At 37.3% G+C, this 58,158-nt stretch overlaps 3 protein-coding genes across 5 annotated transcripts; 1 reads left to right on the top strand and 2 right to left on the bottom strand.

Moving 5' to 3' along the window:
- The first annotated feature begins 4,027 nt into the window (after positions 1–4,027).
- On the top strand, positions 4,028–4,805 carry LOC104594988 (uncharacterized). Its single transcript, XM_010255539.1, has 2 exons — positions 4,028–4,034; positions 4,180–4,805. Exons 1-2 carry the CDS (start codon positions 4,028–4,030, stop codon positions 4,803–4,805), a joined length of 633 nt encoding a protein of 210 aa, XP_010253841.1.
- A 3,593-nt stretch (positions 4,806–8,398) lies between these two features.
- On the bottom strand, positions 8,399–12,024 carry LOC104594740 (L-ascorbate peroxidase 2, cytosolic). Of its 2 annotated transcripts, none has more exons than XM_010255193.3 (10): positions 11,834–12,024; positions 11,272–11,401; positions 11,005–11,179; positions 10,816–10,881; positions 9,636–9,684; positions 9,435–9,520; positions 9,241–9,320; positions 9,026–9,128; positions 8,877–8,935; positions 8,399–8,708 (listed from the first exon to the last, which is right to left on the bottom strand). In XM_010255193.3, exons 2-10 carry the CDS (start codon positions 11,388–11,390, stop codon positions 8,693–8,695), a joined length of 753 nt encoding a protein of 250 aa, XP_010253495.1. In that variant the 5' UTR covers positions 11,391–11,401; positions 11,834–12,024; the 3' UTR covers positions 8,399–8,692. The 2 variants fall into 2 exon arrangements, with proteins under 2 accessions (XP_010253495.1, XP_019052879.1); XM_019197334.2 differs by having other exon boundaries at positions 11,272–11,438; positions 11,834–11,907.
- Positions 12,025–22,817: 10,793 nt separating this feature from the next.
- Positions 22,818–46,484, bottom strand: LOC104594738 (sporulation RMD1-like protein, putative (DUF155)). Of its 2 annotated transcripts, XM_010255191.3 has the most exons (7): positions 45,868–46,484; positions 45,606–45,717; positions 38,680–38,839; positions 27,604–27,752; positions 27,355–27,506; positions 23,493–23,607; positions 22,818–23,318 (listed from the first exon to the last, which is right to left on the bottom strand). In XM_010255191.3, the coding sequence occupies exons 1-7, from the start codon at positions 46,272–46,274 to the stop codon at positions 23,178–23,180; spliced, it is 1,236 nt and encodes a 411-aa protein (XP_010253493.1). In that variant the 5' UTR covers positions 46,275–46,484; the 3' UTR covers positions 22,818–23,177. The 2 variants fall into 2 exon arrangements, with proteins under 2 accessions (XP_010253493.1, XP_088754620.1); XM_088898494.1 differs by lacking the exons at positions 22,818–23,318; positions 23,493–23,607 and adding an exon at positions 23,616–27,126 and having other exon boundaries at positions 45,868–46,482.
- Positions 46,485–58,158: the final 11,674 nt, after the last annotated feature.

Here is a 58,158-nt window from a genome sequence, read left to right as displayed (position 1 = left end):
AAAGCCCGACCCGAGCCTGAGCCCGACATGATACTATATATTAAATAATAAAAATATATTTCATTTAATAAAAGATATATATATATACAATATTTTTTCTTTGTTCTCTTTTTTTTCAAGTAATAGTGAGAAGTTTATTATTTTTTAGTTTTGAAGGTTTTTAATATAAACAAAACACTTTTTTATTGAATAAAAACAAAAAATATATATATTTTCAAATTTATAGTCTAGCTTGAGCTTTATATGAGGGTCAGGCTTGGGTCTGAATGTATTCTATTGATACATAGACAAAGCCCAACCCAAATTAGGCCTGACCCTACCCAAATCCGACCCTTCCCAACCATAAAAGTACGAAGTAATAAAAGTCGATTTCGTGATTTTGGGGGGTTTTGTGCTTTTAATAAGTATGAAAGCCAAAGTAAGAAGTATGCCATCCAAACATGATGTGGTGTTTTCCGTACTTTTAAGAAGTACGAAAAGTCTATCCAAATAGGGCTTAATTCTCCAACAAGGGCTCGTCTTTCGGGCCCTATTTATTTTTCGATAAGTTATTTACCTAGGTAAATGCACTAGCCCATACCGGTCTATTAAAAGGGGCATTTTTATCCCATTCAAGTGTTGACAACTTCCCCCTAAATGGGAAAGTTAATTTACCCACCTAGGAGATGGGTGTCACTTACCCAAGAAAATAAACTTTCCCTAGTCCCCACATAAATATCAAAAAAAAAAAAAAAGAGCATGGGTTTCTTGTAATCCCATTGGACAACTTTCCCCCTCTCAAAATCCCAAAAACAAGTTGGTCAATAAGATTTTGGCTCCCATTAACTAAGATATTTGTGTTTTTTTTTTTCAAATTTATGTGGTGTTTATGGAAAATTTATTTTCCCTAGACACTCTAAGTGGATAAATAACTTTGCCACCTGGGGGAAAGTTGACAGCACTTGAGTGGGACAAAATTGTCACTTTTAATAATGACTTTATATGACTAAAATGGTTGTTGTCTTATTTATCTGGGAAATAAAAGAACATGGGTAAATAACTTCCAAAAAAATCAATGAGGGCCTAAAGGGAAAAGGGTCTCCCAAACTTGCTAATTGTATGTCATTTGTCAAGTTTGAAGATCAACTTGCTAATTGTCTCACCAAGGGTCTCCACAAACTGAAATTTGATATAAACCTTGGCAAACGAGACATGATAAATATCTATGGTGAACTTGAGGAAGTGTTGAGAATATGTATTGGTAGCAAGGGCTTTTAGGGTTTTTTTTTTAATTCTTTTGTATTTGGGCACCCTATTAGGGGCATTTATGAATTTTTCAGGTTAATATAAAATTTTCTTTGGATGTGAGCAGTAATTCACCCAACTCTTCTCTTCTCTTCTTTGTTTCTTATGTTACTTGACACTATCTGAAAGAAGCAGAGAATTGTTCTACTGAACAAGAATCCAAATGACATGAAGAATAATGCATCCATTGTACAAGAAAAAGTACTTAACCTATTGATAAAAAAAGCAATTAACCTAAAAAGTCTTGTTCATCCTATGGGTGTATCTTATTTCGCCAAAGCAAACTCTATTCTTGCCCATATCTTCAAAGTATGCTAATGATAAAAACATAATAAATCCTATCGGAGTAAATAAAGAATGGAATTAAGAATATTATAATAACATGATAAAATCATATAATGAAATGATAATGTCTCCCCCTTCAGTAATAAGATTATACTCAGTAATTGTTATCTGAGAGAAGAAGTTGGCTAACATATGTTTGATGATGTATCTAGCAATCGAGATGTCAAGGCAAATCTTTGCCCACACTGTTCCAACAACCTTTTTCAACCTTGCATTGGGAATATTTTCTTAAGAAATAAAGCATATAAATAATGCAAAGTAGTAAATGCTGCTCGAATGGGCTATGCCCTGACCAAAGCTGAACTCCAAGCAATCAAGATGAGAATTGATAGTCTTGGTGTCCTTTAAAGGTTAAAGAGGATTGGGCTTGGAGTAGTCTAGTCCTAGATAGCAAATTCATTATAACAGCCACATTATATGGGTCTTATGCCGATATTCTTGTAGTTCAAGCATCATTACAAACTTATTCTTTTTACTTGTAATGTTGCAACAAATGTTCCATGCCATCAAAGAGTAAATGACAAACTACTCTAAATGTAGGCACCTGTGTGCTGACAATACTACGTGAAAAAGGCAAGGCCTTCAGGAGATAGCTCAAGCGTCCTAACCAGTGTACTGGAAAACTAGAAGACTATCTACCCTAAAGTACAAATTATTTGATTTGGGTGTAAATTATGAATTATTTTTGTTTCAAGTTTTACCTCATTTTGTTTGATTGCAGTACAAATGAAATAAAATAAGACTTGAAGCACGATAAACCAAAACCCAATACAAAATTAAACAAGAATTTGCACTCACGTGCATTTGTACTAGTGCAAATAAAATTGCACTGCAACCAAACACAACCCAAATGATTTGGTAAAATTTTAATAGGTCGACAAGTAGAGAGAAGATAGTCTAAGTGTCTCAACCAGTGTAATGGAAAACTAGAAGTCTATCTACCCTAAAGTAATAATTTTTACATGCTAGGCCATATGCTCACATTATCCATAAAATGTGGACTTATATAAATATGATTTAATTGATTTGATAAAATTTTAATAGGTCAAGTAGAGAGTCTAGAGACATCATGGTGCCAGAAGGGAGTTCATAGGAAGCAAGAAGGATGTGACTGGTGATGGAGGCAAGGATATTCAAAAGAAAGCAGCACTTCTGGATATGACTCTCAACATCATGGAAGTGGTAAAATATTTATTGTAACAAAAATGCAAATAAATTAAAATAAAAAGCACGATATGATGTAAGAGTGTTGACAAAGCACTGAAGCATAGCACATTCAACATTCCCTTAAACCAGATGCACAATAACTGATCAAACCAAATGAAACTAAAAACCCAATCTTTCAGAGTAAAATAAAGGAAAACTTATTAAAATGAAAAACATACTTCTAGTGTTAGTTCAAGTCTTTTTTTTTTTTTTGAGTCAAGTTGGAATTCTACATGTTGAAGTTTTGAGTAGTATAGTCCAGAAGATCTTTTTCTTCCTTATAGAAAGGGCCATTACTCAATGTTGGCACTAACAATCCATAGTTAGCACATTCTAAGATTTACCAACCTTTGGCATTTTTTCCACAAAGTGACCATTCTAAGATTCAAAATCACATCTCACACTACCTGAGTTTTTACCATTACAGCAAGCAATGTGACAATCCTTCGACCTAGAGTGGTTCCAGTTCTCATAAAATGCTTAGTTGCGCCATCCTTATTAGTTGAACTCGTCCTACACAAGCAGTGCACAAGTCATGAACATTCTCATAAAAAACACGAAGTTTATCGTTGTTACCATTAGAAGTGACCGGAATATCAAGGATGAAATGCTTAGTGGTGTTCACATGGACATAGACATACGGGGAAATAGAGAGCGAGACGCCCTCTCCATATCTTTTTTGAGCATAATGAAAGTCCCTAGATCTCTAAGAATGATCTCTAAATCTTCCCTGGACCAAAATTCCAGAGGAAGTCCTGGAATCCTAACCCACACACCTGCTTCCTCCAACTTTTCTTTGAGAGGATTAAAGTCGTACCTCCATCTCATGAAGGCAATATACTTCCCTTTGATGACCCAAGGTTCCTCCTTAAGGACCCTAGAGATGTTTGCCGAAGCCGCAGAGGAGAAAAGATAGGGACCATTGCACATAATTTGAATATCCAATTTACAAGAAAGTTTCCAGTCTTTAATTTTATCAACCAGAACCTGGAGTGGTTCTAGTTCTCCAAGGAACTTTGCAAACAAGCAAAGAGCACCCTTCCTCTCCATAAGTTTCTTTCCTTTGAGTTCTTCCAGATTTACTGTACGGACAACACGAGATTTTGGACTCTTTGTTATCCATAACAGCCTTCTTAGACTCCAACAGAAAAGCTTCAGAAAAAGATCTGTGAACATTGCTAGTTTCACCAACATGGAAGGTAGACTTCGATGCAGTGGCCATATTAATCTAGTGCGAATTTAGAGAGTAGACACGAAATCTATGATACCCGAAAGACTTGGTTATTTGTTGCAAGGTAGACCCCGATGTATTGACAAAAAAATATCTTGGTTATTTGTTGGAAGGGAAAATCTTGGTTATTCTGGAAAAGCATCATTTTGGGAGTATCAGAAGGAAGAAGGAAGAAATTCTTGCGAAACTCCAAGTGATCCAAGAGCAGTTAGAGGATGACCCAAATAATAGAACCCTCGTTAATCATGAGATTGCCCTTCAAAAGCTTCTTAACAACACTCTTGCTAGAGAAGAAGTTTATTGGGCTCAAAATGCTAGAGTTGATTGGATTAAACTTCGAGATAAAAATAAAAATTTTTGTTACACCACTGCAACAATTCGAAGAAACAAAAATAAAATCAGGAAAATCAGAAATGACAATGATATACGGGTGCATGACATGGAAAATATCAAAGAAATGTTTTGTAGTGGTTACAAGAAAAGGTTCAATTCTGAGGGTACCTCAGATGTTGATGATTTCATCTCAAAAATAGGAGGTTGTGCAACAGAATCTATGAATACTAGCCTATGTAAAGAAGTTACAAATGAAGAAATCCATAATACCCTTCTATCAATGAAGGATATGAAGGCCCCTGGTCCTGATGGACTTAATGTTTATTTTTTCAAAAAGTTCTGGAATATTGTTCGGGATTCTCTCTATAAGACAGTTAAAGCCTTATTATGGGAAAATGAATGTTGAGTTAAATAGAACGTTTATCACCCTTATCCCTAAGTGTGATAACCCGGAGCGGATTAATGATTTTAGGCCCATTAGCCTATGTAATGTTATTTACAAGATCATGAAATGATGCATACTATGAAAAAAAATAGAGGCAAACGGGGGAAGCTTGCATGTAAGGTTGATATGGAAAAGGCCTATGATAGGTTGGAATGGGACTTGATTAGGAGAGTGCTTGTTAAATTTGGATTTCATATCAAATGGATTAACTGGGTGATGAAGTGCATCACTCCACTTTCTTTTCAGATTCTCTTAAATGGTTCTCCTACTCGTACCATTGGGGCCAATAGGGGTATTCGGCAAGGTGATCCCCTCTCCCCGTATATTTTTGTCCTTTGTACTGATGCCATTGCAAGTAAATTTCATAAAGAGGTTGTGAGTGGCAAGAATAATATTGGCTATACGACCTCTAAGGGAGGTCCAGAAATTCCAATTCTTCAGTTTGCAAATGACTGTATCATTTTTGCTAAAGCTTCTATTAACACTTGTATTAAAATCAGGGAGATCTTGGACAGATTTGCAAAAGCATTTGGTCAATTGTCCAATTATTTTAAATTAACCATTTCCTTTCCCAAAAACATCCGATTAGGCATCAGAAAATTATGGCCAAAATTCTTAAAATCCCAATTAGGAATAGGAATACAACATATCTTGGTGCTCCCATTATTGAGGGTAGAGTGACAAAAGATACTTTCAAACTCTTGAAAGAAAAAATGAATAACAAACTGGCAAGTTGGAAAAAATTCTCTTTCTCTAGCTAAGAGATTAACTTTAATTAGTTCTTCTACCTCGATGGTTCCTTAATTTGTTATGCAAACTTTTAAAATTCCAAGTAGTGTGGTCACTGATTTAGAAAAGACCAAAGGGACTTTATTTGGTCGAATGCAAAGAGACAAAACTCCATTCTATCTTGTCAGGTGGAGCAAGGTTTGTTCACCCAAAAAATGGGGTGGATTAGGTGTGAGGAATCTCAAATGGATGAATAAGACCCTTCTTGCTAAGTTGGGGTAAAAAATTTTAAATTGCCATGACAATCTTTGGGTCAAGGTTGTGACTAATAAATACCTTAATAACAACAATTTCTATGATGAAAAAAAAAAGAATAGCTCTTCTTGTGCTTGGATTCATGGGCTGGTAATGGTCCTCTAATTGAATTTAATAATAGGAGAGATTTGATTGATATGCATTTGACGGTTAGTGGGGTCATTGACCTTGAAAGGGGAGTGTGGAAAGAGGATTTTATTAAGGGTCCATTTGGTTTGTAGTCGAAATCGGAATCGGAACCGGAAAGGTCCATTTCCCATAGTCTGTTTGGTTTAGACAGGAATGAGAATGAGAATTAAAATCAGCAGGAATGGGATTTCATTCCCATGGGAGGGGCAGCGAATGGCCATTCCCTCAAATGGGGGAATGCCATTCCAGCAGGAATGAGAATGGGAATGGGATTCCGATTTCGCCCAACCAAACAGTTGGAATTGAAATAGCCCATTTCGATTCCGATTCCGATTCCAGACCCTATTCCTGCGAACCAAACCAGGCCTAAGTCTATTACCACTTATTTGGCTTGGCAGTGTATCCGACCTATATTAATTCTTCATGGGGACTTTGAAGATGAAAGAGTTTGGAAATTCACCCGAGCTGGTAACCTCTCAGTTAAAACAACTTATAAAGAGGAGTGTCGGTTTAACAGTGGTAAGTGTCTTATTGCCAACTATCATATTAATTTTTGGAAACTCATGCTCCCCCCCAAAATTAAATTTTTTCTCTATCTCTTATTAAATAATAGACTTCTCACAAAAAAAAAATAATCTTATAGCCAGGGGTCTAGGGATTGATCCAGCATGTGCCTTTTGTGGGGAGGTAGAGGACTTCCATCACCTATTTATTAGATGTGAAAACTCTAAACAAATCTGGAGTGGATTAGATGAGGACTTTCCAATTCTCGGGAACTCTTTCCCGTTGGTCAGGCAGTGGTGGTCTTTACTTAACAAGCAAAATGGTTATTCCAGGGATAATTTCTTGAGAGAAAAATTTGCTTGTGTTTCTTGGTTCATTTGGAGGAATAGAAAAATAAATGTTTTAATGAAGGTTTCAGTAATGCAGAGAATATCATTAGTAGAGCTTTTGCTTACTGGAATGAAATTAAAGAAGTTTCTTTTTGCGTGGGTAACACTAACAGTTAAAGTCTAAATCTTGTTAAGTGGTTTAAGCCCAAAACTGATTGCATCAAAATCAACTTTGATGCTTTCTGTTCGACTAATGGCAACTGTGCCATTGGGTGTGATGTCATAATTTTGCATCAATGCAAATTTATTTGCATTGCAATCAAACACAGCCTTAGCCTTTAAACCATGGATTGGTTTTGGGAACCCATATCTGCTGCTATATAAAAGGCTATATAAGCAATTACAAGTGAATAAATAAGTGTTTTGTATACAAAAACTATATAAGCAATTACAAGTGAATAAATAAGTGTTTTGTATACAAAGCATGGATTCCATGTATACTGAACACGCCAGTCCCCAGTCATGATTGGTTGGTTACATATGATTTTATTCTGCCTTAGGTCTTAGTTTTGCATCAATGCAAATAAATTTATACTGCAACCAAACACAGCCTAAGTGCCATTTGGGAATTCACTTGGGTGTATTATTGTAAACATCTCCCAATTACAAATGCGAAAAATATTGCTAAATGCCAATGCATGCTGTAATGTGCACATGAGCAGCAGGTTCAAATTATCCACACATACGGCCGATACATATTGTTCCGACACCCCACCTGACTGGTTCAGGGTGTGACGAATACCTAAACCGGCTCCTCTGAACCAGTTGACAAAAAATAAAAATAAAAATAAAAACCACCAAAAGGAGTATTAATTCGCCCGAAATGCCACATATAGATATTTTGAACCTTGCTTCAGTGTATTTGGAAACATCTGCACATGAATGCTATGATGTGCAAAATTTGGGAGGACTGTAGCTTTTGATTTCATCTGGCTTTAGAGAGCAATTAGAAAAAAAGGAAAACACCTTTTCAGCTAAAGGGCAGATTTTGGCTTTCGAGTTTCGATCTCTTTTCCATATTTTCAGCAAACATTTCTCTACGGTCACGTACTAAAATGACAAAACATTCAAGGGCCGATACCGAAACCAATCTCAAGCATATCTACTTCAATTACCACACGATGAATCACCCACTTGAGCTGTAAAAAAAGGAGGATGAGTTTGAACCATGCATCTGTGGTATTCATACAAGTCCCAAACAAGATCGCCACGAAAAATCTATGATGCCAGAAAACTCCAATATTCTTTGCAAACATTGTTGGAACTTGGGAGTCGCTCAAGTGCGAGACAAGACATCTAAGTAAAAAAGCATCAACACCACATAGGCCCTTATTCGTCGAGGAACGGAACACACTATTCGTTAGCACAAAGCTAATGAACAAACTATTCATTAGCATCATCCATTAAACTGAGATATTCCCTAAACTTAACCAAACCATACCATGATCAACCCCTTCGCGTGACTATATGTGTAATGCGTACCCAACATTTTCGTAACAAATCCATTCATTTAGAGGGTCAACTAGTAATTCAAAATATTAAAGAAAACCATGAAGTAGATACTACTCGATGTTTCGTTTCTCTGGAACAACCACCAAAATAAGAGGAAATTAAGTGCAAAGGATGTGGATGATGAGCTACACAGAAATTTCTGAAAACAAAACTAGGGAAATTGAAGTCAAAAGCCAGCCAACTTCATTGCAAGTAATTGCCTTAACTAGTTCTAATAAACATGATAAAAAGCAGATGACAATATGTCTTGCCGCCAACAGCTCGTCACTCTTACGCATCAGCAAACCTGAAAACAAAAGCAAGGTTATGTCACCAATAATATAGACAAGCAACATCAACTCAAATGGTGAGATATTAAGTTAAAAAAAAAAAAATAGAAAATACGAACCAAATTCCTTTTAAATAAAAGATAGAGAAAAAAAAACGAAACAAAATCCACATATCCACCACTCACCCAAGCTCAGAGAGTTTCAGATGAGCATCTGTATAATCAGCGAAGAAAGCATCCTCATCCTGAAACAGAGTCAACCAACCCCATTAGGAACAGAAGATCATCATAATTGACATCAAGGGATAAAATACAAATGGTGATTGAATACAAACCGCAGCATATTTCTCTACTAAAGGACGGAAGGCAGGATCACTCAGAAGGGCCTTGTCGGATGGCAGCTGGAGAAGTCCTTCCTTCTCACCACTGAGGAGCTCCCTGTTAATAAAATGCTTACACACTAAGAATACCGACAACCCGTTCGATGCTAAATCACATACCTCTCTCTCACTCTCTCTCTCTCTCTCTCATTTAGCTAGTAGCAGCTTACTTGAAGTAGGTGTTATCAAAGATAAGAGGGTTAAAAGTCCAAGCTCCTTCAAACCCAGAACGCTCCTTGTGGCACCTTCCCTGTTGAACAATTGTCCATCCAAGACGTATAATTATAAACATCAACTCTCAGCGTTAAAGCTGTGCTAAATAGACTAATACAAATGGAAGAAAATGTCAGATTTGTAAACAAACCAGGGTGTGGCCGCCAGAGAGAGCAACAATATCCTTGTCACTGAGTCCCATTTGTACACTAAAAACTTGCCTCAGATGGTCCGAACCTGAAGGTAAAACACAAAATACCTTAAATTCCATCCGAGAGCCCACCTTTAAACCCCATACCCACCCCACCCTTTTAACTGCACCCTCTAAATGCAAGTAGTAAAACAAACTAACCCTTAGTAGCATCAGGCAGACGTCCTTCTGGTGGTGGCTCAGGTTTGTCCTGTGATAAACAAAATATTTTTCATCATAATCAAACCAAAATTTTAAGGCTATACTACATAGTACCCATGGAAAAAAAAATCAATCGTAGATAGTGGATACAGTAACAATACCAGCATAGTGATTTATTCGTTTTAAAATTGAGAGTTGAGATTACATTGAAATTCCAGTCTTGGATTTTGTGTTGGTAAAAAATTGATAAACCGTGAATATTTGTATTTGCACACTCCTCAATCAGAGCCTTGGAAGGAATTAAGGCTTAGTTTGGAAGGAGTACAAAACCTTGTATTTTATATTATTTTTGTATGTATTTGCATTGTACATTTTTGTATTTCTACTCTTTTCAAACTGAGCCTAAAATACAAATATGTATAATGAAAATACATATAAAAAATGCATTAACTGGGTAATTCTTTTAAAGGCAATGACCTTTTTAGCCATATAAATCCATTATTAAAAGGGGCACTATTGTCCCATGTGACTTTTCCCATGTAGGAAAGTTATTTACCCACTAGGAGATGGGTATATAACTGGGTAATTCTTTTAAAGGCAATGACCTTTTTAGCCATAAAAATCCATTATTAAAAGGGGCACTTTTGTCCCATGTGACTTTTCCTATGTGGGGAGATGGGTATCACCTACCCAAGCGACAGCCAAGAAAATAAACTTTCCCTGATCCTCACAAAAATCTCAAAAAAGAACATAGGTTTTGATGGGAACCAAAATCACATTGACCAACCCCCCCACAAATCTCTCAAAATCCAAAAAAAGAACACCCACTAAGGAGTAAATGATGTAGTTCCCAATTAATATGAATAAAAAATGCCGCAGGGAGAGGGTTATTTGTTTGGGGAGAGAGCAAATTGATGTGGTCCCCATTTTGAGGAGTAGGTGCAAATTTATTCACTCTATTTTTTTGGATAGAGACAAAATTAAAAAAATGGTGTTGCTATTTCCTACACTGATGATTTCTGAAACACGCATATTTCAACTCAAGGCAGGCTGGGCTGAACTTGTCCCCAAAAGTACACAATAAATAACCATGAAATATTTAGCAGACAGAAATCAGCCATAAGCCACTGCAACACAAAAATGCCAGTGACTTGAGAGCGCGAGACGGAGCTTCACTCACCTCTCTTCCAGGGTGGAACGGAATTTCAGGTCCTCCGGTAATTTCAACAGCAACAACACCGGCCAACTGCAATTAAAAAACACGAAATATCAACTGATTCAAAAATACATAAATAAAGTATAAAACGAAAAAAAATAGAACCTACGTTTTGAATAACGCATAAAGAAATGAAAGAATAAAAGAACACACCTGATAGAAGTCAGCATACGACAAGGTTGGGAACTGTTCCTTGATGGGCTCCAAGAGCCTAACGGCGATATCAAGGCCGTTGTTGGCCGCGTGACCAAGCTCCGCTGGTTGCTTCATGGTTCCGAATGGACCTCCTGTCTTAGATTTGACATCGAAGGTTCCGGCTGAGTGCCATCTGTAACAGAATAGCAACACAATCAGTCCATGATCAGATAATGGAAGACGAAAAGGCGTAAAAAATATAAATAAAAAATGAGAATGGCTTACGCCAATCGGAGCATCAAAGGGGCGCAGTTCTTCTCAGCGATTAATCCCCTGAGTTTCTTCTTGCATTTCTCGACTGCCTTCTGGTATTCCTCACTCACGGTTGGGTAGCACTTTCCCATGGCTACAATTCCTGATGTTTAAAAGAATCAGCGTCCGTTGAGATTAGGCTGAGTCCATGAAAAGATATATCTTTATACAAAAATTAAAAAGAAAAAAGAAGGAAAATCGATTCAGAAGATCAACAAATTCTATCGCCATTAACAATTTAATGGGAACCAAATAGATACACAGATCCTAACAGAAATGGACAGTGAAAATCAAAACTCCGCTGAGATTAGGTTGAGTACATGAAAAGATAAACTTTATACAAAAAGAAAAAAAATAAAATAAAATAAAAGAAAGAGACAAAAGAAGGAAAATCGATTCAAAAGATCAACAAACTCTATCGCTATTGAACGATTTAATGGGAACCAAATTGAGACAAAGATCCTAAACAGAAATGGACAGTGAAAATCAAAACTCAGTTCAGTGTAATAAGCGGAGAAAATCTACAGTTTCCAACCTTCTCAGGCAACAGAAATGGAAGACCAAAACCCTAACAACGGATTGAGAACGGCACGAGCAGACCACAAGCTCCCTTCTTCGAAGGCAATCCCAGCGCAGAATTATAAAGGGGTTTTAGAAGGGAGAGAGAAGTTTCTAGTAACATATTCTTAGCCGTCGGATATGATCAGATTTACTATCTTTGCAGACGGCCCAGATCTTGACTTGACCGTGAGATATGGGATTGTTATGTCACAGATGGTAGGTGGCATACTCCAAATAATCCAATGGTGGGAACGGCTTCGACGTTTGCGATTCCAAAACCCGAAAAAGGCGAAGTTGTTTTCCAATGGACGAAATTGGCCTTTCATAGAAAACGCAGAGAAAACGGTACTCTGCAGGCCATTTGAGTCTTTTCGCGACCAAAAATAATGGGCGACTTTTCTTCGGTTCAAACATCTCGAACTTCAAGTGTGAACGCGTCCACAAGGAGAATGATTCCCTCAATCCTTGGCTATAAAGACCAACTGGATATCTCCACGTGGAAAGAAAAAAGGACAATTGGTTTGAACGAGACTGACCAGATGCGGTACCGATCCACGTCAGCAATGTGGGCCATAGCGTACTCTCCTATTCGCTGCCGGTGCGCAACGCACATTTATCTGTGCCGTGCGAGATTTGGGTGCGGAGCATGACCAAAATTATTACCACTCAAATCGATGACCTGCAAGTCTGCAACTTGGGAGTTTCTCGTGAGTATTATTGTTGTATTGTTACATTTAGATCATGTTCTGGAAACAAATCGAGACCGCCCATTTGATCGTTAGCACAGGGTCTAGCCGTAGCCCCTCAACCATGAAATTACGGACTTGGATGTAATTTTTGCCCCCACTTTAGCGTCACTTTATCCATTCTAGGTGGGGCGCATCAATACATAGATGGATGTGATTCACGGTTTTAGCCCAAGGTTTCGCTAACCGGCGTAGCAGATATTTCACTTCCGTATGTCGCCTCGTATTGTATTAAAGTTTAATCCCGCACTTTGGTGGGTGTGAACATTTCGGTTCTGCTCCTCACACCAACCTCCCGGATACATCCGACATGCATCGGGAACATTTTCTGTACTTTTGTATTATTATTTACGAGAGATGTTTCTAATGTAATCGGATGTGTTTGTGTGGTCAGTATAAGATACGCTAACGCTCTGTGAGAATTAGATTCTAATTGGGTGATGAAAGAATTGGTGATTTCTTCTAGATTCCAATCAGATGAGAAACAAAAAAGGAGGGTGACATAGGTATCGTGATGGAATCAATTAGGGATACGTTTGAGGACAAGTGGAGGTGCTGTTCCAAGCATTATAAACCACACACGTCAATAGTAAATGCGACACGTGCAAGAGGGACAGTATCATTTTCCCTCTTCATTATGCAACCCGTTAACCTCACCTCAGGAGTAAATGCAATATAGTTACGTATCGGTCGTATTATATCGGGGCCTTTCGGATATATCCCTACAGGGGGTGCATCGGTCAGGCCATGATTCCAACGTTAATTGGAACTTAAATCGGCCTATATTGATATTTAAAACCTTGGTGCAAATATATATTTTAGTATTTTAACTTTCCTGACCCCTTTTATTTTAACTTTCCTGACTCCTTTGGGATTCCCAAAGTAATGAGATTTCATTTTATGTCAACACCGAAACAAACCAGCTAAATACATCAACGAACCAGCCCTTCTTCATTGGTGCAAATATAAATTAGTAGACTGCAAAACCTTATATTTTGTGCCCTAATGAAATGCAGAATTGTGAACAGACTTATTTATAGGTAGGGCCTGGTCTGACTATGTGAGATTTGGATATTGAGACGGACCCAATTAAATTTTGACAAAAATCAAACCCAAACCCGATCCATCAACAAGATTAATGTAAACACATAAGTGTATTAAATTAAACACCAACAGATGTGGTATTATATCAAATCAGTGGAACTGATAGTAGTAGTCATCCTCACATAATTATATGTAGAATAAAGAAAAGATTAAAAAAATGAAAGAAAAAAGAACATCCATTGTTGGAAAACTCTGTGTATCGTGAGTAGAGGGATATGGCACGATGATAGTGAAGAATGATTTCACGTTCCCACTTCTTAATTGTAAAAAGAAATCGTAATTATTACATCCAAATGACATAAAACATACAGATTTCACACTTTGAGCCCTCTTTTTAACGGGTTCGACACAGGGCAATTTCAAACTGAATGGATCTTGTTTGTTAGCAGTGCAATTTCATTAGCACTGGTGCATAAGTATTTTCAAATTTTACATTTTTCTCATTTGCACTCCAATTTCAAACAGGAGTGGTATAGGTATTTTCAAAATTATGCCGTGGGGCCAAGACAGGCTATAAGGGAAATAAATACTTATTGAGTCTAAAATTTAGGTCATGTTTGAGAGTATTGATGTTAAAAACAAGTGATTATTGAATTATTATTTAAAAACAAGTGCTTATTTTAATAAGCATTTATTTGCATTTGGCACTTAATTTTTTCAAGTGCTTATTTAAAAAAAAAAAAACACTTATTTCATATTAGGCGTTTGGTAGTCTTTTTTCTCCAATAAGCACTTAAATAAGCATTTGTGACTATTTTGTCATTCATTTTCTTTTAAAATTTCAAAATATACCCTTATGAAAGTATGTTTATTAAAGGGAAATTTCCAATTTAGTACCCTGAACTTTGGGGTAATGTTAAGTTAGTATCTGAACTTTCAAATGTGTTACTGCAGTACCCAAACATTCAAAAAGTGTCAAGTTGTATAAAAGGACAAAAATGCCCTTCACCTGTCATCTAATTTTCTTATGATTGGAATCCAATCTCTAACCAGTAACCACCTCTGATATCAAGCCGGTTAGCGAGCTTCTAAAACTGTATCTCTGTAACAGGAAACATGAGTGAGGTGGGGAAGGAGGAGAGTGTCATTTGGCTTGGCCTGGTTCTCAAACACCTCAACCGGTTTAGTCTCAAAGTAGAAGACAATAAACAATGTCTTCTTTTGAAGGGTATTTTTGACATTTTCAGAATTTTTAAGTTGCACATGCCATCACAAGATCAGATAACTGACGGTCGGTTGACCACAGGGACCAACTCGACACTTTTTGAAAGTTTAGGTACTGTAGTGACATTTGAAAGTTCGGGACCTAACTTGACATTACCCCCAAAGTTCAGGGTACTAAAATGGAATTATCCCTTTATTAAGTTACTTTTATAAAAACACTTTTATTAAGGTGCTTTACAAAAAACACTTTTACGAAAGCACTTTCATGAAAAGTACTTTTATACGAAAGCATTTTTACGAAAAGCATTTTAATAAAACCACTTTTATAAAACATACTTTTACGAAAGCACTTCTACAAAAGTACTTCTATTAAATCACATTAATAAAAGCACTTTTATGAAAGTATTGTTATAAATGTACTTTTACAAAACCATTTTTGAGAAAGTACTTTTATAAAATTCAACTAGGGATAATTTTATAAGTGATATTTTAAAATTCAACTAGAAATAATTTTGGAAAAAAATGAATAAGTTTTTATTGTATAAGCACTTAAAAAAGTTGGAAATTTGGGCTTAAAAAATAAACAATTGTTTTGGGCTTATTTCCCAAACACCAATAAGTACTTGATGGTGTCGTCCCAACCCAAATAAATACTTATTTTTAAGCACTCCCAAACATAGCTTTAGACTTTTCAAATAAATGATTATTCTCATGAATAAGCACTTATTTGGGTGTGGTCCCAGCCAAAAATGAGTGCTTATTCCAATAAGCACTTATTTTTAAGCACTCCCAAATCAAAGCCACACCAAAACTAGTTGTTATTTCTCATGTTGTCTCTTTTTGTTAGCTTTAATATAGTTCCTTTGTTTACCCAAAAAAGGTAAATAGTTGAAACCTCCCCAGAAGCTTGATAATTGCAATCACCTCCGTTGAACTTCCTAACACAGTTGCAATTAGACCCCTTTTGTTAGAATTCCTCTAAAAAAAAGCATGCAAATTATAACAAAGGGATCTACTTGCATTTGTGTCATAAAGTTCAGGAAAAGTTTCAGCAACGAGCAGACAGAAACTTCAAAAGAGGTCTCAGCAATATACCCAAAAAAACAACACACCAAAACTTATTTCATTTTGTACGTGGAATCCAGGCTGGCCCATTTATTATGGATTGGAGACAGGGAAAAAAAAAGAAGGAAATGGCATGAGGAAGGTGATGGTGAAGGATGAGAAATTTCAAGTTCCCATTTAAAATGAAATCGTAATTAATTAATGCATCTAAGCGGCAATAAACTGAGTTCAAATCAGCCCCCCACAAGATTGCCCCACCACAACGTCCCACATCACATCCCCGCCATGTATTGGGAACATCTCCCGATGATGACATCATCATTTCTAGTATTATTATTGAGAGATGTTCTCAATACATGGCAGAGATGTGCTGTGGGACGTTGTGGGGATAATCTTGTGGGGGCTGATTTGAACACTAATAAACTTACAAATTCCACACCTTGAGCCTTTTTTCTTCATGAATTCAAATAGGTCAATTCCAATATATGGGTATGCCATTCCATGGTTTCCATGACTTAAAATCGGTACTCATCCACAGTTCTTCATCAGTGACATTCTTTTCTTTGAAAAAGAGGTGTAATTTTTTTGGAAAAGTACGGACAGGTTCATTGTAGATTTCTGAATTCCATTGCAACCCTATAACAATTCAAAATGTCAAATATCCCCACTCTATACGCCTATGTTCGCCCGTAAATTGGCATCAATTCTGAGCTGGCACCTACCCCAACTATAGTTTGAGCCTAAAAATTCTGACCCTGGGCTGAACAGTCATTCTCTCTTTTTTTTCCACTTTTACAGTAAAAACTCTGGTTTTCACCCATCTTAATTTCATCTGATGCAAATGACAAGGGGAAAAAAAAAAAACTTTCATTATAAAATGAAGAAAAATATAGCTAAGGTGTTTCAGTCTGAAAAATTTCCAATTCATTTTATAAGGAAACAGAGGCAGTTTCCATGAAAAAGGGGAATAATGACTTCACATTTTAAATATCCATTTTAATTGATGATTTCCATCCAACATTCTTGTGTTCACAACTAAACAAAAGGAATAATAAAAAAGAAAGAAAGAAAGAAAGATCTTCTCGAGTTGGGAAGTATTTAAAAAACAATTCCATTTTATAGATTTCTAAGTCATTCAAATCCAACCTTTACCCTAAAAAAATTAATTAAAATTCAACCAATGACTTCTCTTGTTCAAGCAGTTTCCTTTTTTCCTGATCTGTTGTCTATTAGCCTATATCATAAATTTATATGGAAACAAACGGTAATGACCATTCTCTACCAAGCCTAAGGTAATAAAAAGTACGAACTTTGTTTGGCACATGGTAAAATTAGTTTTTTTTTTCTTTTCTTTTATACTTTCAATTAGAAGACTAAAATTAGGAAATAGGAACAAATAAATCCTCTCTGCCTAAAATAATGGAATTCAAATCAATGTAGTGCATTGAAAGTCATTGTGCTCAATCTTTTACCGGAATCAAAAAATGCAAATGTTGAGATAGATAAATGGAAAAATTAGAAAGAGGAAGAGGAAGAGGTAGATGAAGTCATTCCAAATAACTTAGGAATTGCTTTAAAAGGCGATAAATAGAAAGAAATGATTTAGTTGCTCATAGTTTAATAATGGATATGGCACCAATCAGAACAGCATGATGAAATGGGATTCATGTAACCAACCTCGTATAGTTGGGACAAGGCTTAGATAATGTTGATCTATTACTAATGGATCTAAGTTTTTAATCTATTACCATCCTACACAAAATGAGTCAAGGGTTATACCAGACCTTTCCTTACATACAATTCAGTAAGATTTTTCTTTTATTTCTCTTAGGAAAATGGTATGGTTGTTTAGATTAAAAGAAGAAAAAAAAAAAAAGAGTTATATTTTGGGTGATGCAACTCTAGGCCACACTTCGGGTGAGAAACAGAGAGTTGTCTTGAGGCTACATCCTCACCTCTCACCGATTTCTTCACATATAATACTATATCTAATGGATATCATCTTTGAATGATGTTCCTAATGGTTGTTTCAGTAATGGAAATGCTTAAATTACTAAAGCATAGAAAAACCCACTTGGGGTGAAGCAACACACGACCACATTTGGGTAAGAGATTAGTGAAGGGTGAGAGGCAGAGAGCTGTCATGAGGCAACACCCTTACCTCTCACCCATTTCTCTACATATAAAATGTTGATATATAATTTTCCTACTCTAAATTCAAACAAATCCTGAGGTAATATATTCTTATAGCAATGGACAAAGAATTGTTTATGATAATATATCTAATGGAAATCAATTTTAAATGGCTTTCCCCATAGCTGTTTCATTAATGAAAATGATCAAATTACTTAAAGCACCTATAATATAGAATTGGGTCATAGAAAACCAACCCATGGCTCGAAAAAAATGCACACACATGTACAAACAAGACATGAGAATATCAAGCGTAGCACAACTTTTAGCCGGATCCGATAGTGAAAAATGCTAATTCAACCAAAGTGACCCCTTTGTTCTAGAGAATGGAGGATGGAAGGAAGCGACTTTGAAGTTTGAACAGCACAAAAAACGTAGATAATCCTAGTGGAACTGTACAAGTCGGCCGGAGAAAAATAAAATTCGTTCATTCACCAATTCAAAAAAATCCATCAAGACTGGTTCTCGTTTATACATCACCACCACCAACAACAAACAAAAAAAGTCTATTAAGAGATTATAATGCATCAAACAAAAATGCATTAATTAGTTATAATGAACAATAAGGATAAACATGGGATTGACCATCATTAAACAATGTCTGAGAAATATCCTCTAATAAGAAGATAATATTATCTATTAGACATTTTAGGGTCCAATGGTTCACAGTTGGAATCGGAATTGAAATCGAAATCCTTCAAAATCGAAATCAAATTAGTCTATTCCATAGTCTGTTTGATTCAAACAAAAAACGGAATAAGAATCGGAATCAACTCAAATGGGAGTTCATTCCCAAGGGAGGGGAGGGAACGACCATTCTATCAAAAATGGGAATTGAATTCCAATTCTGCCCAACCAAACAATTAGAATCAGAAATTCCAATTCTAGACCCCTATTCCCATGAACCAGACGGCCCTTAGACATTTTTACCTGGCATAAACGATTTTTCTCGAATTCCAAACAGACCAGATGGTTTTGGAAGATCTTGATCTCCAAACCCTGTCCAATAAACAACGGATGGACGACCAAAACAAAAATGTTTCTATGCAAATGTATATTCATTTGTTAATAACGCTTAGAGCTTAGAAGTTAGAACATCAGTATTGACTATTGAGACACGCCCACCATAGAAGGAGTTGGTGCAACCTTCCCTAGAGCTGTAAAGTGGCCCGGCACGGCCTGCAGGCTGCCACGGGCCATGCCGTCCTCCCCGATGAAAATTTTAGGGGTCGGCCCGGCACGGCCCACGGCCTAGGCCCAAGCGGGCCCGTGCTGTGTCATGCCGGCATGCAGGTTTGGGCTGGGCCGAGCTGCAGGCTGTGCCGTGGGTTTGGACCGTGTTTGGCTGGCCACAGGGCAGGTCTTGGGCCTAAGCCAAACCGAGTTGCACTGTTTTTTTTTTATTTTTTATTTTTTTTTTGAAATTTTTGATTTTTTTTCTAAGTAAAATTGTAAAACTAAAATATTTAACTTTCCTATGAACTTTGGGAATTAAGAACTATTTAACCAAGTTGAAATAAGAATGATGGAATAAAAAATTGGAAGAAAAATAGGAATTTTATTTCATTTAAATTTGAATGGTACAAATTAGTGAATTACAAATACAATGATTGGATCATTGCATACTTGGATGAATGAAATATAAAAATGGAATAATTTAATAAAATATAAAAAATACAATATGGTTACAAATTGAAAATATAAAATTACATTGTTAAAAAATTCAAAAAATATATCAAATATATCAAATAAAATTTAAAACTTTTACAATAATTTGAAAAAATGAAAAATTCTACAAGTAATCAAATTCATGAATCATCATTCATGACTTTCATCATCTGCTTCGGGTGAAATGTCCGTTGTTGTATCATGCCCTCCCTTGTCTTGTAATCTATCTTCTGCATCTAACCAATCCTTGGAGCAAATGCACATCTCTATGCTTTTATCATTCATGCAGCTTCTTTTGTCATCTAGCACCCTGGTACCTGCACTAAAACAAGACTCTGATGGAATTGTAGACACCGAAGGGGTTAGTAGATCACAAGCCATGGCGGCGAGAACCGGATAATTTTTCGAGTGTTCACTCCACCAAGCTAAAATATCAAAATTATATGATACTTCACCTAAATTAGAAAAATTTGCTTGCAAATAAAAATTAATTTCAATAAATGAACTTGTTGTAGAACTAGCAAATTTCTACCCTCTACTTATTAAATAAAAAAACTTTTCTCTTCTACTACTGGGCTCAAAGTCAAAAGGAGAAGAAGTTGTAGGAATATTTCCTGCAGCTTCAGATTCATACAAACTATACATTTCAAATAATAAATTATTAATTTCTTCTTTATTATTTCCTATATCAATATTCGTATTTTCATAATATGTTTTAAGTAAAATATCTAAACCATCTTTCCTAATCCCAGGGTCTAATATTGTAGCTAAACAATAAAGGGGAGAAATGTTCTCCCAATATTTTTTAAATTTATTTTCCATAATTTCAATAATACATTGAAATTGTTGATTATTTCTATATTTGGCAAAACAATCACTAATTACCATTAATTGATATGGTAAATTACAACTAGTTGGATAATAAATTCCAGATAATTCATTTGTTGCATTATAAAAATCAGAAAGAATTTGTTTATGAGATATACAACTTTCTAACATAGCATAGGTAGAATTCCACCTATGCTTTACATCTAATATAAAATGTTTATATTTCAAACCATAGTTTTGGCATAAATATTTAAATTCTTGTTTTCTTGCCCCTGAACTTTTTATATATATATAATACAATTTCTAATTTTTGAAATATGATTGAAATAATATTCAAGGCATCTTGAATACATAAATTTAAGATGTGACATGCACATCTAATATGAAATAATTTACCATTTAAGCATGGTTTTAATTGAGATTTTAAAATATTTATTGCAAAATCATTATTGCTAGCATTATCAAAACTAATCCCTAAGCATGCAAAGTATTTAAAATACTTGCAGCAATAGCTAGGCCACTATGTGGCCATTCAAGCCTATTAAAACTTAAAATTCTTTTATTCAAAATACTTGCAACTTTAGAATTAAGATTTGCTAACAAAGAAATTAAATTTTGTTTATATGAATAAAAAATTTTTAAAGCATCAGTTCTTATAGTATTCCTATAAACTTTTTTATATTGTGGGTTTATAGAACTACGCAATCATTTTTCTAGCTTTGGATCTTCAGCTAACATAAATCATTGCTCTGCATGTACAATATACTTAGCAAGTTCTTGTCTCATTTTTTCTTGTGAATATTTAAAAGTACCAAAACTAGTCCCCCTCCCAATTTGTGTTTGGGTTGTTTCTCTCCCTTCATCTTCCTCGCGCTCATGTGTGAGCAGATATCTGCTCAAATGACCCGTACCACCTTTGCTATAATAACTAAAGTCTTTTCTACATTTTTGGCAAACGGCCATTTTCCTCTTCCCCTCAATATCCTCTACTTTGAAAACTTCCCAAACCGGGCTACTTAGCTTAGAAGCCCTCCTTTTTCCACTAGTATCACTACTACCAGGGGTTAAAGTTCCACTTCCATCGAGATCAAACGCATTGGCATTAGTGTTAACACTAATACTATCGTGATGCGATTGAATGTCATCCATGGTGAACATGTTGAGGAATTGGTTTTGAGAAGGGCCGACCATTTTTTTTAATTCTAAAAAGATAAAAATTAATCTAATTCGACTTACCTGGATTGTCGGTTCAAAATCCCAACTTAATTTCCACGGTTGAAGCCTTTCAATGTCCAAGCCTCCCAAATTGAGATACTTGAGCTGGTTGAGCAAGCCTTCTTATTGTTGAAAGTCGAAACTTCAATAAAGTTGAGACTTGAGAATTGGAGAATGCAGAATCAGACAATCAGTTAATCAGAATTTCTCATATTGCAGATAATTGAGAATGTATGAGAGAGAGAGAGAGAGAGAATTAAGATAATTGTTGAATTGGTGTGATGAGAATGGTGGAGAATATGGTTATTTATAGGAATTGAACATAATTCAATTGCCCAAAACACCCAAAAAACTATCTATTATTTAGATGTTGGAAGGGGTATTTTGATCATTGTAAAGTTACTTATAACTTTACCCAAAATGCCCCCCTAAACTAGTTGTTATATAGCTGTTGGTGGGCATTTATGCTTTTTTTCAGCCCCCAATAAGCAAAATACAGAAATACCCCCTAATATGGTTGTTTATAGCTATTTGGTGGGGGGGGGGGGGGGGGGGGGGGGGTATTTCTGTAAACCCCCCCAAAAGGTAAAACTAGCCGTTGGGCCCCTTTGGGAGGGGGACCCAACGGCTATATTCCCAAGCGGGCCAAACGCAGCCCGTGCTGGGCCTGGCGGGCCATGCTGTGTCGTGCCGCAGGCTGGGCCCTACCAGCATGCGGCCTCAAACCCCCGACCCAACATGACACAAACCTCCGTGTCGGGCCTGGCATGGCCCGTTAGCCATTGTGTTGGGCCGATCCAAAATCATCGGGTGGCCTGGCCCAATTTACACCTCTAACCTTCCCATATGAGAGTTTAACCATCAGAAATCCATACAGAAGATATTTATTATATCCCCCTTAACACGTATAAACATATCCAGCGAAATGGGAGGAGAAATATCCCTCATTGACTCTAATGTCCAACTCTAGTAATATTTGCTTGCCATCACTTCAAAAACTTACTTGAACAAAAATGTATTCAAACATTGATGCAGACACTAAAACTGAAACTGAAGTGTATCATTACTTTTCAAAGAGGAAAAAAAAAATCTTCATAATCCTAAAGTCCACTATTTACAAATTTAAATTGAGATTATACAAAAAGCAAATGGTCATCACCATATGCCAAAATCATAAACTTTTCCAATAAGACCACTGACGATTAGGGGGGCATCAAAGAACTTTTGTACTAGGCTGCAAAGAGCGGCAAGGATTAATTCTGGAAGATTAAAATCACTGCATCTCTAACCTCATATATTTTCACCACTTCATTCTGCCTTCAGCATTTTCACTTGCTATAGTGAAGTTATTGATGACTTGTGGGCAATATCATAAACAGAAATAAGAATCTCAGCACCAATCAATATAATGATAAGCCACTCCAGAAAATCTGATTTCCTATTTTGTAGAATCTCTTGTAGAAAGCGAATATTATGCTGCAGAGAAAGAGCAAAAAATTCTTTTTCTGATGAGCATATGTCACAATTTTCAGTGAAACAAACTAATTTACCAAAGCAGTACGCAACTACGCACAACGTTATTGTCAAATTAGATCAACAAACAAAACAAAAGAGAGGGCCAGATGGGTAAAACCACAGCCATTATATTACCTCCACAAACTTCAACTTGAAATCAAGGCTTGCAAATCTCTGAGTCAATTCAAATTCATCCCGAAGATATTCCCATATCTGAGCATACTTTGCATCTTTCCAAGCAATATCTGATCTGGAAATACCAGAAAATGTTGTGAACATGTTACAGGTTATATAAACTAATGAACAATCAAAAAGTTTTATAGTGCGGATTGTGGACACATGAAAGTGTACCACCCTCTATGCCCAAAGTAGTATTAAGCCTACTAGTACTAAGATCATTTAAAACCAGGGTCCAATCCATCCATAAGCTACTAATATCTGAACAAAGCTGCAGAAAAGGGATAGCTTAAGTAAACTAATTTGAAACAGGACAATTTGTTTTTTAATAGATTGAAACAGCACAAAGTTTGAATAGCAAAACTATATTAATATCATACTGGCTTAGACCAATGTTGAATTAGCCTTTTTGACATCAATAAATATGTAGATAAAGGTTTTGAGGAAAGGGTATCCTAAACATGAGATTCCAAAACTAAAACATTGGTTGTTGTTGGCAGAACCACGTCATACCAACTTCCTCAAATAGCAAATATATTCCAATGGGAAATGGATAGTCATATCCAAGTCCATGCTGTATCCATATCTGGGCATCATAGAACTAAAATACTTTTGGGAGAGTTAAGTCTTGTATGTATGGATTAATATAAGTTACAAGGCAGTTGTACATATAAGTTTCTGTTACTCATCAGGAAAAAAAACAGAGACCTGAAGACAGAAGGAACTAAAAGAAAAGAACGGCATAATGAAAATAACAACAAATTGACGTTTAAGATATCATTTTGGGACTAGACCCTCACTGAGGATCCCCATGAGGGGGAGGAATCTGAAAATGAGAAGTCACAGCAAAAGCAAAGGTTTGACGTCCCCATAATCTGAAGATGGGATCCAAAATTAATGAGATTCTTTTATGAATAAAATTGATGAGATATCAATCATAGGTAAGATAGTTGTAATAGAGAAGTTTTTTTTAAGGTAAGGTAAAATTGTATTAATATAGTCAAAAGGAAGTATACATGTGTGTTAGTTAACAGTACAAAAAGATTCTGTACATATGAACACAATTAAGAAACCCCAAAAAAGTCAACATTCAAAAAAGAAGATAGATAATCATCCTTAAAGTGCAGATTAATCTCAGCTATGCTCTTTTGCTTCCGATGATCTGATTTATCAGCATCTCTTCTTGATTTTGTTTTTTATCAAAGATCCTGATATTCCTTTCACCCCAAACAGCCCAAATTACAGCCAAAGGAATAGCCACCCATAATATCAACCTTTAGAGAATTGGAAGAAAAAAAGACGAATTCAGTCTGACATGGCATCTAAAATTGCATCAGCTAAGGTTCTCCAGATCCTTAATGGACATTGCCAACTAGGAGAAAGGGCCAGAAAAAAGAAAAACAGAGGTGTGGCAAAATGTACAAGGCAGAAAAAGAGGAGACAGAGCAAAATGATGAGAATCTAAGGTGTTGGTTTGTTGTTGGGGTCCTTGCTGAAAGGTTACACATCCTCCCAGGTCTAGTTGCTTTGTAGGAACAGGATGTCAAGTTGCAGGGTGGGCTTCTTTTTTCGGACTCTCTATATGTTCTTTCTAAGTTGCTTGCCCTGTATGTATTGTGTATACCATTTCCCTTTATTGCTTTAATATATTTTTTTATTTCTTATTAAAAAACTCTAAAAAGGAAATAAGATGGGCCTTCAAGGAGACAAGGTGAGGTCGCCTAGTCACCTTGGCAATGGAATTTTTTGAATAAAAGGTAAGAGTCCTAGGGTAATTCCCTAGGTTCCATAGCAAGCAGCAACCATCTTTCGCTATTAATTGTCTATAATCTTCATAAAAAATGTATAAATAAACTAGTATTTTAATGCTTACCATTTCAGGTTTTGAAGTCTTTGAGGGTTCAAGACAGCATGCATGTTGATTGAACCCTAACAAATAAGAAAATAATAAAAAGAAACTAGTATTTTAACTCACAAACTGAATAATTTAGTTTAATAATGTATTTTTATTATTATAATCTCAAAAGTTAAGAACATAAAAGTATCCAAGAGCACCATGTAAAAAATATCTTGGCAATTAAGCGAGGTGACCCTCCAGGAGCACCTTATCGCCTAGGCATCACCTTGACAACTATGATGGACCTTGTAGCTTTAAGAACTAAGGCTCTATCATTAATACCAAGTTAGGAAAAAAACTCAGAAAAAAATAGATGTGAGCAAAAAGAATGTCAAAAACGACTTTCCTATATCAAATTAAAAAATTTAAAAAAAAAAAAACTACCAGAAAAGTGCTTCTCCCAAAGGTATAAACTGTATAGTGGTGTGTTGAAACAGAAAACAATAACAATTGATCTAGGTTCTAAAAGTCATAGCAGTTTACAGATTAAGGGCTTACAGCTTTTTATCTCTTTGTAGATCTTTTGACAGGGACATTTTGTTCATAGATTAAGGGCTTACAAGTCTTTTATTGAATTGTGTCAGTTTTTTATCAATCTTTTATTGTATAGTCTCAGTTTACAGTCCCTTGGTGTATTTGGGCTTATTTGTGTTTATTCTGCAATACAATACTTCACATTTTCAAAAAGAAAAATAAACGCCATAGCATCTTAAAGGAATGAAAATCATAAAGGTACCTATTATATCCACCAAAAAGGGATACACCGTTCTAAATAAAATATTTATAATGGCCCAAAATGGAATAAGAAAAGGCACCAATTGGCAATGCCAAGAATAGTTTCACTTTTCTATCTTATAGAAGTCTCAACCATTGTGCAATATTTATGAAGAAGCCACATCAAAAAAAGAGAATGCAAATATATTTAAAAAAAAAAATGTTGTCATAGAGCTATCTCAAATGCAGTGTTGGATGGACTCTCTTAAAGGGAAGGAGTTCTGTGCCAGACATATGTCAGAATTTGATGCTCCATGGATTCTTGGATTCTTGAGGACACTTTTATGCAACATTTCCTTTTTACCACGCAACTTATTTGGCATAAATGAACAGCTAATATACAAGATGAATGTCATTTTTCATATCAAACGTTACTTAGTAACAATGGCAATATTTTATTTGCAGGATGTTGGAATTCAAAACATATGAACTAATTTAACAGTATATACTTTTCAACAGACATGTCTGCTGGTCCATGTTTTCCCATCTTTCCAAGTCAGATTATAGGACATGTTGGATTCTGACTCCAATGTCCATCTCCATGCAACATTGCTCAAATGAAGATGAAAAAAAAATGGAAGATGACCATGACCACTTTGATACAATGAGCAACAGCCTACAGCTTAACCATTTTACTTTTTTGAGAAAAAGTATATTTTATTAATTGTATAAAATGGATGGCTTTACATGGGGTGAAGAATCCCCAAGAGAACTTTAAGAAGGCTAGGTTAAAAGGAGGGCATCAGTTGAGAAATTGTATGCCTTCGCCCAAGAGGAAAATTTTTGCTAACATGCTGTGTATGATTTCATTTAAATGAAAGTATTTGCCTTCAAAAATCCTGCTGTTCCTCTCCATCCAAATAGTCCAAAGCACAGCTGCAGGTAGCATATTCCAAATAATTCTGCCATTACTAGAGAGACCTTCAATGCACCAAATAATACAGCTTAACCATATAATAAGTTTGGCTTCAAATTGTTTATTGAAAATATTAAATAATTGATATGGCATTAAACAAAATGGAATGGTGAAACAGGACTCATGTAGCCAACGCCACACAGTTAGGATAAGGCTTAGATGATGATGGTGGTGGTGGTAGTAGTGGTTTTTCATGAACTGTGTCATTGTATCAGTGGTTGCATCACATTTACCTTTCAAAAAGCCCAAGTTTAAGAATCACATCAGCTAGATTAGAGTTTGCCTTTCCAACAAGCTGGAAAAGTTTTTTCCTTTCCATGGTGAAGGTGCCAGTTTTCTCCATTCCACGATTTATGTCGGTAAATTCTGCAACCATTCCATCAACCTATAAAAGAAAGTAGAGTTTTACGCACACTGTTAATGCTCAAGGGCAAAGTATGCAATTTTGCAATTGAAAAAATTATACATCAATTGGAAAATACCTGGCGAACATAGTAATCAAGAGCAATACTTTGACCAAGGACACTACCAATGGTACGAATACCATCAATGTTCAAATACTGCAGCATTATGTAATCCAACCCACCTTGCATCCATGTGTTTAAAGTTGGTTTTTCTCTCACTTCATACTCTAGTGACAAGCACACACGCCCACAAACATTTAAATAAGATAACAGTAAGTTGAGATAAATCAAAAGTATCTTGATTAATTGAAAAGATAAGCAAAATTCTTTCCTTCTGCGAAGTATTGAAATTCAAGCAAGGATGAAGAACACATATCTAGCAATATATGGCAACACATGATGCAGCCAACCAGTTTATCTTTTCATTTTGATAGGTAATCACCAAATTTACCCAGGTATTCAAAATAACCTTACTTCGTGCATATGTTTGTACATGTATACATATGTGTAGCTGATACCATCGGTTAGAAACTTGGAATTAACTGACCTGATGAACAAATTTCAACTTGACCAACCACTCTCACCAGTTAGACTTTCAGCCCAGTTTTTTAATCACTTGTGTTATTCCTATGGTTATCTAGTATACCTTCTTACTATATGATTGTAATTCATGGATTGGCTAGTGAATCCAAGTACCACAGTTCAATTGAGCATAAATTTGTTCACTTTATCACATTGAGTCACCAAGTTTAGGTTGTTAATTTTCAAAATTTACAAGGTTCTCCTTTTTTAATGGTAATCAAATCTTTACTAATGTACAAAAAAGAACATTTTATGGTACAGGTGCTATTGCTAAGCAGTTCTTTTAAGGTATAGTCTAGTCCTGGCTACCTAAACAGTTAAACCCATTAATAACCATATTCATCTTACATGAAACCATCATGGGGGATGTATGGGATGACTCACGATACAACACTTTTCTATTTGTGTGTAAACTCAATCTTGGAAAAACCTATAGCCATGTTGTTTGGAAATTTCTGGTGTGGGTTATAGGAAGAATGGGCCTTAGGCATCACTGGATTAGATAGATAATAGAGATGCTTGACAACAGTCCATTTCTCAGTCTTTAAGGCGTTAAGAGGTATCAACCAGGGGATCTTCTCTTCCCAATCTTATTTATTCAGGTTACTGTTCTTAACAGGCTTGTAAGAAGAGTGATAATAGAGAATTTCTCAGGTGATTCAGACTTCAGAGTTGGCAGAGAAAGGAAGGTGGTCCCTCATTTCCAGTTTGCAGATGTTATGATTATCCTAAGTGAGATTCAGAATGAATACAATATTAGGACTGAAAATCATTTTACAGGCAGTGGAGAAGGTCTCAAGTCTTAGGGCCCGTTTGCTTTTTGGATTTTGAGAGGGGAAGTTGGTCAATGTGATTTTGGTCGGAAAATTCATTTTCCCTGGTTATCACTTACCCAGGTAAGTGATACCCATCTCCCAGGTGGGAAAGTAACTTTCCCACCTAGGGGAAAGTTGCCAACAGTAGGATGGGACAAAAATGCCCCTTTTAATAATGGATTTTTATGGATAAAACGGTCGTTGTTTTATTTACCTGGGAAATAAAATAACATGGGTAAATGCAACATAGTTGTCAAGGCAACGCCTAGGCGACAAGGCGCCCTTGGAGGCTCGCCTCGCCCAGTCACCAAGCAGTTTTCTATACTGTGTAATAAAATACTTTTATACTGTTATTTTTTGAGATTATAATTATAAAATAGACATTATTAAACAAAAATATTCATTTTTGTGTTTATAAAATAATTTCTTTTTATTATTTTCTTATTTGTTGGGGTTTAATCAACACAAACATTGCTAACTGCTGTATTGAACCCTCAAAGACTTCAAAATCTGAACCAATAAGGGAAGAACTTAAATAGGGTTCAGCCCCTATATTTTTTGAATTTTCTTTTCTTTCTTTTTTTTTCTTCTCATAAATATGTTGCTTTTCTAGACTTAAACATGAAGTTTATAATTTTCTTTTGAAAATTATGGATATTTATTAAAGAAAGAAGGCTATGGAACCTAGGGAACTACCCTAGGATATGTGGTTTTTATTTAAAAAAATCCATCACCTAGGCAACACCTAGGTCACTAGGCAACAAGGCACCCCCCCTGTCGCCTAGCCTCACCTTGGCACCTTGAAAACTATGAAATGCAATTACCCAGGTAAGTAGCTTCCCAAAAACGAACGGGACCTTAAAGGTAACTGAGTAGGATTGTGAGAGAGTAAAATAGCCTAGAGAAAGCAAATATGGATTGTGAGAGAGAAAAGTAGCCTCCAAAGAGTTCCCCTTGAGTGGCAACCCTAGAATAGTTTCTTTTAGGAACAATGTGGTAAATCAACGAGATTGGTAGCATGGAATACACATCTTTGGGTTGAACAATAGCTTTTCTTAAATCCATCTTTGCAAGCCTTCCCTTCTACTTTCCTTAAAAGTTTTCAAAGCCTATGAGTGTTGTTAAAAAGAATAAAGAAAGCCATGAAGGACTTTCTTTGGGAGCTGAGGGAGAATAAAAAGGACTCTGAACTAGGAAAAAAACGATGTGCCTTAAAAAGGTACATAGATATTCAGATGTAGAGAGAAGAAGAGACAAAAAAGCGTGACCGTCTTAATTAAATGGCTCTGGATGTTTTCTACTGAGATCAATTCCCTTCACCATTCAGGTCATCAGAAGCAAATATGGACAGCACCAAAATTGCTGGGAATTTGGACCTTCTAGAAGAATAACTCACAAGTGCCTAGAGAAAGTAACTTAGTCTATTTACCTGTTATTTTTGAGATTCATCAAGTATGAGGTTGTGCCAGGCCATATGGTTAAACTTTGGCAGGAAATTTGAATGGGTCATGTGTTTTCTGTCCTTGATTTTCTAGACATTTGTCACATCTTCCACATTGCGAGCATGGATAAGAGAGATTTTGAATGTGAGGAAGCCATCAATATTCCCTAAATGTAGTTTCCCATTGAGAGCATGGATAAAAGGATCTGAACTTATGATTCTTTAGGGTTGTTTTCAAGGTCTTATTTCTTCAAAGCCCTTGATGAATGATGGATCACATTTGGCTTTCCCTCCCTTCCCGGCCTAGGCGATTTGGGTTGAACCCCCCCCCCCCCCAATATATATATATATATATATATATATATAGTAAAAGTTATCAAGAAATATCCTTGAAGATAATCAACAGTGGAGAGACGATCCAGAATAGATGGACAGTGGAGTTATTCTTTCACTACAAAGGTATGGAACCACTTTTTCCCTCTATTTGAATGCCTTGGAATGCTCCTTCAAAATAGTGGAGTTGTTTTCCAACTGATTAATGCCTCATAATACTATTTGGGAAAAGATCCTTTGGCATTGTGTAAGGGCAATGATATTATGGAGAGTGTGGTGCAAACAAAATGCTAGGATTTTCTTAAGAACAAATTTCAGGACCCCAAACCACAGGAGGAGGTAGCTATATGGTATGGGTGGCACATTAGGCTATGAGTTCCAAGCAATCTCAATGAGCTCTATTCTAAGCAGGATTATCTCATCCAAAAATGAACATAAACCGACCACAGGAGGAGGCACCAGAAGAGGAGAAGCTTAAACTAAACTTTGCTGGAAGCTCTCTAGGCAACCTGGGACTGTCAAAAGCATGAGCAGAAATTTTCAGAAACCATGAAGAAAGCACTGTGATGAGCTATAGCTTTTCCGGTGCCAGCTTAAGTAGGAAACTCTTTGAGAGCAGACTTCTAGCACTTCTCCAAGGCACAGATGGCAAGATGTAGAGGTTTTGAAGTGGAAGGTGACTGCAACTCTGCAAGGTAGCACTCACCTGGTTCCAATCAGAGTCTGAGGGGTAATGACTCCTAAGATTTACGACAAGAGAAGTTAAAAATATCTTTACATTTTTTTATCAGTGTTAAAATATCTTTACATCTCATTTTAACTGTTTCATCAGGTGGATCCCTAGGTCTGCAAAAAGTGTGGCTGATGTATTTGGCAAGGGAAGATGCTAACAGAAACCTGTTAGAATGGGAGCAACCAGGCCTAACGATCAATATTTAACAAATTTTTTATTACCTTTCAGTCATTAGGGTCAGTTTCAACTGTCCTTGTAGTTTTATCAATTTATCCTACATTCTTGAGAAATTGAGAATGTAGGTATTTGTACAGATTTAGAGAAATGGCAACTTCAAGGGAAGTTTGTCTCCCATACATTGCTTTAGAGAAGCTCTGAAACTCCATGTGCCATGTGGCTCTATATTCAGCTTCTACACTTGACCTTGCCACAACTGTCTATTTCTTACTTTTCCACAAGACTAGATTACCCCCAACAAAAGTGCAAACTCCTGATGTATATCTCCTGTCATCAAGGCATCCTGCCCAATCAGCATCTGTATAAGCTTCTAGCTTCAACTGTCCATGGTCAGCAAATAGTATGCCTCAGCCTAGGTGTCCCTTCAGATAAGCAAGAATCTTGTCAACAACCTCCCAATGCTGGACTCGTGGGGCATGCAAGTATTGACTCACCACACTCACTGCATAGGAGATGTCTGGTCTTGTCATACATAAATATAGCAGTCGCCCCACAAGTCTCTGATATCTCCCAATGTCCTTTACCAACTCACCTTCTGATGCATTAATTCTGTGATTCTGATCAATAGGAGTATTGGCAGACTTTGTTCCAAGTTTCCTTGTTTCTTGTAAAAGGTCCAAAACATAATTCCTCTGAGAAGTAAAAATTCCATGCTTTGATCTTGCAACCTCAATGCCCAAGAAATACCTCAGCTCCCCAAGATACTTAATTTCAAATTCTCTGTATAGATTCTTCTTCAAACTGTCAATCTCACTCAGGACATTTCCTATAACTACAATATCATCCACATAAACAATCAGAACTGACACCAGGGACCCCCTTCGCTTCACAAAGTATGGTCTGATTGAGTCTGAGTGTAGCCAAAAGCAATCAAGACCTTCCTAAACCTGTCAAACCATGCTCTGGGAGACTGTTTTAAACCATAAAGTGACTTCTTCAATTTTCATACCTTCCCCCTTTCAGCATCACTATAGAAACCATCAAGAATATCCATATACACTTCTTACAAATCCCCATTCAGAAAGGCATTTTTTACATCAAGTTGGAAAAGGGGCCAAGAGTATGTAGCAGCAAGAGAAAGAAGGATCCGAACAGAAGTCATCTTTGCAACTGGTGCAAAAGTCTCTAAGTAATCAATGCCATAGGTTTGAGTGTACCCTTTTGCAACCAGTCTGGCCTTATACCTTCCTATACTTCCATCTACCTTGTATTTAACTGTATAAACCCATCTGCATCCAACAGTCTCTTTGCCCTCTGTTAGATCCACAACCAGTCTGGCCTTATACCTTCCTATACTTCCATCTACCTTGTATTTAACTGTATAAACCCATCCACATCCAACAGTCTCCTTGCCCTCTGTTAGATCCATAATCTCCCATGTCTGACTCTTAAGGCTTTCATTTCTTCATGCATAGTTGTCTTCCACTCAGGCTTGGAGAGAGCCTCACTAACACCCTTGGGTATAAACACAAAGTCAAGGGAAGAAAGGAAAGCTCAATAAGGAGAAAATCCATTGTAGGATAGATATTGTGAGATACAATGAGCAATACACTTTCTCTTCCCTTTTCTGAGAGCAATAGGAAGGTCTACGTCATCTGTAATGGGATTAGTTGAACCAATAGGAACTGAAACATTAGAGGGATCAAGAGGAATACCTGAGTCCATGTTAGCCGAATCTAGAGTCCCCAAGGAACCGATAGGAAGTGACGTGGGTTCTTCTGCAGTGGAATCAACCTCCCTGTGAAGTCGTAGGTGCTATCGTGAGTAACAATGAGAAGCAGGATGCAAGGAAGGTGGTAAGATAGGTGACATAGGAGGATCAGACATAGAAATGCACATAGGAATTGGAACTAGAAGAGGAATAGATTGCTCACTTACTTCCCCAAAATACTCCCCTAAGAAGAACCCTTCGAGAAAAAGGATGTGGACTCAAAAAAGGTGACATCCATAGTAACATACCGACTCCTGGAGACTGGGTCATAGCAACAGTACCCTTTCTAATTTTCTACATACCCAAGAAAAACACACTTCTTTGCCTTTGGATCGAGCTTCGAGCGGTGACATCCATAGTAACATACCGACTCCTGGAGACTGGGTCATAGCAACAATACCCTTTCTAATTTTCTACATACCCAAGAAAAACACACTTCTTTGCCTTTGGATCGAGCTTCGAGCGGTGAGGACCAAGAACATGTGTCACAACCAAAAACCCTGAGAGGGATGTGGAACATCTCCCCCTCAGGAAGGCTAAATGGGGTGTTGAATCCAAGTACACAAGAGGGCACCCTATTAATCAGGAAGACTGTTGTGAGAACTGCATCACCCCAAAACCGAACTGGAACAGTAGATGTGATCATCATGCTTCTTGCAATCTCAACAATGTGTCTGTTATTCTTCTCTGCTACACCATTCTGCAATTGACTATAAAAACAACTGCTCTGATGAATTACTCCATACTCTAACAAATACGAAGCAAAGTTCTTCTCAAAATATTCCTTGACATTGTCTGATCTGAATACATTCACTCGTACCCCAAACTGTGTTAGCACCATCTAATGAAACTGTCGAACCAAGGATGGTACCTCATCACGGGATCTCATTAAGTAAATCCAAGAATATTGAGAAAAATCATCCACAAATAAAAGAAAATATCGGTAACCACCCATAGAAGGAACATGGTATGGTCCCCACACACCAGTATGAATAACATCAAAAGTAGATGAACACCTTTTATTACTAGCTTTAAACAAATGTCTACAATGTTTTCCAAGCTAGCAGCTTTCACATTCTAAGCTAGACAAATTAACAGACTCAAATAACTTCAGAAATAAGAAACGCAAAGAAGGAAAAGACAAATGTCCCAAAAGATTATGCCAAAGCATAATCTGACCCACAAACTCCTGACTCAAAATCCCTGCTAACATGATGACTCTAATGATGAGGAAGCGCATCCAGAAGGTAAATTCCATTCACCTCAGAACCACTCCCAATCGTCCTCTTTGAAACCAGATCCTACAAAACGCAATGGCTAGGAGAAAAAACCACTAAGCAATTCAAGTTCTTAGTCAAACTACTAACAGATAATAAGTTAGTATTCAATCCGGGAACATGAAGGCCAAAGGGTAGGGAAATGGAATCAGTAATCTTGATAGCCCCTTCCCAGCAATGGGAACATGAGATCCATCTACTGTGGAAACTTTGTCTCTGCTAGAACAGAGTTGGTAAGAAGAAAAAATAGTGGAACTATGGGCCATGTGCTCTGAGGCTCCAGAATCTATAATCCAAGGAGGTCCCTCCTTACCTGTAGTAGAAACATAGTTTGTAGTGGCATGTGAACTACCTATATGAGCAAAGGAAGTAGAATGTCCACCACCAGAACCACCTATACCTAGCTGTCCACCTGTTACCGGATTAGGGCTGACTGTATCTCGCTGATTTGGTAACTGCCCATATCTCCCAAGTTCGGCCCTCACTGCAGCAACTGCAACAGACTCCAAAGTAGTTGTAGTAGGGGGCCAGGTAAGTCACCAATGACTGCAATGTTAACATTTCCCTTCTTGTTTTTGAGTCTATTTGGCACAAGGTGAGGATGAAGCTTCCAGCAGGTATCTGTCGTGTGTTTAGGCTTCTTACAATAGTCACATATCAGATCCTTCTTATCTTCATTCCTGCTTTCACTGCCACCCCGGTCTCCACTCTGTTTAGGTTTCACAGTACTAACCATGGCTGACTGTTCAAGACTCGAATTCCTCATCATCGCATTCATCCTACTCTCTTCCCCTAATACAAAGGCATATGCCTGAGAGAGAGTAACACTATCCCTGGAAAGGATATGTTGCCTTGCAATATCATACTTGGGATTGAGACCAACAAGAAATTCAAAAACCCTAGTCTTCTCTAAGAGTTTCTGGTAGGCAGCAGCATCCTTAGTGGTTTCCCAAACCACTGTCTCCAGATGGTCAATCTCCTGCCACAGGATTTTAAGGGCCAAAAAATAAACAGCAATAGGTTTATCTCCCTGTCTGGTATCAATAACCTAGTTCCTCAACTGATAGGCCCTAGCAACATTTTCACTCTGTGAGAAGGCTTCTGCAACCCCATCCCAAATTTCCTTAGTCGTATTTGCCCACAAAAAAATTTTTACTCATATGAGGCAGCATAGAATTGCATAGCCAAGTCATTACCATATAATTTTCTTGTACCCATTGAGAATTGTTGGTCTCGGGTTTCACTTCCTCATCAGTGATATACCCCAACTTCCCATGAGCACCAATGACCATCTTTGCAGATTGTAACCATTCTAAAAAGTTTGTACCATCCGACTTAACTGTAGCGATGACCCCAGCCTCAAAAAGGTCTCCAACACCTCCTCCCCCTTGTCCCGTTTCACTTCTGGTTTGTTTTAACCTCTGTGACCCTCCATTATTCCCAACAAAGAAATAATCCCTTTCAGGCACCACACACACACCCTTCTGGAACCCTAGGTGGTCCTCCCACAAAAGATTCCCTTTTCACGGGACGGGAGAAGAAAGAGAAAAAACAGCCACTCCCTCTAGAAGCCTCCAAAACAGATGGGACTTGAACTGCACCCTTCAGAAAACTCCAAGGAACCCTAAAAAATTAGGGCGCCACTTCCTAGGTCAAAATTGAAGAGTCCTACAAAAATAGAACTCTCCCCCTTTCTCCAATTCTTCCTGAATTTGATGGGAAACCCTAGACCAGCTACAGGGCAAAACAGATCCACCAAAAAATCCAAAAACTGGGCTTACCTGAGGTCTTTGATCAGCCTCTCATATCACCATGCAGTCAGCCGATCTAGGGCTGCATGATAAAGCAGCTCAAGAAACCTTCGGCCTGCTCTAATACCAAGTAGAAATTGTTGATAACAGTTTCAGATGAATGCCTTGTGAAGAAAAGTAGAAGAAACTTAAAGGTTTCAGCAATAGAGAAGAAGAAAAGAGAGTGGGATGTCGCCATAATTGAATAGATCTGACCGCCAACCCCCTCTTGATTTATATACTTAAAATAAAAGAATGGAAGATTACAAGAATACCCTTAGTAGGGCAGCTACTTTAAGTAGCTGAACAGTCACAACTTAAAATAGCATAAACTAATGGGCCTAAAGGCCCAATAACTTCCTAACTTAACAACTTAAAAATAAAAATAAAAGGCTGGCCCAATAACTTAAAATTGGCCCAACTCAACAGCCTTCTAATAAAACTCCATTTATATTGCAGATAAAAAATAAAAATAAAAACTTGGGCTGACAAGAAAAATAGCATGGATTCAAGTCTGGGAGTTGATAGCCAGGACCAGCATTCAGTACTGGCCTATTTTTTCATGGCTAATAGAGATTCGAGAATCAGTACAGGATGAATAAGTTCATTATTTGCAGTGAAGGGAATCTAACAACTATAATTTCCCCTCTTTTCCTATTATTTGAAACTCTGACTCCCCCCTCAACTAAGCTTTCCAAATATGTCCAATTGCGTACCTTTTACAAAATTAGTTACCACTAGCACCTTCAAATATGGCTGAAAACAAACTGGGCTATGTAGAAGTTTGATTAAGCGAAGAACCTAAGTAGGCATAGCCACCTTAGGTATCAAGAACTCTTGCAATTTGCAACCCACTGATAAATACAACAGGAAGGAGCTAGCTACACCCAGCCCACTAGTGAGTAGGTATGTCAGCAGATGCATGCTCACATACACAGATTTTTTTTTTATCAGCAGCTCACATACACAGAAATCAAAGCTAAGAAACTAAGAATTTGAAACCACTTGGCCTACATCATTATGATTGTGATCTTTTCAAGCTTCCTCTGCTTTTTATTAATCCAACCACTAGAGATTCTACTCCCCTGTATCAATTTCCATACTAATATTTTTTTTTGATAAATGAGTGGTATTTTATAAAACAAATATGCAATACCCAATTGGAAAAAAAGGGGAAAAAAAAAAGAATATTATGGGCACTGGACCCATTTTAAATCCACAATGATACAATTGGATGGTTACTCCCTAAGAGCTTGCCCAGTCCAGTAAAAATTGGGTTCAAGTCATACTGCATGCACTTTAACAATGACTTGTCCAAGTTCAGTTTTCACACTAAAATAATAAAGGTAGTAGAAGGGGCACTGTTTATAATAGAACTAGAACCATTGCAAATGGCACATGTTCATCTATTAGAATAGACAAAAGATTTGTGCTACCAGTATCATACACCAACTTTGTCTACATCATGAAATCAGAGCCCAGCTTCCTCAAACCTATGGAACTTTCTTTTTTCTTTTGCTGTCCAGCTCTTCCTTGTTATGTTATTTAATCAACAAAATCTACCTAATTCCAGGCCTTGCCTCCCAAAACATGATGATTAACAATGGCTTATGAGAACATATTATATACAGAGGATGCAGCTGAGGAAAATTGACCTATGTTCATGTGTCAAACTGAAGATTACTATGCATTAGGCCAAAAATCTGGATTTGCTACTAATTCAGGTATTATTTACCACATGAAAACACACATCTAGCCATCAATCAAAATGTCCAAAGGTAGGAAGAGTTCATACTTTGTCCCAAAACCAAATAATCCTGAAGATAAGGGACTCAGTTCCCAATCCATCTCCAAGGGCATGACAGTTGATACATAGGGTCGGATCACCTTTAGGCCTCAACCCTAGCCACCCCATCCAAGATCAGGTTGGGTTAAACCCAAATTTTTGCCAACCCAACTTCTAAGAACCCCAACCCAATCAGGCCCAAAATCGGGCTGTGTCAGTCAGGTTTCAGGTTGACCTATACCAGGTTTCACCCCTATCTCTTGAGCCTTCTCCATTCCATTAATGATCAAAAGAAAATATTTTTTGAGCCTTTCCAGTTTTTTTTATATTTTCCCATGTTTCTTGCATTTTCCAAGAACATTCAATGCTAAAAAACTTTGTTGCATTAAACGCCAATGTAAAGGGAAAATGAAGGGCTAATTTCATATTTAATCAAAATAAGACCTCACCATCCTTTCTCATTTCAGGAAGCAATCCTGAAGCATGTCTTTCTACAATCTTCAGATACCCATCAACCTCATGATCACGAATATTAAATAAGACAATGGATCCATATTGAAAAACTATCATGTAAGAGCAATCACTCCCACTTAAACTAGCTCCACAACCCTGAAAAAAATGAGAACTCAGTGCATAAATATCATTTTGACATTCAATTAAATATAAAGGCAAACAAAGCAAGCCCTTGAATGAAAAATATTATAAGAAAGTTCATGGTACATGATTCATTATCCATTATACTATGCCCATTGTGTTTTTTTTTTCTTTTTATTTTTATTTTTATTTTTTTTTGGGGGGGGGGGGGGGGGGAATTGTCAAAAACTCACCATGAGTTTTCAGCATTTCTCTTAAACTCACCACAACTTTTCAAAATGTCTAAAACTCACCATGCTACTACTTGACATAAAAAGAGACTAACAGCTGTTAATATATTACCATTTTAACCTTCATAGAAAAATATAAAATATATACATATATTTTAATATTTAGATATGAAAAAAGGAAAAAGTTCAAAAAATATTTCAAATATAAAATACATAAAACACAGAAATTGGAAAAAAAATATAAAAAATTATAGAAATTGCACACAAAATAAAAAATTAATTTCAAATTATGAAAACTATAGAAATTGTAGAAAAACACCAAAAATTATAGAAAAGCACATAAATTGCAAATAAATAAAAAAGTACAGAATTTTATAGATTGTAGAAAATAGAAAATTGTAAAAAAACAGAAATTATAACAAAACACTAAAATGTAAAAAAAAAAAAGGAAATTGAAAATGAAAAAGACCCTTTTCCTCTAACTCACCATTCAAGGGTGATTTGTCATAAAAATTGTTATTTATGCTGACATGGACACCTCTGTTAAGAAACATTAACGGTACTAATGGAAGGTGAGTTTTGGAAAATAAAAACTTATTAACATGGTGAGTTTTAGACGTTTTGAAATGTTGTGGTGAGTTTAAGAGAAATGCTGAAAAGTCATGGTGAGTTTTAGACAATTTCCCTTTTTTTTCTGAAAAAAAAAAAGGTAAGCAGACAAGCCAGACCATAACACCCAAGTGTAAGAAAGAGAATAATAGATATGGGTTCTTTTGTTTATGGATGAGAATACAAGAAAGTAATCAATATAATGCAATTTGTCACATGTATCATTTCGTATACCATATAGGTATGTTATTTTTATGCAAGGAAGAAGCAACAAATATAGCAGAGATCTTTTTTTCCATTTTTATTTTTAGAAGGAAACAAAATAATATGTCAAAAGGGGAGTGTAGATGAAAGGATGTCAGAAAAGCACAAAGTTATGGAAAAAAATCCCCCTCTACTATAATAATTTACTCATGTATGAAACCATAACTTTTTATTAGAAACTGACCAGAATTTCAGAATTTATGAAGTCGGAAGAAGATAATATAAAATTGGTGTTTTAAAAGCGCAAGGTGCAAGGGCCAATTTGCACTCGAGGCAAGGTGCGCGTCTTTTTGAAGCAAGGCGCAAAATTAAAAAAAAAAAAAAGCTAAATATTTCAAAAAATGTCAGAAAATAAAAAATAAATAAATAATATTAATAAGAAATATAAACTTAAATTTTAAAATTAATGGTTAAAAAACCTATTATCTAAAATCAGAATACATAAACATAACATGTAAAGCATATTCAAATGGAAATTTAAAAATAAAATCAAACATATAAAACATTTTCAAGCATGTAAAGCCCACTCTCTTTTTTTCCTCAAATGCATTACTTCAAGTAGCTAATGTGATGTAAAACGTATTACATTCCTGATTCTATAAGTCGCCTTTGTGCCACGCCCCTCGAGGCAAGCCCACACAAGTCCATGTTCAGGTCTTAAATTCTTAATTCTCACACAAAAAATAATGATTTTATAATTTTAATTGCCTTTTAAGAAGATATTTTATTAAGATGAATGAATGAACAACATTAGCAAATAGGGAGTTCTCGGACTTGTTTGGTCTTGCCTCGAGGGGCATGGTCAGGAGTCCGGAGGCAGAGCCCCCTGCCCAACCACTAGGTTCAAAAAAAGTAAAAAAAAAAAAAAAAAAAACTTACAATTTTCAAAAGGCGCACGCCTAGGCGCACAAGTGCTGCACCTAGGACCTGGGCGAGGCACCTACCCTAAAATGCGCCTCACCTATGCGCCTAGACGCATCTTTTAAATCACACAAACACGATTTGAAGGATTGTGGTTGTGAAGTATTGATGGTGTTGATAACGCACCATGGTGAAGTGTTGAGTTGTCATCATTCAATGATTTAAGGGGGCAGGTTATGATTGTGAAAGGCTGAGGGCATTGCTGCTTTTGGAAGATGGATGGTGTAGCTCATAGTTAATTTGCAATCTCCACAGCCATGTCCCCAACAATGTAGTATTCCTCTCCGGAATATTCCCAAAACTTAATCTTTCAAATGGGTAAGGAGAATAGCCAACGTTGTGGCTGACAATTTGGCAAAGCAAGGGACTCTCAGGGAAAGCTTGTTTTGGGTTGTATTGTAAGATTTGAGTTTTGTATGGGGTCAACACTCAGGCTCTGAGTGGTTGACAGTACTGTACTTAAATGATCTTTCAATCGCAAGGTTTCAAAAAATTGCTACTTCTCAAATTATCCCCAAAAGTAAACCCAAGCAAGTCAAGGCCATTGCAAAACCACACAACCCAAAATTCCCACACCTTCTAATATCTCCCTTTCTTCCATATTCAATCTCACAATACAACTTTTTGTCAAAATTGATTTTCAGATTGGACTTTTTTTTCAAAAGTTTAAACAATCAATTTTAAATTTCCCACCCATCTAAAATCACCCCCTTCACAAAATAAAATTTTGTCATCAATAAACTGTAGGTGAGTAACCGGTACCTCTTCTCTCCCGACCCTCCATCCCCTTATTCAACTTCTAGAATCGGCCCTATAAATAAGTCTTCTGAATACATATGCAATCAGTGTGAATAGAAAAGGAGGGAAGGGGTCCCCTTGTCTAATTCATCCAAGGGCTAGAAAATGATCCACCACAGTCCTATTTCCCAAAATTGAGTAATGGCAAGCCCTAACACAGCCCATCAGCCATCTACACCATCTTTCACCAAATCCAAAACTTTCCATAACATCAAACAAGAAACCCTAATCAACCAAGTCATAGTCCTTCTCCATGTCCAGCTTACAGACAAAACCTTTATTTCCAACCCTATTCATGTCCTTCACACTTTCATTTGCAATTAGAATCTGATCAATAATTTGCTTGTTCTTAATAAATTCCCCCTAAGAGTGAAATTATGGAGGGGAGGGCAGCCCTAATTGAAATAGGATTCAAGATGGCCCAAAGTGGTAATCAAGTACATTATGCAGGTAATAACATCGCTACTTTGCATATCTACAATATTGTCACCAAATTATGTTATAATCCTATCCCATGTATTCCACACAGTGTTGGCAGTGTTCATTGTGGAATATATCAATTCTAATAAAATTTCATGCCACTATCCATGGAAATGGAAATGTGTCGTGGAAATATTAGGAAATTATGAACATTTTAAACCATAGTTGTTAGTGTGTCATTTGGGGTAGCAACAACAAGCTGCACTCACTGGATAATATGGTTTTCTGTTTGATTAATAACATGTTTGTATTTTATTAAAGGAACACAATTAAGTGTTGTGACCATGTGAACACATCAAAACCAAATCACCCAAGCAAGCACTCACTGAGTGATTTGGTTTTCATTTGGTAGATAGCATGACATTTTTTATTTTTTTGATCAATAGCATGACATGTTTTATTGGAGGGTCAAAAGAAAGTATTGCAACCATGCGAACTCATTTCTCCACGTGTTAAGTTGTCTTTGTATTTCTTGATTTTCTAAGCAATGGACCTTATAGGCATAGTTTTCAAAGCGTCGAAGCAACACTAGGCAAGCACTCACTGAGTGATTTGGTTTTCATTTGGTAGATAGCATGACATTTTTTATTTTTTTGATCAATAGCATGACATGTTTTATTGGAGGGTCAAAAGAAAGTATTGCAACCATGCGAACTCATTTCTCCACGTGTTAAGTTGTCTTTGTATTTCTTGATTTTCTAAGCAATGGACCTTATAGGCATAGTTTTCAAAGCGTCGAAGCAACACTAGGCAAGCACTCACTGAGTGATTTGGTTTTCATTTGGTAGATAGCATGACATTTTTTATTTTTTTGATCAATAGCATGACATGTTTTATTGGAGGGTCAAAAGAAAGTATTGCAACCATGCGAACTCATTTCTCCACGTGTTAAGTTGTCTTTGTATTTCTTGATTTTCTAAGCAATGGACCTTATAGGCATAGTTTTCAAAGCGTCGAAGCAACACTAGGCGATGTTTTTTTTTTTTTTGAAACCCATCTTTCACTTTAAATTGTCACTTAGTTGCCTAGGTGATGGCTTTTTTTTAATAAAAAACATGAATTTTAAGGTAATTCCTTAGGTTTCATAGCAAGCAGCAATCATCTTTCACTATTAATTGTCTATAATCTTCATAAAAAAATGTATAAGCTTCAGTTGAAGCATAGAAAATCAACATATTCATGAAAAAATGGAAGAAAGAAAAAAATATATCAGCACATAAATGGGATAAGCCTCTATTTTCTGTCCTAGGAAAAGAAGAAAAGAAAAGAAAGGGTGAAAGAAGAAGAAGAATATATGTGTTGATTGGAAAAATTTATGAGTCCTTCCATGCTTATCAGTTCAAATTTTGAAGTCTTCGAGGGTTCAAGGCAATATACATGTTGACTGAACCCTAAAAATGAGAAAAATAACAGAAAAAAAAAAACAAAAAACAAAACTAGTACCGTAACTTAAGCTGAATAATTTAGTTTAATAATGCCTATTTTATTATTATAACCTCAAAAAGTTAAGGATATAAAAGTATCCAAGAGCACTGTGTAAAGGTATGCCTCCACAACTATGGGGTAGTCCAAATAGGGCATGGATAGAAGTAGTAAGAAATGATTTAAGTAATAATAATTTAACGATGGATATAGCATTAAACAGAATGAACTGGTGAAGTAAGATTCATGTAGCCAACCCCATATAGTTAGGATAAAGGCTTGGATGATGATGACTATACCTAGAAGGAGTAACATGGGTCTACATCATTGTTATTGATTTCAGAAATGGGGAGCATTACAAATTAAGAGAAGCAAGCACGGCAAAATCCACTCAAAAACCCTACCTACTACAATCCATCCCTTCACCTGGAGGATGAACATTTAAGCACATATAGAAGCAGATAGATGGCAGAACCAGTGCCTCATCCAATTACTTTTCCAATGTTCTACCAGCCAGGGACGACCAGCCCAAAGGAGAATCTCAAACAGCAGCATATTCACATTTAGGCCCCGTTTGGCGCGTCTTTTCACGCGGTCTTTCGGCTGCTTACAAGTCGGGAAGACTGAAAATCGGTCTATTCCCGTTTGGCACGCGGAAGATCTCGCCGCCAAAAGATGGGGCGCCAAAAAGACGCGGGAAGCCCATTTTGGGCTGATTTCGGGAAGCTCCAAATGAAGCTTCCCGCGTCTTCCACGTTTTAATCTCATGCGGGAAGACCCAAAATAACGCACGGAAAGATGCGCATCTGCCAAACGGTCTTCGGGCTGCCCACATCTTATGTCAAAAGCTCAATGCGTCTATTGACTGCCAGAGCTACGAGAAGATCTTCTCAAAAAGACTTGCCAAACGGGCCCTTATACTAGTTAGCCTCATTAAATACAAGTAAGAGATAGCTTGCACCAAGAAAAAAGGAGCCCTCCAAATGACTTTTTAAATATTATGTTTCTAAAATAGGAGGATCTTCAATTTTGGAGATCATGAAGAAAATATTTGTTCAATATGCTGCTTCTAAAGAAAGGAGGATCTTGAATTATGGAGATTAGCCATTAGAATATTATTAAAAAAATACTTTGTTATAAAACATCATCTTCATGTGCTATAATGCTATTGCTAGACTAGTTTCTTGTTGGCTTTTCAATTTCCTATAAATGTTTCATTTGTTGTCGTAAGAGATAAAGTGGTTATTTGGAACGTCTGAAGTTGTTTTTCATTGATTTTGAGTAACCAGAATTATCTTCCTCTCCTGCCAACATCCTAATTTCTTGTTACTGTTAAACTTTCAAGTTGCTACATCACCCATGAAGTAAATCTCAATCTAAAGACATTTTCCTACTTCTGCTATTCTGTTCCAGCTCCCATCCTTGTGCTGAATGTATGTGTGTGTGTGTGTGAGAGAGAGAGAGAGAGGTGAAACCAAATTCCCTACAGAAGCTTCTATAGGAAATCTCTGTAAAAGGCAGTCAGGGGTGCAGCTTCATCATTGGCTATAGAATGATAGACAGTATTCTGATGAGAAAACCTTTCTCAGGTTGGCTATAGGGTGATAAATGGTGCTCTGACTTCTGATCAGAAAACCTTTATCAGGTTCCCATGTTTTTGCACTGTAATGGTAAACATAATGCATGGACTGCTTTGTTTCTGTTGCCATGTTACAATAGGGTTTACCATATCTTCCGTTTTCTCTCACCAACATCAAACAACAACAACAACAACAAATTCGAATAATTACTATTTTTTTTCTGCGCACCAGTTTAGCTAAAATAGAAAATTATTTAAGTTGATTAGGGATGAAACAACAACCAAAATATAGTAATTTATCAAATAATTGTTTCTGAATGCCAGGCATTCAAGCTTAATTAACCAATGATCTGAAAATCAAATAAGATGTCTAAACTTGAATAACAAATAGCCAAATACCGGAACAAACAGAAATGAAGAAAATAGTCTAGTCTAGAAATAAAAGGAAAAAAAAAATGATTGAGTATGGCGAACTTACGCTGGGGTCAGACTTAACGTCTCCGAATCGAAGGACAACATAATTAGTCATGCGAGAAGTAGGCGGGATGAAATTGGCTTTATTCTGATCAACTAGACTTCTCAGATCAATACTGCAATTGAAAACAATGAAAGTTAAACCGTTGTTAACCTCAAAATAAATAAACTCGCAACCAAAGTCACGAAGAATTCACCGCTGAAATAAGAACATGAATAGACAAAATTAAAGAACAAAAAATGAGATGGGAAGATGGGGATGAAACCTAGTAGAGAAGAAATAGGCCCTAACAGGAATGGAAGGTTTCATCTCCTCCTCCTCGGTTATGGTGCTGCTAGGGCCATCGCCGATCTCCGAGCAGGAAACGGACTCGTTCCAGTCCAATGTGTGCGCCGAGGGGATTGAAGAAAGCCCTCGAATAACGAGGGTACGGCAGCCGGAACCGAAATTGGAACCGCTCGGCCTTGAATTGAAAGACAACAAGTTCCGCTGGAAGGTTGAGGATTTCGTGGTGGAGAAACAACGGGGTGATGTTGGAATAACAAGGCAATAGTTTGAAAAAGCTGGTTTTGCTCTGAACGACGTAGCTGGTGACAAAGACGATGAAGTAGAAGACAGCAGAAGCATCGTCTTCAAATGCTTGTCAATGGAACGACCTCGCCACATTTTCATCCCAACATCATATGCTTCGCTCTGCTCTTGTTGCAGCTGCTGCCACTGCCAGACGCTGAGAGGCTTGCGAAATAAGCAAGAGATCAACGTGAGCCCAGACAGGGTTTATACTTTATAGTTTCCACCGGAGAGTAGACACCGTTCCAATACCAAAGTACTCTGACTCTTGAAGCCACAATGGAACGAAGATATCGAAATGACGATGCACAGGCATGAGGCAGCTCATAACCCTGCTTCGTAACTTGTCTTTTAGCGTCTAATCTGAGGGACCCAGTGGTGTCTATAGCGAGATCATATCGGCGCCTCACAGTGCCCTACGGTACATCTCAACCGTGTATTGAGATCATCTCCCAGTGATGACATGTATGGGAGATGCTCCCAATACACGCTGCGATGTGAATGTGGGGCGCTGATGTGATCTCGTCTATAGAAAAGGGATAAGGGGTTTATACTTTATACCGTTGTGGACCTTGTGGTGGTCATCCCTTTTACGAACCTGAACACGTGTCGTTAAAATAGTTGTGTACAACATTGGTGGACATAAAAGGGCGTCCATCCGGCGACCTGGGCATTGCCATGGCCACGACCCACATTAGGTGAGACGATGTAGTCATTTAGACCATGGTCCGACCAATTGACCGGTTTTACCATTCGAGTGTCACACAAATGTTTAGCTGGAATCATGATGATTTGTTTTTCACTTTTAAGTAGGGTGAGCAAAAAAAACCGAACCAATCAAAAAAATCAAACTGAAAAATCGGTTAACCGAATCGGTCACTTCAGTTTTGGTTCAATATTCTTAAGAAGCTGATAGTTTTGGTTCGATTTCGGTAAATCATTTAAAAAAACCGGTGGTTAACCGAATCGACTGATATATATAATATTATATATGTTATATTATATTTTTTATTTTTTATTTGAAATTCAACTAATGGAGTTTGATAGTCTGATAGACTGTCGGTAGACCTGTTCATGGGCCGAACTGGGCTTTTGCTCTTTATTAACATAATTTTTTTAAGCCCAAGCTCGAGCCCGGCCCGACCAATGGTCCTAAAACTTGGGCCCGAGCATGGCCCTCATAAAAAGCCCAAAGCCCGACCTGGGAATCTGAGCATTGGTGCCCTCTAAGGATTGAGATAATGGTGCCTATTGAGTTCGCCGATTCCAGGGAGTCAAAGAGTGAGAATAGAAACCGAGAAAGTGAAAAGATGGAAGATGACAACAGTGCCGGCCAGAGAGAGAGATAGAGAAAGAGAGCTCACCTCTCAAGAGATAGAGAGAGACGATCTAGATCTGGTGGCGCCAACCGCCGGTGCCTGAGTTCGTAGAATGAAAGCGGTGCATTTGGGTTTTGGTGGCACCGGCTGGAGAGAGAACTGAGAAGATAGAAGACCTAGTTCTAAGCAGAGAAAGAACTGGGAATGAGAAGAAATAAGATGAAAACAGTGCCGGCTAGAGAGAGAGAGAAGGAGAGAGAGAGAGAGAGATCACCGCCAAAGAGAGAGATGACTGGTTCTGGTGGCACCGCCTACCGGTGGATGAGTTCGTAGGTGCAACTGGGTTCGCTGGATCTGAGAGTTGAGAGGAAGAAATGAGAGTCGCTTCAGAGAGTGAGAGTGAGAAAGGATAATGAAAATAAAAGTATTTAGGGTTAGGGTTAGGCAATTTAGGAAAAGTCAGACCAGGCTTTTTTAACAAATCCCGAGCCCGACTCATAAAATAGTCAGACTCAGACTTTTAGGCTCGAGGTCAAGCCCGCGGGCTAAAACACATGCTCAAGCCCATCCGGGGGCCGAGCCGGCCCATTGGGCTACCCGACCCATGAACAGGTCTAACTGTCGGCATTGCCAGTCTGACAATGCTAGACTGCCGGTCTTGAGTGTCAAGTTCGACAATGCCAAAATGCCATTTTGAAACTTTCAATTTTTTTTTTATTGAAAAAGTAAAGTTTCAATTGAAAGTTGAGTAGTGCGGCAGTCTTCATTAATTGCCCATCGGTTACTTTACTTTTCGTACTCCCCAATGAAATAATACAAAGACTCATAGAAAAGCCACCCCTACCCACTTATTTTTCTTATAATTTTCTCGTCGACTTCCTCATCTTCTTTCTCCCTAGTATCGTCTCCATAGTTCAATGCTCTAATCTTTGGGTATTTGTGTATTCATGGCCGATTACAGGTCCAGGTTGTACGGGGATGGGAAGATGTAGATAAAGAGCTTCTATTATTTTTCCCAATCCCCACTCAAGACGGTGCGCCAACCACCAGCACTGCAGCAGCCGCAGTACCAAGCGGCAACGCCGGTCGCCACCTTGTTGGCAAGCAAGCACAAACGTTAGCACCAAGCCCATGAAACAGACTTCTGTCTATCTTCTCTTTCTCACCTCTCCTCTCGGCGTCTCCAACAGCAACCACCGGCACCGACAACAACCACCATCTTCAAAAAATCCGGCATTGACAACAACCACCCAAGTCACCAACAATTTTAGTTTTTTTTTTTTATTTTAAGTTAACAAAAAAACGAAAAACTGAATTGATGGCATCGCTCCGGTTCAGTTTAGATATTTAAAAAACTAATCAGGTCGGTTCAGTTTGAAAAAATACCCCACGGTTCGGTCCTACTTTTAAGGTTGTCAGTGGGTCGGTTCTACCCGACCGATCGAGCCGATTGTACCGATTCTCATTAATTGGGTCGGTTTTGGTTATAACTTGTTCCGAACCGATGACTAAACTTTTCTTTGTGATAAAAAATAAATAAAAACTTAGTTTATGATTTTTTATCATAATTTTATGTGTAGAATGGTGCATTTGATAGATGATAGTATAATTTTAGTTAAAAACACTTGGTTTTATTGACATATAAATATTTTGTTATTTTATTGTCATTTTTAGTAAGATTGTGTTTGTTTTCGATATACATGAAAATCGACATAAAACTCTATCATCGATTTGTATTTTCATGCATTTGTTTTGATTTTTACATTGATTCATGCATAAAAAAAACTCCAACAATCCACTAAAATTTTAAACCCATTGATAGAGTTTTACATTGATGAATTTTCCCCTATAAATAAACGCTGCCTAAGGTTATGTTATGAAAAATCAAATTTATATTTGTTATGTATATACATAATTATATTTATCAATATTGGTGGAGGGAGATTTGGCCCGACCCCTTGGACGCGCGACACATGGAAGCAACCAAGAGTGACCTGGCAGGAGCGCCAGCTCGGCACGGCAGCGGGCCCACGACTCGAGCTCCGAGAAAAGGAGCCCCGAGCTTACCCACCTCGGGGCAGTTCGGGCCACACTTCTATCCGAACTCAAGACTTCACCTCGCACACCACTTCAACTCCAAATCGCCTGACTGAACAACCGTACCTAACGCCAAGGAAGCCCATACACGGAGGCGGCGCGCCTGACTGATTAGGGATCTGACACATGACAGCCGCCCTCCAACGGCCACCTGCCACTGCCATCTCAAACGTGGCAGAGACGGCCTTGACAAGGAAGATAGTGGAGGTTATGACACCCAAACTGGCATTTGGCAGAGGTTATGACACCCGAACTGGCATCTGGCAGAGGTGATGACACCCGATTTGGCGGAGGTGATGATACCCGATCTGGCAGAGGTATGGGAGTGAGTGTACCAGGGTGATTATAAAAGGCCCCCTTCCCCCAAAGAAGGAGGTTTGTGATTTTTGTGCTTTCTGCTCTTGAAGTCCTTTATTTCCTCTTGCCTTCTCAATATGAGCTTCGGAGTGTTCCAACCAGGTTCCTCCCCGGAAGTCTCCAGTTTCTTCCTTGTTTCAGGCACCTTCAATTCCGTCAGAGGCGAGATAACCGGCAGCTAGGATCGACCGGATTGCGCATCACCATTTGGCGCCGTCTGTGGGAAGACTTCAAAAAGCCTCCCCTAACCTCTAACTCTCTCTCTCTCTCTCAATGAAACCTTAGCTTCCATGGCTTCCTCCAGCAGCAACAAGCACAACGCCGACTTTAATGTTGTAGGGAAACACCCTCAACCCGCCATTGTATGCATCGGACAGTTCACTGTCCCCCTCTCGACGGACGGAATCCCTAGCCTCAATGCACCAAGCACAATGGCCCCTGTGAGTGTTCCCCTTCCCCTCCCTATCGAGACAACCTTCGTCGAACCAATCGTTGTCCCTCTGGCGACCAGACAGAACCACCTTGATAACAGTGCATGCGGGCAATGCAAGCTCAAATTCAGCAGTTCCCGCAACATCAGATCCATCAGCAGAAAGTACTACACCACATTTCCCAGCATCACTACCAACAGCAGTTCCCCCAACTGCCTTAGGGCGGGCGGCTTCACCGAGGGGAAGCCTCCCAACTTCAGAACCCCTTCAGGAGCCAGGCCTCATCCCCGGGCAAGAGGTAAAGACTAATTACCCCCACCTCGCAGCTCGCTGGCGAATCAGGAACCTCCTTGCCGATCAAGTTAGCACCTCGACACTCTAAGTTCGAGCTCCCGCTCATAGAGAACCAATTCAGCATCCTGGCGCGGACTACTAACAGTCCGAGCCGATCGAGCTCAGCAACACCGAGGCAAGAAGCGCCAATACCAGGCTTTCTAAGCAGCAGCGAAGACGCCGAACTACCACCCGCATCCTGCCCGAGCTCCGAGGTAAAGAAGAAACAAGCTCGGATGAGGTAAAATTTGTCCCTATTATTTCAGTTCCTTCCCTCCTGTCATCAGAACTCCTCGCGGTTCCCATGCCCAAAGATTTCAAACTCCCTCCCCTACCATCAAGGACGGGGTTGGGGTGCCTCACCCCATTGCCATCCATAGGCCAAAGACTAATGTTTGCACATTTAATGTTGGACCTAAGTTGATACACAACCCACCCAAGTTGCACCCCCTACCTATAAAACAACATGCATTTTGGATATTTGGAGTTGATAAACATAAAGTTCTTTATAAAACATTGTAGATGGAAATGTGATTTCAAACAAATTTTAAACTTTAATACTATCATGTTGACAAATCAATTGAGCGCGTCAGCTAATCGATTAGTATTATCATATTGAAATTTTGGGTCAATTTACAATCGACTTACTTGTTTGTAAAATAGAAAGAGAAAACAAAAATATCGGCTCCAATAAACGATATGGCAAACTAGCAAGTTGAACCATTGCACCATTTTATGTGGTAGTGTGGCCAGGAGTTAGACATTATTTTATTATTATTATTATTATTATTTATGGTAGATTACAAAGACCCCCCTTGTACTATGGGGTTAGTGACATAGTCCCCCAACTCCCCCTTGTACTTTTTTTTTTGTTACAAAGACCCCCTTGAACTTTAACCCATTGACCGTTAAGTCAGATGATGGAAAGCATTAAATTACCAAAATACCCCACTAAACTTTTTCTATTTTTATTTTTTGCCCTTTTTCTCTTATAACCTATTTAACCTATTGTTTTCCCTTTCTTCTCTTATTTTCCCCTCCCTCGCCTCCTTTCTCATTATTTCTCTCTCCAAACTACCTGAAATGAAATGATGGAGGAAACCCATTTCTCATCTTCCCTTTCCTCTCTTCTACGATCTCATCTCTATAGCCATTGCCGATGATGTTGCGATCATGGAAAAGCTCACCGCCTCGCTTTCTGGGTGCACTTCAAACTGGTCAGGCAATGATCCCTGCATATGGACCGGCATTACCTGTGGCAACACCAACCGATTCATAGGCATCAACCTTCCCAATAAATTTCTTGGCGGTTCTCTCCCTCCAGATCTTAATCAACTCACCCAAATTGATATGGTGCAATCCATGGCCTTGGTCACATTTTACGCGAGCAGGACCAACATAATGGGTATGATACTAGCCATTTTGGCTCGTTTTTTAATTTGTTGTCTCTCAGGCTATCTTATAATAGCCTGACGGGTCCTCTGCCTCGTTCTTTAGGTGGTACTAAGATCCATAACCTGTGGCTTAACCATCAGGCATATGGGTTAGGTGGGACTATTGAGGTTATCGAAACAATGACGCAAATCTCTCAGGTGTGGCTCTAATCAAACAAGTTTACGGGTCCGATCCCAGATCTTTCCAAGTGCACAATGCTCTTCATCTTCAACTCCGTGACAATTGCTTCACGTGTCATTATCGAGCAATATGTTTCAAGGTCCATTGCCCCAGTTCAAGTCCAATGTGGAGGTTAATCTTGGATTGGGTATGTGGTAAAATGCCTAGTCCTTGTGATCCTCATGTGATGGTATTGCTCACTATGGCCGACAACTTTGGCTACCCCATGAGCTTGGTGGAAGCTTGGGTTGATAATAACGCATGCCATGGTTGGGCCTTTGTTACTTACAATTCACAGAAAAATGTTACTATGATCAACTTGGGGAAGCAGCAATTATTGGGAACGGTATCGCCTACCATCACCAGAGACTACGAAACCAAGCCACCGCAAACTGACCACTAAAGGCATAATTCTCATAGCCACCAAGAGCCTCCTCACGATTTTCACTTGTGTTGTGTTGTATTCTGCTATGCTTTTTGATTAGGAAAATAACTAATTCAAGTGAGAAGAAGAATGGCACAACTAGAAGGGTTGTTGCCACAATAGGCGAAAAGGGAGCGACTGCTGCTAGAACCGAAGTTGAATCCGGCGGTGAGGCAGGAGGGAAGCTAGTCCACTTTGATGGACCATTGGCTTTCACTATGAGAACCTTTTCAACATTTTCCTCATTGAGCTCAAGCCCAGTCTTTGTACCTAGGATCTGCTCCTGTACTTTAGAGATCTTATCCCTGCGTCGAGTTTCAATTCCCATCTTCAAGGTCATAGTTGAACTCGGGCATGAACTGCATGCTCCTTGAAGCCTCAATACAACTACAAGGCCATTGATTTCATGGAGAGCCACATTTCCTTCATCGGCCATTAGGCTTGGCCGCACTTCATCAAGAACCTTCTCAACATTTTATTCAATTAGTGGAATAACACAACTCAGAGAAGTGAAAGTTCCAGCTCGGTTGCTCCTACGACGACTTCAGAAGAGGGCCAATTTTAGCTTACGAGTTGCACTACACGGTGAACCAAGTGGTATCTGAAGAGTTGAAGAAGACCTTATTGTTGTACAAACAAGGTCTTTTGGGGAGAGAAAGGGAAGAAGAGAGATTGGGGGAGAGAGAGAGGGAGGGAGGACTTCGGAAGTCTGTTGCCGCTGCAACAGCTACCACCGCTGCTATTCGTGTATTGTGAGGTCAGAGAAGATGAACAATGTTTTTCTCCGAATAGTTATTACAAGGGTAGTATGGGGATTAAATATATTGCAACGACGGATTTCAACAAAAGGGGGTCTTTGTCTTACGGTTATAATACAGGGAGTCTTTGTCGCAAAACAAAGTACAGGGGGTCTTTATAATTTACCCTATTATTTATTTTTGCATTATGCTCCATCAAGAATATAAATATTTTTATTTATTACATTTGTTTTTTAGTACAATAAATACATAACATTAGAGATGTAGCCACCATGTATTAATATATTTGATTTTGATCATTTTATCGAAAGGGTTGCACCATTGGCATACAACATGAAAATGAAACGGTATCACGTTTAGATGTTATATTGTTTTACATCATTGATAAGGAGTAATTCATGTGTTACCGCACTTTTTTTTTTCTAACACATGTTATTAGAGTTGAGTCCAAGTTTTTTAATATGCATGTATTTTTTTTTTCAATTACAAGTTGACGTTGTATGTTTCTTTTCATTAACAATTTTATTATTTAACCATACCATAGTGGTGTGACCCATTTAACCATAATGGTTGAACCTAGGGTTGCAATTTGGATTGCCTCGATTCGGTCTCCATTTAAATTTTGGCAAAAAGCCCACCCAAATTGCACTCGTGAGTGAACAATTGACTTTCCACTCGCATAAAAAGTGGTTTTATTTTCATGTTATTTTAAAATGTTGTATTTGAATCATATTGTTATTAAAAATATGTATTAATCATCATGTTTTTTTCTAATATGATAAATATACAGTATTAGAGACGTGTCCATAAATTTTCTATAGATTTTATTCATTATTTGTACTTGTCTATTTTAAAATTTGAGTATTCGTTTATAGCATCATGGATCGTTCAGTTTTACCAAAAATGTTGAATTGCTTATCCACTACCTATAAAAACATGTTCATTTTGATGTCAAATTTAAAGCATGTATTTTATACTCTTAATATTATTGTCCAGGGGTTTGATTAATGGGTTTTCAATGTTACCTTAAATATAAGATTGTGAAGAGAACATGGATTAATAATTTATATGTGGGACTTAGTGGGAGGGATTAATGGATCATTTTCAAAAAGATGGTCATTTTAGCCAAGAAATAAGTCCAATAACCATGTGGAATTATTCCAATTTCCTATAGTAATATAGATGTAAATAGTATGTTTAGTATAACTTATTTGTTAATGTGTTAAATGACTATCACAATGGGTTTGTATCACAATGATTGCATTAACATTTATTTTACATTGGGTGATGGTTCAATCTATGAATCTCTATAAAAGAAATGAGATAATTATATAGTGCAACAAGACTTAGGTGGCGTTTGATTGCACTTTTCAGATGTCTGAATTTAAAAATGTTGCTTTTCAGACATCACCCCTTATTTGGTTGTATTTCTTAAACTAGGTCTGAACTTGATTTTCAGATCTTAAAATCATTGACCTTGGCCCGGTTCTTAATGCGCTCATACATGTTTGAAAGCCAGTGCATAGTCCAAAATATCCTTACAATATTTCAAAAATTATAAAGTTACCCCTAATAACCCCAAACCCATAAAACATAAACATTTGACATCTCTCTCTCTCTCCCTGCCTTCCCGCCACCGTTGCTGCAAGTTGCAGCAATGGCTCTCTCTCTCTCAACCCATGTCATCTCTCTCACCCTCGCTCTCTCTCTCTCATCGCCTTGTCTTCCTGCCACCGTCGCTGCAAGTTGCAACAGTGGCTCTCTCTCTCCATGTCGTCTCTATCTCCCTCTCTCTCTCCACCTTGTCTTCTTGCCACCACCGCTGCAAGTTGTTGTAGCGGTGGCTCTCCCTCTCCCCTGTCTTCTCTCGCTCTCTCTTTAGCTCTCACTCTCTCTCTGCCATGTATTCCCGCCACCACCACTGCAAGTTACATCGACTCTCTCTCCCTCTCTATCTCTCTCACCATCACTCTCTCTCTCTCCCTCCCTTGTCTTCCCACCACTGCCATCGTCGCTGCAAGTTGCAGCGTCTCTCTCTCTCTCCCCTGTCTTATTTCTCTCGCTCTCGCTTGTAGCAGCAGTGGTTCAATGAGTAAAAATATTTAATTATAAATTATTTATTATTTTAATATTTTTATTAAATATTAATGATTTTTTATTAAACTTACTTGTCATTTATTAAATTTTAATTATTTCATTAATTTTTAAAAATTATTTTAATTTTTATCTGTGTAAATTATTAATTTATTATTTTTTATCTGTATTATTTTAATATCATTTGAGGTTAGAAATGATTTTTTATGAGATAATGTAAATTGAATTCAACATTTCCAAATAGTATGTTTTAGGGGCAAAATAATAAAATCAATAAATTTTAGATGGTAAAGGGTTGATCCAACACAAACAAACTTATGGATCTAGATACTCTAAAAAGTAGAAAAGCATGTATGCCTATTTTTAGATTTTTAGACACATTTAATATCTTTTTAACTTTTTTCATATTTATCAAATGCCACCTTACAAGACAATATTTTGTTCCTTTCATGGGTCAACATAGGTAAGACTTGGGGCTAGGGGTGTACAGTCGATCAATTTGATTTTGTTCAATTCAAACCGAGGACTTAACCGATTCTTTGGTTTTATCATTCTTTGTAATTGAACCAAACTGAATTATATTTTAGAACCAAACTGTCGTAACTGAATTTGGTTCAATTGGACCTTGGTTCCACATAACTGACAAGCATTTAATGAGTGTTATTAATGAGAAAGTTAAAATGTCCCCAAAACCAATGGTTTTAATTAATTAAATGTTAGAATCCCCCAAAGGCTAGTGGTTTTAATTAAATAGCTATTATTAATTAAAAGCTAAAATATGCCCAAAGCCCTATGCCAATGGGGAATTGGCGAATTTACCATTTTCAAAAATAACTAATGATTAATGAACAATTAATAATGAATCTAGGTTTTAATTAACTATTATTAATAGTTCATTGGAAAATATAATAATTAATTAGCATAAAGTATTAAATAAAACATTAGTATTTAATATACATAACTAAATAATAGCATTAAGTCGATTTTCGGTTTAGTTCAGTTGAAATTTTCAATCAAATATAACTGAAATAAAAAACTGCTTTTTAAATAAAACCCATTCGACATTGACGACTAAACTAGTGACTTGTAGAGGTGTAAATCGGGTCGTGCTGGTATGTGGGTGACCCACATAAAGTGCAAGTCGCGTTGTCCCGAGCTGTGCCACCCTCTCCTGGGATAACTTGGGGGGTCGGCCTGGCATGGCCAATGGCCCAAGCTTGCACAAGCCCGTGGTGCTGTGGACTGGGCTGGTTCGTGGGCAAAGTTGGGCCAAAGTTATTTATTTAAAAAATTTGAAAAAAAAAGCTTAAAAATTTATTTTATATGAATTTTGATGTATACAATTGCTTATATATATAGTAATTAAATAAATTAATATAATCAAATTGCAAACAATTGTTTATTTTATTAATATATTATTATATATTTATAATTTATATAAATATATAAATAATATATATGGGCCATGTCGACATGCGGGCCGTGGGAGGCCTGACCCGTGGACCTAAAACCCTAAGCCCAGCACAACACACATGATCATGTCGGACCTAGCACGATGTTGTCGTGTTAGGCTGGGCCATGCCAGGCTACGAGCAACATAACCCGATTTACACCTCTAGTGACCTGGGACCCAAAGGCAAAAATTGTTAAACCTTTGGGTTGGCTTTTAAATCATTGTTTTGTACTAACTTTAATGATAATTAAATTGTAGCTTGATAGTTGTATTTTGGACATTTACTTGAATGAGATTTGTCTTAGATGTCGATGTCATAACACAATTTTTTCTTTCTTTTTTTTACATATCATCAACATCAATACTTTAAACCATGATTCAAATACATGCCTTATATAATCGAGCCGACCAGATCATAAAAGCCCCAACTCTTAAGATTATGGAATGATAAAGAGCATAATGTTCATGGTTTATAATGGGATTATGATTGATGTTCAACACGTTCCTTACCTATGGTCACCATACGTGGATGCAATATTAAATTTAGTTGAAAAATTTTGTATTGTAGAGACAATGTTTTATCCATCAAGAATAAATGCAAATTTATTAATTTCCCAAAGCCATTTTCTTTTTCTAAGGCTGCATTTGAAAACAATGTAAATAGAGTGTATATCGTGGTTCAAGGTAAGTTTGCACTCTAGTTTACTTTTGCATGTGTTTGGCAACATTACATTTATGCATCGACAAATGACAGACCAATACATGTTTACATCGATAATAAGATAAAGTCCATCAATAAAAAATAAGTAAATTTGCATTCAAGTAGGCTCTTAATAAAAAAAAAACATATGCTTTGTTAGAATTCACGTTTGCATCCATTATTGCTGAAAAGTCTGTTTGGTAATTATAAGGTAAATTTGTTAGTGCAAAACTAAACCAATTTTGCAATTTATATGAACCATTTTACACTCTACATATTTGCATTCACACTTATTTGCATTGTTTTCAAACACAACCTAAAGATTTATGGGGTGTCCCATCTCATAATTTTTTACTTGTTTATTTACCAAAACATCAACCTATTATATAGTACCCCTTATATTTTA

Source organism: Nelumbo nucifera, chromosome 2 (genome assembly GCF_055504915.1).
Source record: "Nelumbo nucifera cultivar China Antique chromosome 2, China Antique-T2T, whole genome shotgun sequence".
Lineage (NCBI taxonomy): Eukaryota > Viridiplantae > Streptophyta > Magnoliopsida > Proteales > Nelumbonaceae > Nelumbo > Nelumbo nucifera.
This window is presented reverse-complemented; position numbering and strand designations above follow the sequence as displayed.

Excerpts from the sequence above, each read along its gene's own strand:
- LOC104594740 (XM_010255193.3), bottom strand. The coding sequence starts at position 11,390 with ATGGGAAAGTGCTACCCAACCGTGAGTGAGGAATACCAGAAGGCAGTC. Across the intron at positions 11,180-11,271 it reads CCTTTGATGCTCCGATTGGC|ATGGCACTCAGCCGGAACCT; the intron begins GTAAGCCATTCT and ends ATTCTGTTACAG. Across the intron at positions 9,685-10,815 it reads CGTTCCACCCTGGAAGAGAG|GACAAACCTGAGCCACCACC; the intron begins GTGAGTGAAGCT and ends TGTTTATCACAG.
- LOC104594738 (XM_010255191.3), bottom strand. The coding sequence starts at position 46,274 with ATGAAAATGTGGCGAGGTCGTTCCATTGACAAGCATTTGAAGACGATG. Across the intron at positions 45,718-45,867 it reads GCCTATTTCTTCTCTACTAG|TATTGATCTGAGAAGTCTAG; the intron begins GTTTCATCCCCA and ends TTTCAATTGCAG. Across the intron at positions 27,753-38,679 it reads TCCTGAAATGAGAAAGGATG|AGTATGAAGTGAGAGAAAAA; the intron begins GTGAGGTCTTAT and ends GCTTGTCACTAG.